The sequence below is a fragment of the Lepisma saccharinum genome, chromosome 12 (assembly GCF_977018435.1).
Source record: "Lepisma saccharinum chromosome 12, izLepSacc3.1, whole genome shotgun sequence".
In the NCBI taxonomy this organism is placed as follows: domain Eukaryota; kingdom Metazoa; phylum Arthropoda; class Insecta; order Zygentoma; family Lepismatidae; genus Lepisma; species Lepisma saccharinum.
In genome coordinates, this window is record NC_139240.1 from 66,879,502 (window position 1) to 66,940,449 (window position 60,948).

Below are 60,948 nucleotides of genomic sequence, written 5' to 3' on the forward strand. Positions count from 1 at the left end.
ATTGCTGCTAGTAACTAAATAGAAAACTAAATCAACTTACGAATGAACAAAATATATTGATGAAGAAGAAAAACAGTTTAAACAACTACACAAAAAGGAATGTATGGAAAACAGTGCAGTAAAAATTGGAAGCCTTCTTTCGGAAAATGAAGTTCAAGTTTCATGCTTTATTTCTCATAGAAATTTTTAACCGAAAAATACAGGCTCGACCAGGACTCGAACCCAGGTCTCTGGCATTCCATGCCATTGCTCTACTACTGAGCTACCAAGCCGGCCTGGCCTTGCCTGATTTATTGCTGTTGCTGTCGGAGACAATTCCACGCATGTAAAACAGCGATAGCGAAAAATTAGGCGACAGGCCAGCTCGGTAGCTCAGTGGTAGTGCAATGGCACGGTATGCCAGAGACCCGGGTTCAAGTCCTGATCGAGCCTGTATTTTTTGCTTAAAAATTTCTACGTAGTACATCTCCTGTGTGTGCCTAATCTTCAATAATTTATTTCAATAAATTAGAGCTTAATTCTTGAAGAAGGGTAACAAGAATACCACAGTGGTAAAGTTTTTAAATTTCAAAAGAAAACTTGTAATGCAGAACATGGACATGTAGTCAAAGGCATCAGGTGATGGGCTCGGCCTACAGGATGCATGCTGGTTCAAGTCTCCTGCGGGAAAGCATAACAACTTTTGTCCTGAGATTTCGGCCTGTGTATAGGACTGGTGGCCACCCACCATCGTGAGGAAATCTAGGAGCTACGAACGAGTAGCTTAACCCGGTCATGGAAAACCTAAGACGACGACTGGGGGTCCGTGGTGCTGGCCACACGTCGCCCCATAACTAGTTGGATGATCAACCACCTCTGGAGGGAGTGAGGTTGGCAGTCAGTAGGCAGGCCCTAGATACGCACCTGCAAGAAGGTTTACGCTTCATAGAGCATTCTTAAGTGCAGTGCCTATCGCCAATGTTTCAACGTTTTCCTTCCACGCAAGAATTGGAAACAATAATCAGCTAATGCTGATGCTCAGTGCTCTTCTCCAATCTACAGCTTGGACTTACTAAAGTCTCTCCAATGCTTCGTGAATTTGTAACTAATTCATCACCTAAATCTATAATTTTTTCATTTTTTTAAGATTTTTAGTGTGAAGAACACTACTTTGTGGATATTTAATATAAAAATATTTATTACCTATTTCTAATCTCTTGATTAAATCAAATTTCAGAACAAGAAAAACCTGTATAAGTATTGTTTTCTATTTTATTCTCTTACCTAGAATTTCAACCAGGGTACTAACGTGATACACTAGCCACTACACCATGGAGACTAGCTTCAGAAACGTGGTGGAATGTCAGCATAACAGATCTAGCTCGCATAATTTAACTTTGAAGACCAGTGAGTGTAACAAACAGTCAGCTTACTATAAACAGAAAAAGAGACCAAACTGCACAGGGGCATAAAGTACAGTGATCTCTAGAAAATAGAGTCCCACACAAGAAACAACATGACTTCTCATCTCCAATTCGCATAAGAATAAAATTTTGACACACAGCAATCCTGTAAATAGGGAGAATTTAACAAATAGTAGTACTTACCATGAATGGTGAGCTCCGAATCTTTGTTGACTTCATACAGCCTTATTGCTTCATCTAGTTCCACCTGAGTAGTTATTGTACAAGGATCACCTGCAATAAAAAATATTATACATTAAAGATTGCTAAGAACTGAAGAGTCACACATCAGTTGATGCAGTGATACGACAACTAGAGAAGTATCATTTTTAGCCCCTTCCCTGTGTTCGGCGTAATATTACGCCCTTGGTCACTATAGCTTATATATAATATTACGCCCACGAACATCTCTGACTGAAGTAACCTGTGTTGAACGGAATAATACGTTTTTTGTTGGTAAAACATATGTCTTGCTATTGAAGAAACAACAACCTTTTATTTAGACACGATTTTCAGTGCTGACAAAGAGGCAGTAGTTCAGAGGAAAGTAAATTGTTTTTGTGTTATGCTGACAAAGTGCAAACGTGAGTTCGTTTGTGTGCCTCGTTTAGTCAGTTGCTTTATGTACATTTTTTTTGGTGTTGCATTATTTGAACTGTTGGTGATTTATTTTTGGTTTTTGAGTTTGTGAGTTTGTAATAGTATCACATAGTATTGTCAAACAGGATTGCGAAATATTTTTTCCCTCATACCTATTGATGATATTGCAATGAAACTTGGCAGACGCATTACGTATAGACCATAGTATTTTTCAAGGTAGATTATAATCAGGTACCTATATCCAGGGCCGGTTCAGAGGGCCCAAAGTTACCAAAAGGGATTTTGTGGAGGGAAATTTCCCGAATTATCCCCGATTTTCCTTTCCTCATACTTGATGTACACATGTGTGTGGTACCATTTGAAAGCCTGCTCTATTCTGAAGAGAAAGACGTATGAACCATGATACTCGGATGAATTGTGCTGAAGCAGTAGCTACTTAAAAGTATTTACTACGCAAAAAAAAATACACAGAACAGGAAAGCATTTTGTCAGAAAATTAGACAGGGAAGGGTTTAAGCTAATTTAAATAACAGGAAAACAATCATCTTTCATTTCACCAAATCTACTGGAAAATCTTGTTATAGTCAACCTGGTTATTTGTTCTACATAAACATAAAACCCACTACAGTGAAATAAATCATTCATAAGCCTATATATGAAGCAAGCAACACCATCTTGCCATGATAACATATACATAATAAATTTTAACTGACATGAAATGTAAATTCAGTGTAATTATAAATGATTCATCAGGTTTTAAAGTGAAATATTTTCAAAACTATTAAAATAATATGTGTGTACTAATCATGAAACAAAAGAACACATCTGAAAGTATAATTTCTCAAATTTGTAACCTTGGCGCCTGTCGACAGATGGCAGCACAAACCTAGTTTCCAAAATGGTGTCCATGCAGCAGAAAGCATTCTGTGTTTTGGAATATGAGAAGTGTTTTTCCGTTGTTACCGGAGGCAGTTTGCAATTGCACCGGCAGGTCACCAAAGCATTCTGCGATGGCATCGACAGTTTAAGGAAACTGGTTGCCTGTGTAAAGGTAAAAGCACAGGACATCCAAGCGTTGGATTGGGTGATGTGCTGAAGATGACTTAGCACTTTTCCCATGGCCTCCTAGATCTCCTGACCTAACGGTTTGTGATTTTTTTCCTTAGGGGACATGTGAAAGAAAAAGTGTACGTGCCACCACTACCAACAACTTTGGTTGAGCTGCAGGATCGTATTACAGCTGCATTTACGACCATTAGTAGGGATATGCAAGAGTGCATGTGGGGTGAACTAGACTATCACATACATGTGTGTCGTGTGACAAAACGAAGCCACATTGAACATTTGTGAAAGTATCTCTGAAACTTGGACAGTTTCTGTTTATTTTCATGTATCATTCTTTATTGTACGTGTTATATATTTTTTTAATGCAGCCCTTTAAACCCGATGAATCTTTTATAATTACCCTGTATTTAAATAACATAAACGACAGAATGAATATATGATTCAATCTGTTGAAATATGGATATATTATTATTGGTGGTGGTGATACTAGTCAGTCCATACTTTCTGAAGTCCAGGTGCTCTGTGGAGCCTGCAAAAATGCCTGTTGACACTTTAGCAGCATCTAAATATCCTGAAAATTATACATGCATAATTTTCATTTTTTTGCAACAGCATTGTAGGGAGAGATGAATTCTGCGATGAAATGAGTATCTCATGTGAAATTATTAATATTTTAAATCTGGAAGATTGATATGATATAGTTCCAATGGAATTTATAAACTAAAATACTCTGCACAGCATTGAATTGTTACAACCAACACTGAAGGCAAACCATTTACGCAGTGTCGACGAAATGAGCCTTGCACTCACACTCTGCAACATCCAAACTAAACACAAATGATACTTTAGAAAGGATGGTACGGGAAGGCTCTAAAGCATGGATACACAGATCTCAACTGGTGCAGTAAAGCCAAAATCCAGGTCGGACAACCAAACAAAAATATAGAATACAAGATTCTAATGAAAAAAATTACAATAACTTCGAAATTAGTTATTATTTTCTAAATTACTAATATCACAAATAAAACTGTTTCATGTGACAGATACAAATATTTTTTTTTTTCTCTCATGAAGATATAAACTTTCTGGCAACACAATTTGGTATTTTTGCACAGAAAATATCAAATAGCAGTATAGCACCGTGCCATGAAGACACGTTTAGGGAATGTAGAGGTAATGCCCCAATCATTCTCGATCTCGGCTATTTGCTGTGATTAGCACCATGCTCCAGCTGCCTTTACCCCCAGGCAGGGCCGGCTCTACCGTACGTGTAACATGTGCAATTGCACGGGGTGGCAAGCTCAATAGGGCGGCAAAATGTATAAAAAGTGGAAGCTGCATTATTTGAGGCAGTTTGGTCTTCTTAGGGCAGAGAAAATTCAAATTAAATCCATTTGCATATGAAGTATAAAGCAAAAACGAATAAGAAAAGCAAAGAGTAACTGCGAAAGAAAGTGGTGCCGCAGTTATTATTGTTTTGTCTGTGAAAATGGTAAGCAACGTCTCCTGTGCGTGTGCGGTGCAAAGTTACAAGGCTATCTATTGTTTGATCACGTGCCAGTCCGCCAGTTCTTCGCCCCTGCCCCTGTTATCGAGGTTTGAGTTAAACTGACGTGTCGCATTCGGTACTTGGAAATAGAGCTGCATTGTTCTTTGACGTGTTGATCGCGAAAGGTGGTGATGATAGGTATTGCCGAATCGCGCAAGATGCAATAGTAAGTAAGTTTTGTCTTTGCTGGTTGCACCTCATTTACGATCTTGACGGTGTAACGATAGTGCAGTTAGTGTATGTCGTGTGTGAGAACGTGCGTGCGTTTGAGTGTGACAATGTATTGAGAGACTTGTGTATTTGTGCTGTCATTAAAACAACTGGTTTGTCAAGTCGTCGTAACAGATTTAAAAATTATTGGTTGCATTTGTACTAATTGTAAACTAAGGTATGTCTGATAAAAGGAAAAAACTCTCGGGTGCAGAATATCGTAACCGCAAACGAGAAAAAGAGTGCAATATAGAAAAACAAAGTGGAGCCTTGAACAAATTTCTGAAACTTGAGGCAAGCGATGTAGTGAAAGCCGAAGAATTCGAAACCGGTGATTCTGAACTCGTGGCAGGTTGTTATAATTGCGATCCTGATGATAATGGTGTATTTCAGCAAAAAAGAGAAACAGAATCTCCTTTTGTCGGTGCTCAGGATGTAGTGGAACTGTATGAAGAATATACAGATCAAGCAGATTGGAATCCACATTTGAGTGATGCCGAAAGAGTGGAGATCGTTAAAAAATTTAGACTATGGTTCTGTTATTCATGACTTTGCGAATAGAAAAGCTAGAAAAGTTCATTTATACGCTTTTTAACTTAAGGGGAGAAAAGGTACAAAGTGAATAGTGTAATCATGAAGAAATTGTGGTTTAAGAGGCGTACATAATTGTACATACATAGTTTATTATAAATAGTGATGAAGTGAAGATATGTTACTTCATGTACAACGTTCTGGAAAACGTACATAATTATGTACAGTATAAATAGTCATGAAGAAATAGTGAAACAAAACAGGAGAGCTTAGTTGTTCATACATTACGTTCTCTTTGTTCGTATTTTGGGGTGGGGGTGGCAAGAAGTAAAATTGCAGGGGTGGCAAAATTCCTAGGGCTGATGCTGTCCCCAGGTACCCATTGATTTGAGGCTGGGTGAACTCCAGAGCTTCTTTATGCAGGACAAGACCGGGAAAATTACGACGTTTGATCACCCACCTTGGCAATCGAACTCGGGTCTCCCGCATGGCAGTCAGACGCTCTAGGTCAACAAGGTTTGCTTAGTACATTTAGGACGAACCATTAGATTTGTGATTTGTAATATATGACAGAAAAAAAATTGAAAAATGAAAAAACTCGATTAATATATCCTTTCTACAACTCTGTTTATGAGTAGCGTGTAAAACGTTACGTGGAGTGAGAATACAAACGTAAATATTGTGAAAATGTTATACTTACAAATGAATCAAATAGACTAAAGGCCAACTATCCTGTTTTCATTGAAGGCAACTGAGCAACCAGCGTCAAATGTAAGAGTAGGCCAAATATCTCCTATCGTGTTCAATCGGCTTGTTTTACACCAAATTGTAAAAGATAGCCAAGAAAGCAGAGGATGCTGTTTGCCTCAATATCAGAACAATCCCTTCCCTTGCAGACAGAGCTAGCGACAGCCATGAAAACAGCAATGAACAATTAGCGTACTATTACATTTGCCGCAGGCTACTAGTTGTCTGTTACAAAAGAAGCTAATTAATGTTGGTAGACACTGAAATTCTGTTTAGAATGTATCAGGTATAGGCAAATCGGGACTGGACCTATAGAATGAATTAGGATCAGAACCACCGTGTCACGTGTTTCCAGTAGGCATCGAACCTGGAGCCGGGTCACTGTCACGCTTAGCTAGATTCCTGAAGGAATCGTCTGTTGTGATGGCGTACAAGCAGCTACAATCAGTGCATTTTATATATCTGGAACCCCGATAATTCCCCATAATTTCCATGATGGAAAATACATTTTGCAAATGAATATGTAAATCTTTGTTTGTTTCCTTGTTTATGCCTTATGTTTATATTTAACCTTTCTTGTTTTTACCTAAAACCATCTTGACTTGTTCTTGTTATTTGTTAGAGTTTTCAGTGTAAAATAGCCTTAAAAGTGCTGTATCTGAAACTTGGAATAAATAAATAAATAAATAAATAAATAAAAATAGTGGTATGCTTGAAAGTAGAAAATGCAACGAAATTATTGAATGGTATAAATTCAGTAATCGAATTATGCCGTTATGAGCCGGTATGGCATACCGGTAGTAAATTAAGATGCCAAAAAGAATACCGGCAGTAAATTTTTAATATTCGCATTTATTTATTGTAGCTGATTGCACAAGATAAGCAATGGTCAACAACGTACTCGCTCATATCTTTCTCTCTAGTGGTGATAACAGGGAGAATGAGAATCGATATATTACTTAAGAAATCACCCCCCCCCCCCCCCAAGAAGGAAGGATTGTATCAAAAGACAGGCCTGAGCATAGGGGCAATAATTTATTTCCAATTCGGCTACTGTATAAATGTATGTTCAGTGTGAAATTCACCTTCATTAACAGCAAAATAAATATTCAATACACAAAATCCCATCTATTTGTTGTCCTAAATCAGAGGGCATTTAAGATTAATCAAAATAATTTGTTCAGGCAATTTTTAAAAATCCTTTTGAACAAAATAACATTATTTCATTTCCCACCCTAATACCAATAAATCATCTTTTTGAAGACAGAGGCGTCCCAAAGGTTAGTATGTATTGTACAGAAACGGAAAATTGTAATGGCGAGAAAAACAAATTAAATAAAAACGTAAGTTGGTTTTTTATTTGATTTGATTGATTGATTGAGTTGGTGTTTTAAGTTCACTTTATGTACAGTAAGGCTAATTGGGACTGGGCCTACAGTTTATAGTGGGATCTGAACCACTACGTGCCTCCAGTTTTTTATTTGCAATAGTTAAACAATGGTAAATCAAATAAATATGGAACATAATGTAAATATGTATTTATGCAATTTATGTTGTATCCCAAATACATTTTTTGAGCAAATGCATGAAGAATTACATAATTATTATAGTTTTCCCCATATTTTTCCAGGCTTGTTCAAGTACGTTGCAGGATATTACAAGAAACTATTCGTAATTTGCTTTACTGCCTTAAATCAATTCCATGCTGTGTGCTTTTTCCCCCCCCTATCTGCTTTCCAGAGCTTCCCGTCTTGACCTGGGCTCGTGGAATCCCATCTTTATTTACTCTGGTGAACATTACCGTACCCTCTGAAAGGAACATGCAGTGCAGTTCTGTTCTCCTCAAATTACTAGCAGACAGACGTCTTCTTGCTCCTCCTCCCTCCCTTATGGGAGACTTTTATTATTAGTTCTCTTGGGAACATAAAACCTCCGATGGCCTTAAAATATATATCAACGGGAAAAGGACACTTTGAAGTACTGGCTGTCTATTGGAAAGGTCGAAAACTCCACTTGCTTAGCCGTAACTTGAAGTTGAAGTTTAAGTTGTTCTTTTTTTTCCTGCATAAGGAATACATAGGATTCTAAAACATTTTATTCATCATATTTTCCCTTTCCACTTGCCACATAGGGAGAGATTCATGCTCTCTCGCATAACTATCGCTTGTTTTAATAGCAGTGCCCATTCCGATGATATTGAAATAAATGCACAACTGGTCTGTAATTGTCCCTCATCACCTTAAGGACCACAACTTGAAATAAAGTTTCTGTTTCATTTAGTTCATGGTGATAATTAAAACTTTACGATACCCCTTCGTACAATACACAAAATATTACATCCCATCATACCTTCTTCGTCAACCCATTTCATGGTGAATTCCTGTTCCGGATTGAAGCGGCACATCTCTCTCATCTCTATGCATAGCTGCTCAACAGTGACGTGAGGATCAATGTATGTTATCATCACCTCCCTGAAAAATAAACCGTCAATAAATAACTGATACACAGGTGTCATAATCTTATGTAAGAAAAACTTTTATACAACTCTGTAACTTCAAATTGCTTGGTTCTTTAATTGTAACAGTGTGTACAAAAATAACAAATTCAAAATCCTTGACTTTTACTTGACTTAACCTTTTTTTTGTTTTTCTTAACCTATCGTAATACTTTAATTGTATGACACCTACTTAGGTAAAGTTGGAAATTAGTAAATTAAGAAAATAAAATATTTACTTAATGAAAAACTCTACCACACGGGCAGTTAATATGAAAACTGAAGCTGTATTTAACACGTTCAGTGCCGGTGACACACATCGTGTGTCATTGATGAAGCACGTTCAGTGCCGGTGACACACATCGTGTGCCGTTGATGAAGCACGTTCAGTGCCGGTGACACACAACGTGTGTCATCGGCTTTTACCGAGAGAGGCCGACATCACACGGTGTGTGTCACTAACATTGTTAGTTATCATTCGTCAGTTGTGAGTCGGTTATTGGCTTGGGAGGTTGTATTCGTTCCGGCCTCTGAGGGACATACTACTGCATTGATTTACAGGACTGGTTTCGTGGTTACGTTGCAGGGCCGTCGAAGGCAAAGGGACAATGTACTAAAAGGGTAAACAAGAGGCCATTGAAAAAAGCAAAGTTACATAAAATTGCCCAGGCATCATCATTCGACATCTCCATTGAAAAATGTGTTGATTTCAGGCCCCTAGCAAGGATTTTGTTTTGGGGCAGGAGGGGCTCATCCCTTATCAGTAGCTGCCATCTACAGGCGAAGAACTAGAGGTATAGAAGCATTGAACATGAGAATTTCTCAGTATATTAAAACTTATTCTTCAAGATTCTGCTAATGAAGTAAAATTAACTATCACAATATTTTAGGATTTCTAGGGGAGGGGCTTCAGCCTCCCCGAAACTTCACCAGGTTATGATTTGGAAGACTCTTGGCAAAGAACGTATGATGCACTGATATGACGAGTTACTCAGATGGTGAAGATGATGATGGTGTTGTTGGTGATACTTGAAACGATTCTAGTGATGGTGGTAATATCAGAAAGAGCCTTACCTATTACAACAATGCCGAGGCTTATGGAACATCTTCCATCTAAGCTTGACAGAACACACAAAACAAGATGCAGAGTTTGCAACCAAAACAACAATCGACACTGAAGATCAATCTGGACTGTGTTTGGAAATCTGTTTTGCACAATTGCACAACAATTGAAGAGTTGTGTTATTGTCTGTGCAGTGTTGTGAGTAGGTGCATAATGTTACTATTTTTATTGAAGTGTGCAAGAATAGAATTTGTGATCCCGAAAGCAAGTTTATTTCTTAGAAGATACATTACTTTTCAGTTTTGAATGTATGGTATTTGTTGTAACAATAATAAAGTTTCTTGTTTATCCTTAGCGATACTTTTTTTCAGACGTTTTGCAGTTAGAAGTGATATAATACCATGACACACACCGTGTGACACTGGCCTCTCACAAAAAAAAATATGCAAAAGGCTGGTGACACACCGTGACACCCTCCAAAATAAAATAAAAATAATTGTACATTGGCAAAATATAACAAATGCTTGTGATATAAACAAAATCAACGTAACTAATTTTGACGTGTGCAACACATCCAGGCAATGGCCTGTGGCGTATGCAATGCAAAATGGACTGGCAGTGAACGTGTTAACAAGAGAATTAGAGTTACAATGCATCCTGGACTGCATTTGGCAGACAAGCGAGGGTGTGGCATCTAGTATAATCTTACGTGTGGCTCGCGTTGTTGTCCCTTCACCAATCTTATCTTATCTTACCACTGTTCATCATCATCTTCGCAACCAGTTATTTTGAGAGCAAAAATTATTCGCCACAAGTATAATTGCTAGACTTTTTTGACCTACTTGTAGATTTCTTTACTTTTTCTTGACTGGTAAAAATTAATTATGTTACTAACTGGTCACTGTGTAAAATTTCATACAACCGTATCTCCTTTCATGTACACATAAAACTTATTTTCATTTTCGTTAATGCATTTCTCTCTACCACCACAGACTTCACATCAACAAGAACGAATTGGGACACAAACAATGTTATACCTTTGACTATCTAGGGCATTCGAGCGTTACATGTGTGACAGTTCACACACAAAATGTAAGGTGATTGGTTTGAAATATACTTAATAAACAGATTTCATAGAATTATGAATCCCGTAGATCAGGATTTTTCTCCACGTCTTAAAGTTCAATCAACCCACTACATTACAACATTGAGTTTTGGACATTTTGCGAAGGAAATTCTAATGAGAGATTTCCAAAATGTAATCAAAGTTTACAATTTTCATGTCAATGTGTCTTGTGAAGATAGAAGGTGGATTAAATGCTTACTATTCTATGCACATTTATAGTTTAAAATTGGAGGATTTGTATTGTAGAAAACCAATATTTTACCACCATCTAAACAGAGCCATCTATTGGGTAAATGATGGAACTACACATTTTATTGTGAAATTAAGGCAGTTAATATATTGCTATTTTCTGACAAAACTAGACATGATGGGTAGAATTGGATTTCACTTTTGGAATCGGCATGCTGAAATTATTCAGACAACAGTCATCTGAGAGTCATCCAAACCCATGCAGGCTGGTCTAATTAGAGCAATGTGCTTATTCTAGTTTCAGATTTACGAGGGATGATCGAAAAAAAAGGTTACAAAGCCTATTATGACGTATGTGTTAGACATAGCTGGAAGATCAACACGCCTGATGATGGAGGGCACTCAACACTAGTCCTCGATGTAATCACCTTTTTTGTTCAAGCACTTGTCACAACGGTAGATGAGGTTTTCCATACCGGTTGCACAGAAAGCCACGTCAAGTTCTCGTAGCCACAGTGAGGCAGCTCTTTTGACATCATCACATGTCAGATAATGGTGGCCAGCCAACCAACTGGTAGTCCCAGCTCAGCTGATATTGAGCGTAATGTTCTTCTTCTGTCCTCACGAATACACTCATCCACAAGAGCACAGTTCACGTCAGTGGTTGAGGTACTGGGCCTACCGCTGTGTCCAGGGTTGTCATTAACAATTCTGGTCCGTCCTTCTTTGAAGGCACGACACCACTTCGCTACATGTTGCCTTGAAATTGTCCCCTCCCCATACACCTCCACAATCTGGCTACGAATGTCAGCAGGTGTTGTGTTTTTGGCCCACAGGAACCGCACCACTGCCCTCACTTCTACTCTTGACCAATTTTCTACACGAGTCACCATTTTAAATGTCCACTTCTCGGGTATACATGGTCAGAATCCGAAGTCCTCAAACTCGCAACAAGACAAACATGTTATTAATTTACACATAAATTTTCGTTACGTTACAGTGAATAAAACAAAAGTTATATGCTTTGTAACCTTTTTTTCTGATCATCCCTCGTACAACTTTCGAGATAGCCTTGGAGCTTTCTATTACCCTTACTATTATCTGTGCCTTCAAAGACCATATATAGACTTAAAGCATGTATCACATAATACGCACATTACAATATACCCCCAAAAAATTCGTGTAATGGGTAGTGCTCAAAATATGCCTTTTTATTCCCTAACGGCCCTCAGAAATTTCGAATTAACCCTAGCTTACCTGAAGGATGGGGCTGTCAGGTTCACCGCTTCTAATTTTGTATTTTAAAATTGCGAAAATGTTCATAAAAAATTGAATATAAATTACATTGTTCCTAATATTTGTGTATTACTTTTGTTCACAAAAATATAAATTTAAGGTACATAGGAGGCAAAATTCACTTGTTATTCAACACACTCATGCCAGTGACAGTGGGTTGGTAATTATGATAACTTTTGTAATTATTATAATTAATATATAACTGCAGCTACATAAACAAAAAAGAAGCATTGACTGCGAGTTTTAGTGAATGATAAAATATATGTGTATAAGACTCATGCAATACTCTTCTCTCAACTTACCCATTGTAAGCAGTTTTCACTCTAATGTCGGAAGGATCATTGTCTGCTGAAAGTTGCGTAGGCATTCTGATGTATGTTCTTATGAACTTCTTACTCTTTCTAATCTTACTTCTATAAAATCTAACTACGGCTACTAAAACCCTCCACAAGCAATCCAATGCGACTTTCGATTTGGAACTTCTTATCAGTTAATCTGAAATAAAAAAAATTAAAATCACCTTCAAGAAATAATTTAGAATAATGTACATAAGGAATTTGTAGATATCAGAATCACATTTGGTGAAAGTACATTAATCTTGTAATCATTTAATGGTGATCATTAGGCTCTCAGAAAGGAAAAGAAACACAATATATGTACTGATGGAGTGAAGGTCATACGAAAGGAAATGTAATTTGTAAACGGTAACCACACTTAAATTTCTCTTGATTTAAATTTTATAGACAAAAATAGCAAACATTTTGCATAGAATATTATACAAAATACTAATCATGTTAAACTGTAAGTAGTGTAATTATCATTAAGCTGTAAATAAACATGGCAGCTCATGTTTTGCAAACTATCAAAAAAATTGCCTCAGCTGCAAAGACAATAAAAAATATTTTAAGTAACAATTATATAGTACTACATCCAGAATGTTTTGTCTTTTTTCACTGGAAGAAAAGTTACTGAAATTATTATTTTAGTTCCATTTCAAACATTTCCATAGTAGGTTCATACAGTATCAGAAATAGAAAAATGTATATTTACGCACAATTTTTATTTGCTTTATCAAACTGTTCAACTATTTTACAGGGACGTTTGCCAGAAAAAGCATTTAAAAATATATATATACAAATTATGAAGAAGACAGTAAACACCACACGAAGAGAAATAGTTTGATATTTTGCAACATATGTCACATTTTCAACAGAGAGAAAAGCTAGATTGACGTGCCTTTACTCTATGTGACGCTGATCTATCTTTCCTCTCAGTTGAAAATGCGACATATGTTGCGATATATCAAACTATTTCTCTTCGTGTGGTAAGTGTTTACTGTCTCTTTCATCATTTGTATTTATCCACCCTTCTGGCACCTTTTTTCATCCTATATATATATATATGCATTGTGCTAAAAACATACAAGCAATTTTAAACCTGTTTTTTCAATAAAAATCATGATTGAACTAGTTTTTCTTGTTTGGGTGAACTACACTGTCCCCTTTAATGGCAGTGCAACCTCCCTATGGCAACTGCAAGATGAATAGCCTATTAGAACTTCCAATAAAATAAGATATACAGGGTTCATTGCAAAGAAAGAGGTAGAAGCCCAATGAAACAATAAGCCAGATCCTGTCACCGAGTGGTTAGCACATTGCGCTGCGACACCAAGGGTCCCGGGTTCGAATCCTGCTCAGGCTTGGTTGTTTGTGAATGTCCATTCATCAATTTCATCATTTCATCTTTGCAAATTAGCCAAGAGGCACAAAACGCGAAGTAAAATAAACTAAATCAATCAATCAATGAAACAATAAAAAACAACAACTTGTTTTTTAAAACGTGTTTAATTATTTTCCACAAGTTTTATTAGAGTAGTAGGCAGTGCTTTTGAACACTGGAAACAATTAAGGAAATATGTTCAGAGCTTGAAAAACTAATTAGCGCAGTCAAAAGCTTCGCTACGTATAATTCAACAGAGAAATTATGATTTGAAAAATAGCTTACATTAGCATCAACAAATCAGATCTGTCCTTGTCCAGAGTTGTCTCAGACATGGTCTTGGATGTATTTTCTTGGGAAGCTCGAAAAAGGTTTTGTGCTTGACACCAGATCAGGTGTTGGAAGAATTAGAAGCATTATTTTAATGCTAACAGGACTAAACCTAATGTACCTACCCTAAAAATGAAAGCATTTACGGACGCACCCAGCGCACAAGAAGTAAATGGCAGCAGAAGTCTGTTTCCAAGTTGACAGTAAAGAAATAGCTACTTACAAAAAAAAACAAAGAATCATATAGAAGTACAGTGAGTGGCCATCCCTTCAGATCATTCCATAATACCCACAAATGTCTACTGAGCACTTTACTACATATGTCCACCTAAATTCATCCTTTTCTAAACCTAACGAATTAAAACTGATGCACGTAGTAGGAAACGTCACTACCAGCTACAGAAAATTATTTACTGATTCTTCCCCTTCTGCACTACATCACACATATTGCAGTATGGTGCCGAAGTGTAAACTTGTTTTTACATCAACTTCAAAAGAATATACACACATGTTGGATTTTATATTATTTTAAGGAAAAAAAATCCCTTCCCACAAATTTTGATGATGCATTTCATGTAAGGACTGTATAGTAGGTCTGAACCAATGCTGATGTATTGGAAAGTATCGGTTGGAATTTATTTACCGATACTGTTCCGGCATTTTCCGCAAATGCCTCTCGACACTTTCGCAGATTTTAATTGTCCTGGAAAGAATGTAAATTTAGAAGTTTCTCTATATTTTACACCAGTTTTGTGTGTAAAAGTTAATTTTGTGATGATGTAACATGCAATTTAATATTCTAATATAATTTTTGTATATTTTAAAGCAAAAATCTTGGTCAATTGGTGCATATAATAATTTGAGTGAAATACTTACATACTGTTTTTAATTGAATTTTTTTAAACTTTTAATTATTACTATTTTCAAATATCGGTATGGTTTTATATATTTACGATAAAATCACGAATTGAACGGTTCGCAGCATCAAAACAAGAAGCAAAGGAGAATGACATATATATGTTGTGGAACTGAGTGGTGACTCAATGTACATGTTGCATATATTAAACATTTCGTGGGGCAATAACTTCTGAGTGGAAACCGAAACAAAAATAAGCACAAAGAAGAACGAGAAGGACCTTACCACACACGAGATGAGATGAGGCTGTGAAAGTTCTTGACTCGTCTCATCGCAATATCATCCCAGGGTGAAATTAAATGAAATTAACAAAACAGGGTGCAATTTGTGATTTTATCAGAGGGGGGAAAGACTTGTTTTCTTTTACCTATGTACCGTGCGTCCATTTCGATCTGCAGCTGAGAGATCGGGAGAAGCGTGGCGGCCGGCGCTGACGGAGAAGCCGACATTTGCGGCCTGTAATGCCCGCTTATTTTTATAGACATATGCAGACATTTTGTGGCGATGGGAATCGTTTGGAGGTTTCGAATGTGCAACACTGTATCAGGATTAAACTGCAGACAAAACCGATAAAAGTGAATGGTTTTCGTGAGCTTCCTCGCAATCCGAAATATCCGAGCTTGAGTTTTTTGTTCCTTCGCGACTAGATGAAGACAGAGTTGTAAATATAGTGGCGAGCAATGTAAACCAAGAGCGTGTTAATTTCGTACTGTGCGCAAGAGTGTTATTCTTGGTTACTTGCTGTTACTTGTTTGTGTTATTGTAGTGTGTATGTGAGACGATTGGAATGCCAGCCGCAAGATTTACGTTAGAACAAAGATTTTTTATGTATGACACGTACCTACGTGAAAACAAACTCGTGTAGAGACGTGTGTAGGTAATTTGTACAGAAATTCCCAGGCATTTCAACTCCACACAGAGATCCGGTTAGATATCTTGTCCTTAAATTACGAGAAACTGGATCGTTAAATTTTAAAACACCTAAGCAAAAACGACGGATTCTAACCGAAGCAAAACTCGATGATATTGGTGCAGCGTTAGAACGTTCTCCAAACAAACCTCTACGCCGTGTTTCGCAAGAGGTGGGCGTGTCAAAATCATCGGCACATACAGTCACTAAGCTACTAAAATTAAAATCATACTCTTATAACACAGGTTAGTGCTCGTTTTGCAATATTTATATAAATGTCTGCATATGTCCATAAAAATAAGCGGGCATTTCAGGCCGCAAATGTCGGCATCTCCGTCAGTGCCGCCTGCCATGCTTCTCCCGATCTCTCGGCTGCAGATCGAAATGGACGCACGGTATTAGGTATACTTAGAATTGGACATTAATTGCTTAACATATAATTTTGATATGCAACACAGACACAATACCATTTTAAACTCTAAATTCAAACTGTAAGAAAATCAGTTGAAATCACAAGATAAATGAGATTCACTGCAGGTTCTATCATTTGCCAGTTGGCTTGTCAAGGGCAGATGTGATGCTTAGACTTGATCCAATTTCTTGCATTTTTCTTTTGGATGAAAGAAATTCAACGGGTCCTATGCAAAGGAAAAGTAGGTTTAAACATTAGGCTATCTAAATGATTTATCTAATCAGTTCATGTTACGTTTATGGCACTGAACCAACTCGCTTGCACATTCAGCTGTAGATATTGGTAGATTGATTGATTTGTTGTTTTAAGTCCACTTTATGCACAGAAAGGCTAATCGAGACTGGACCTTCAGTTTAAAGTGGGATCCGAACCACTATGTAGATATTGGTAGATTTTGGATTAGTTTCACAAGGTCTTTGAGTGAGATGGGACACTCACAAATACACCCATGACCAGGACTGGATTCGAACCCGGGACCTCTGGAGTTGTAGCATGCTATACCAACCACTCCACCACAGGGGCTGACGAGGTGGGAATGTGCTTTGGATTTTCTTTGTACATGCAAAAATCTTTAACTGTGATGCACACATGCTTTTGCTTACATTAAAGTTCATCTGCTCACATAAATGAGGAATTGACATGTCACCCTAAAACCCACAGATGTATCTGCATTTAATACCACTACATACAAAAAGAAACTTTGGCCAGCTCTTCACATTGTCCACCAAAGATTTCGGTTTTGTATATGTACTGAATGATATTACTTTCAGTGCTTGAAGAGAGTCATTAGGTACACTTAATTATTACAAATAAATTCTTCGTCAAATGATATTCCAAAGTTAGACCTCTTACGAGTTGATCGGAAACCATTTCAACTCAGTATTTTTCTTAATACAACGCCCTCTAGATGTCCGGGAAAATACCGGCTTCTAAAAGGCATTAGATGTGATGCACATCTGTCATAAATTGTATAAAAATATTTTTATATGTAGCTATTGGACTTTAAAATTAAAATAAGATGAACTGGAGTGCAATAGCATGGTTTCTACATTCAGTCTGTGGGAACTGACAGGGGCTTACGTCATCAAACGTACGCAGCATCCGGTTGTCGTAAGGCAAGCAAATGAAAGCAATGGCAATTTTGCATCGGTGAGATATTTTTCTTGAAAAATACACGATTTCCCGGTCAAATATATTCCACGATGAAAGAAAATACCTCAACGAACGTTGTAAACCTTGGAGAAACTCATTTCCATAAGTAGTTTCTTGTGTAAAATTGAAGGAATGTGTCTCTGATGTATGAAACTGTTACCCCCCCCCCCAATAAAAAACGTTCCTGCACCACTGTCCAGAATGTTACTACTTTCTCTTCAAACTATGCGCCATAGCAAATTGAAATAGAAAACAACAGGAATTGTTTGCCTCATTGTACATGTGTTAATACCTTCTTGGTAAATATGCGATATCGCCCGGACGAATTTCTTCAAATTTACAGGAGAAAGTACTTACTGAAATGAGTTTCCTTAGCATTCTGGACGTTCTTGGAGGTATTTTCTTTCACGGGAAACTAAAAACTTCGTATTTGAATGCTGCCGAACAAGAATTAATCACTTTTTACTTAAGAAACTTGCATTCCCTGCCATATTATGCCGTTGTTTCCACTGTGTGCGTGCAGATGGCGAGAGCGTCGAAAGTCACACGGTCTCGTCAGTGTTTCCAAACGTGCCTTTTTTACAAGATTTTTTTTTTAACTATGCTTACCTAACCTAAGCCAACCTAACCTGGACAGAAATGGTTTTTGGGGCTATCGTGAATGTTTTTTGGGGCTATCCGTCAGTGGTTTGTGATGACATAATTAACACGAAAGTAGGCATTTTTCGGTTAAGAAGGTTGAAACACTGCATACCCACTCCAAAACGACAAAACACAAGCACGGCGCGATGGTCCATGACGAGTGCATGTCATATTGTCTGTTACCCACGCGGAACAAGGAAGACAAATAATCACTCGTAATATGAAAAGTTGACACCATTTTATGGAAAAAGGCATAACTTCACCTTCAAGAATGTTCCGCAATGCAGAAAAGGTTCACCTTAAAGAATGTTCCGCAATGCAGAAAAGGTAAGTACCAGTGGCAAAATTAAGGAAATAAATTAGTTAAACGTGTCCGGGCTTTATCGCATATTTACCACCTTCTCTTCATGCGCACACGTTATTTTCCGATAACTAGTTTTACAGGAATATGTTCTAGACTTCGACACTCAAACAGTCATTGCAAATTCGGACATGAAGTATGTGCCAAATTGTTTGCATTTTATTGTCATGATACAACGTTCATTTTATATTTTCGTACCACATTGTCTGTTCCTTCGTGAGATAAACCTATTTCATTTCTGTAAAAGTTAATTTGATTTCAATCTCGGCAAATTACTAATGCATTCTTAGGAAGTGACAACAGTTCTTGACTCACTGGTAAACTATGTGCAAATTTTTATCTTAGATTGATACTTCTCCTCGAATAATACTTACTTAATAGTCATCGTTATACTAATGCACGTCTAAACCACCCAATCAAACTCACCTGCATCGTACTTTTAATTTAATTATCCGTAAATTTAACCCAACACTAATTATTTTTGCGTTTGTTTTGGAAAGTCAGCACAGCACACCCAAAACAACACTTTGGTGCCTTAGCAGGTGGCAGCACAGACTACAAGACGACTGTTGGCGTCTCCAAGTCTCGTCAGTGTTTTCATGTTATAATCTGTGTTCTGTAATATCATTTAGCGCCTTCCTTGATAACATGTAACTTTTATGTAAAACTCAATGCTTAAAATTAATGACCCTGAGACGAATTATTCGATATGTAACTACATTTAAAAAATCAGTCACAGGAGTAATTAGCGGGTGGAGTCGTCCAGTGACGACGCCAGGGAAAGTGATAAGTAAGGGCAGGAATATTTTCTGGAAGGGAGTAGTATTTAACATCCCATCCGTTTAAATAACGTACAATTAAGAGCAGCGCACTAATTTGTCTCGTTTTTCTTGTTTCCCCGGTTTCCTCACGCATAGGGTTACCAGTACAGCGCCTTGAATAACGTACCTGGCTGGTTCCACTCGAAAATGATCCGCTAGAGGTGCTGGTGTTGAACCCGGTGCTTGGTATTCGTCTGCTTATAATGGAAGTAAATGGAGTTTTCGCTGCAACGTCTGATTCTTTTACATGAAGCATTTCTATGAATGTGATAATTGCTATGATATTTGGTACAGTGGTCGCGAAGATATTAACGAACATTCTAGACAGTCGACCACGTCCTGTTATCGTCATACTTTCGTTAATTATACGGGAGAAAAAATACGCGTGGAATGCTCTTGGCAACTAAATTTTTGTGTATGAATTAGGTTAATTATTATTATCATCATTTCTTTTAAAGATACACACACTGAGGCATTTGTATTTTGGATATTTACTGTCTATTTTCTTCGGCTTTAAACTAATCGCGGCGATGGTGATAATGATTCCATGAAACGACAAGGGGAACCCCACAAAACTTTCTTAGTGCCATCGACATGAGTGTAAGGAAAGTTTCAAACCAACGGGACAAGCGACACGGGATTTTCACACTGTCACTCTAGTGACACACACTTCCACACTGTAAAATAGCATTCATTGCACATGAGGGTCCAAACAGCAAACGACACGTTCATATGGCGTATTCGCGTGCTACTTGTTACTAAAGGAAGGGTGCTCAGACCGAAGCGACGCACTACAGGGGGAGTTCCCAACTAAGTGACAAGCGACATGGTGCCTTCAGTCTATTGGCAAGCGTTCGCTGCTAATTGTGCGAACAACAGATAGGCGACACGATAAGTCACACGTGTCGCTTGTGCGTCGCTCAAACTGGGCCATTTCCTCAATAGCTTGCAACATGTTGCCATGGTTTGTTGTTCGCGCATGCACGATGGAATGAGTGTCTTGCTTTAGAGAGATTGTGCACCAAAGCGACAAGGGGCACGAGACACTTATCACTTGAGGATTTCACCAACCAAACGCTGGCCTGTGCTTCCCGTTATGCCGCTACGATGTGAAATGTTGCTCTTGATTGGCTCATTCCAAGCAACATGTGTCGCTTCGGTGTGAAAGTTGCCTTGGACCGAAGGTCCCGTGTCGCTTTGGTGTGAAATCCTCGTATCGTTTGTCGCATGTCGCTTTGGTGTAAAATCTCCTTGAGGAAACTGTGCAGTCCGAGCTTGTGTCCCTACGTTTCGAAAGGCTGTATTGATTACAGACTGCTCGCTTCCAAGGGACACTTGTGGTTTGTTGCCTCGGTATGAAATATCTCTCAGGATACTATTTATATTCTAATAACATAGAAAAATAAAACTCTAGTACACAATCCAACACCTGACGTCCGGAATCACTTTGCGATGTTTCTTCTTGTGTTACGCATGCTATTTATTAATTAATTTTATTTTACTTTTCTTTCCAAATTAATGTCATTTCGTGACTGCAAATCACTCCACAAATATAACTGTTTCCATCAATTCACAACCGCCTTTCAAGACAAACAAATCTACATGATATATTCCAAAAACTAACAAAGCCGCATTACTTTCATAAGAAAATTAGCACCGATATTGATCCCACTGCCATCTATGTTTCTCATCTGTCTGGGGAACCAGGTTCTTGGGTCGTTTTCCACACTACGTTATTCAAGGCGCTGTAGTTACCAGATCGCTGTAAGGGAAATGTCCTAAGTCAAAATGTAGGACGCAACACATTTCAATAAATAATACATATTTCTATAGAACACGTTAGGAAGTAGTTAAAAAATGACACTTTTCAGTTTTTTAAATATATTTCCCAACGAATGTTTAAATGCAAAATTTCAAAACTTGCAATCATACTAATCAATGCACCTCTCACTACTTGATTTAAGTGGTACTTCTCAGACGAGACAATTTTTATCAAAATTTCAGGTTTTGTCAAACTATATATTGATGTTAGAGTGGACAGTCAAACTCGTTGAAATTATAGGGACCACTACCAAACATTGTACAGACTTTATGAAAAAATAATTATCTCGTGTGTCTGTTGTGCTGATGGTAATGAAAGTACTCTCTCAACATTTGAATTATAACCTGTAATGGCAAACAAATATTCAGCAATTACTGTAATTTAAAATGGTTTCATCTTGGCTAGTTTTTAATTCAATAACAAGGTGTCTACCAAAATGATACATCCAGAAATCTTGACTTTTTCTGGACTTTTCTATATCCTACTTAGGTGAAGTTGGAAATTAGTAATTAAGAAAATAAATATTTATTTAATCAAAATCCCTACCAAAGGGCCAGTTAAGATGAAAACTGAAGCTGAATTTAAGAAGAGAATTACATCTGCTATTCCGTATTAATGCATCCTGAACTGTGTTTGGCAGACAAGCGAGGCTTTGGAGTCTGAACTCACAGCCAGTATAATCTTATATATAATCATTCATCCTCATCTTCGTGATTAGCCAATGGTACAGAAAAAAGTGAAGTAAAATAAACTAAATCAACCAATCAATAGCAAAAATTCTTGACCACAAGAATAATTTGTTGCAGTTTTATTGACTTCTTGACCTACTTGTTGATTTCTTTACTTTTTCTTGACTTCCATGACTTTCTTGACTGGCAGACACCCTGAATAACTTTGTTTTCTATACTCCTGCTTTACAATAAAATTATATTGAATAAGAATGAGCAACACCTTGTTCCATCAGTATAAACCCTAAGGCAAGAAATTCTGATCAGGCATTGAACAGTGACGTTATCAGAAAGTGGTCCCAAGACTTTGTTCATTAATTGCTTCCGTTTTCCCATTTGTTTAATAGCAGGACAAACTTTATTATTTTTGTGCAATGACTGAATCAAAATAAATTTCACTATTGAGTTAGGAAGCGCAATCCATAGACTTGTAGGGTAATTTGCATGACTTTTTTCTGTTACGTATTTTCCTAATTAATATTATATGATGCTCAAAATGTAGGACATTTATGATATTTTTCAAATTTTTCCCGGATGCCGGACATAAGGCTAAAATGTAGGACATGTCTGGGAAAATCCGGACGTTTGGTAACCCTACTCACGCATCACTATAATCTGCCTGCAGCCAATCAGCCTAACAAAAAAGCCAAACCCGAGAAAGCTAACGTGTCCTGTGCTAAATGTGATATTTTGCTGTCGCACTCTGTTCCAAATGAAGGTAGACAGGATGGGGAACGGAACATTTTGATGGAAGGGAGTGAAACAAGAAAACGGCCCCACATGCATAGTGTGCCAGATGACATGTTAGTTTTCTAGGGTTAAAATCCATTATAGTCTTCCCTTGTAGGGCCCGGGGCACCACCCTAGTTATGCCCGTGATGAATCAAAGTCTGTATTAAAAAGAGGAGTGAGGTCATAGGCGTAGCTACGGGGTGTGCCTAGGCACACCCTAATGGGCTGCTTTATCAAAGAGAATTAAAGACAGATATTTCAATAAGAGAGAAAATAAGCGGCAGTTTATATGAAGTTGAAAATGACATTACTTGGCACAAACCTGTGCATTATCGCTGATGAAACGAGTGTCTATAGATTTTCGATTTTTTTATGTCATTGGAGAAAGAAGATATTTACTGCATTCTACTCTGTACTACAGCACTTTTCTTCTATACCTGTCACAAGCTGCACGTGTGAGAGAGCTTTCTCCAAGCTTACCCAAGTTAAAACTAAATTAAGAGCAACTCAGAAGCAGGATAGATTGGAAGCCCTGCTCTTGCTATTTGTGGATCAGGAAAAAGCTTAGTCTATTGATGTAAATGAAGTTATTGATGAGTTTAAGAACATTGTACCTTTTGGCGTGAATTTTGATGTATTTGATTGTAACATTTATGAACATTTTGTGTGTGTGTAATTTCTATGCAATTTGATTTTTCTACTACATGTATTCAGAAATTTTCAACATTGTCATTTAGTAAATTTATATTCCTTTACAAACATCAGTGCAGTTAAAGAGCCAAATGATTGTGTTGCAAAATATGCTATTAAAAAGGTACAAGACCTCATTTTTTTTCTTTGTGCACACCCAAATATAAAGTTCTAGCTACGCCTATGAGTGAGGTTGGTGGTGAACTGTATGACCCCGTAGGCATAACTTGCCAGGGGCAAGGGGGCATTTGCCCCCCAAAATTTTCAGGTTTATTAAAATTTACAAGTACATGATACTTTTGTTAACATGCTAATATCTGAGGAGCTAAGTAATAAATAATAATATTTATGATTTCGCAAATATAACAGTTATTTAGCAAATAATCCTGGATACTATTTTTATGGGATGAAAAAGTTTTCTGACTGGCCCCCTCCCTCCCCCCAAAGTCCCAAGTTAATGCCCATGGTATGACCTCTGCTGTATTCAAGCCAACGATCTACATAAACATCCTTAAAAGGAAGCCAATACAGTAATTGAACAAATAGTATTGTATTTCCAAGTTAAATAATAATGCTTTTGAATTAGGTTTTTCTCCCAACACGCAGATAAATTATTTTCCCGCTATTTAAATTATGATCAGCATGCTAATTGTGGAACATTTTCTCTCAAACATATTATCCCATGTAACAGGGGTAGACAAAACTAAAAACATTCCACGCACAACTTTTTTTTTTCTAATATGGGAAATGAAAGCCATAAATGCAACTAAGATAAAGCTATACATTTTGAAGTGTGACCTAATTGATCTAAGATTGGATTAAAAATAATAAATTCTTGAGCTGCAGTGGCCTTCCTAAGGACGGCTCAACTTGTAACAGCATGAAGTAAAGTAAAGTGTTCCCCTGTGCTTAACACCACGCCATGAAGGCGTATAGGGGGTGTGGGGGTAACGCCCCACACTTTCTTGATCTGGTCATGAGTGGGGGTGATGTGATCAGAATCTGTTATTCAACAGCATGAATAACTATGCAATACATTATAACATATGGCCAACTCTTATCATATCGCTCTAGATTTTAAAACTCCACTAGCAACAGTGCAAAAATTTATAACAGCATGCTTATTATTCTGATTCAATGATACAGAAAACACAAACATTACAACGCACATACTGTACTTATTAAAAAAAAAAAGTCATGGCAATTTCCAGAAGCAAACTCAAAACCCAATACTGTATATAATTTTTTTTTAACTGAATTTGAAAGTTAAGGTGCCAGACGGAAAATTTCAGGTGGCATGGGAACCAGCAACCAGTGGTGCAACCAAGGAGGGAGCATCACCCCCACCCCAACCTTGGACTGAAATGACTTCTAGTGGGGGCACACATTGACGGCCAAGTGTACCTGCAGAGGGCAATTACTGCCTACAACTTCAAATTTTATGCAAATAACAACACTTATCGTAAATTTTTTTGCTCGCTATGTCATCCTTTTAATTAAAAACACAGCAAGCAAATGTTGGGTAACTTATTGTCAGTACAGTTTTTTTAAAAAAAAAACAAAGGTCACGGCTCTCATCTTCAACAGTGTTGTCATTCACAAAAACCTGGGCAAACCAACCCCCCCCCCCCCCCTTATCTGGCTTCCTTGACATTGCTTTTGTTTATATCTCGCAAATCTTCCATAGTATTGTCAGGAAAAGCAATGAAGGTAAGATTGTTCATTCATCCACATAAAGTGAAGAATACTGGAATCCATATAATCTTCAGCACCAATTTAAAACAATGGTGAAAGATCATATTTTCTTCTTTCAAAATACTGTCAAAAAAGGTTCCATGACTTTTGTAAAATTCATGTAAGTGTATGTGCATGCAATTTTATATTTAATTAATGTATTTCTGTATTTATGAAGGGCAGTGATACTACAATGGAAAACTAAAGCACAAGGTATAACTGATAGAGGCATGCATATTTCGTTTTTGACGAAAACACGAAATGTGAAATATCACATTGTAAGGCTAATTTTTCATGTTTCTGAAAGGTGTGAGGTGCATTTTACTACCCTGTTTTGTCACGAAATGATGCGAAATGAACTGCAAAATGCGAAATTGACTCTTAAACACGAAATTTACCGTTTATATACCGACGTGACACTTTCTGAAGTCAGAAATATCCTGCGAGTTATGCAATTCACAGAAAATTGATTAATTTTGCTGGAAACATTTGAGAAGCAAAAATGGACTCCTTTATACAGAAATAAACTTAATATTCTGGTAATGATTTAATGTGCTATTAGAAGGGATATGTTTATTTTGTGTAGTAAGTGCAGTTTTTAAATCAAATTTCGGATTATATTCACATTTTTAAAACCAAAATGTCATTTTAAGTGCCACTTTTTCACCGCTATAACAGCGAAATTTCATTTTATTTACCGCTTTTGAACCCGAAATCGACTCTGTTTTTGTACCGAAATTTTGCTTTTTTATTTACCAAAAATATGTGCCTCTACTGATAGTTTAGTTTAAAATTACTACTTTCAAAAGATGACATTTGTAAATAAAAGTTTGTTGAGGTACTTGTATGCACACAGTCAACTATCTCTACAACGAATAGCATTCCTCTTGATTAACGACAAGTTTCCCGGGAACCATGAAAAATTAGATAAACACATCTGTTACCACATACACAAAATAAATGTAAACACATGTACTGTCCTAGGCCTATGCATGTTCTTGGCGGTATGACATTTCAGGCATTTTTCTCACCCAGTAACGCGTTGGCCATGTGCTACCTGTGGCAATATGTTTTTTGACTAATCATTGGTCGAAAACTGTGGGCTATAATTATTATAATTGAGAGGACGTCCACTGATAAAATAATAATGTTTATGACAAACTTATAATTTCCCAGCACAGAACTGCTATACTCTGTCTCAAATATCTCTGAGCAAGCAAACGAAAACAAGTGTCTGCGTAAGTAGTGACACAAGACGGTTCCAACAATGAACACGTGAGAGAGAATGCAATTGCATGTCGAGGAGGGGGCGACTGCAGCTACCAGTGTTCGCAGCAGCATGTACTGCTTCACTCTGGCCACTCTATTTCAGCCCCTTCTCTGCCGTTATGCACAGCCTGCTCCAGAGATAGGCAGGACAGAGTATATATTAGGCTGATAGAGGTGTAGTTTCGTGTTTCCGCACTCCAGTTTTTTAAAAACTTTGACATCTTTTGGCATATCTGTGAAGTATCATTTGAAGCACAAGAGGTATACCTACTAAAATAAATTATTATTATACAGGGCTATTCTAAATGATCTTCCCGATTTCAAAGTTTAATCTTTCACGTTTATTTAGTCACAATGACATGCAAATTATTTTAAATGAAAGAAAAACTCAAAAAGTTTTTTTTACATACATACGTGTTATGTTCCACGTCAAAGGTGCTCAATAAGAGTGCCTTTTGTAATTCGGCACACATCAAGCAGACAGTCAAATTCTTGCCACACTCTTCCCAACATCTCAGAGTCAATGGACACAACTGTTTCTTGGATGCGTACTCGAAGTTCAGGTAAGTTGTTAGGTAGGGGAGGATCATACACTTGGTTTGTAACATAACCCCATAAAAACAAATTACACGGGGTGATATCTGGCGAACGGGGGGGCCAAGGAAGCAGAACCTGATCCTGACGACTAGCTCGTCCTATCCATTGATTTGGTAACCTTCTGTTGAGTTCCCTCCTGACATCCCGGTGCCAATGTGGGGGCAATGTTCAATTCTCTGCTTGCACGAACCGATGATTTTTTGGGACTTTTGATGAAAGTCGCACGCACCCGATCAACTGTTTCATCACTAACTCCTGGCCGGCCTGTTGATTTCCTCTTGCAGATACACCCACTTTCTTTAAATTGTCTATACCACTTCCGAATTGAGTGACTGCTGGGTGGATCTAACCCGAACTCGTCCTAAAACTTCGTTGGACACAAATAACCGACTGTTGTACATGAAATTCCAGGACACAAAATGCTCTCCTGTCTTCGTTTCCAGCCATCTTGATTTACTGTCGCCCTAGCGGCAGAATGCGTAACTAAACATCAGCTTTGACAGACGCTAAAACTTTTTGAGTTTTTCTTTCATTTCAAATAATTTGCATGTCATTGTGACTAAATAAACGTGCGATATTAAACTTTGAAATCGGGAAGATCATTTAGAATAGCCCTGTATAACATGTAATTATGCCACCGAGAGCCATTCAAGACCCTAAGTACAATTTTTACACAATTTTGATTAAAATCGGTCAACATTTCAACATTAAGCCTTTTTCCATGAACCATGAAAGATTGTACAATCTAGAGTTGACTGCAGTGGCGGCGATTAGGGGGGGGGGGGGGCAGTTGCCCCCCAGTTTTGCCACCTTGCCCCACTGGTTTTGGAACCCAATCACCACCACTGGTTGACTGTATGCGTAAACACACAAAATTAATATTATTTCATATATGGCGGTAACTTGGTCTCAGAGTCAACCAACCTGTTAGTTGCCTGCAAGAAAAAATTTCCCCACTTTCCAGAAATACTAGTGACGAAACTGCACACGAGAACCCAAATCAGTAAAATTTGTTTAGAGAAAGTTTTAATAATTCCACAAATAATAAAAAAAGCATGAAAATAAAAAAAACGACTTTGGAAAATACACATTTAGACCAAGCCAACAAATCATATTCACAAATCAACCATATAACAATCATACAAACACGAAAAAATTTGTTCAAAATAATTTTATTTGTCAACCCATTTCTATTTAGGGGATCAACCTTTCAACCATGAATTCATATAGAAGGATGCTTATAACAGATATGATTCGTTTAGCATTTAGTTACAAAAATCTCTGAAAGTGCACTGCACAACATAGGTACATATGATGCTTGCTATACATAAAAACTTAAGTAACAGGAAAAATGCTTTCATTTCATTTAACAAAATACTGTTGTTCATCACATATGCTATTATGCTTGTAGCAAGCTCTTATAGAACTTTACATATGTATATTTTATAGTAATAAAACAAATGCTCTTGCTACAGTGTTAAATCATCTTTTCTTTTGTTTTTACCTGCAGTTATATGGTAAGTATAAAATTTGCATAATTAGAAAATGTACATTGTAACCGTGATACACAGGACAGCTGTTCATCTAACAGGGACCTTCAGTTTCTTAGGGTACGATTCCCACCACTGCCACAGTTCAACAAGCAGGAAATGTTGGCCTACGGACTTTTTGAGGAAAAAAAAGAAGAAAAATGCACTGTCAGACACTTCCAATCAACGCAATTCGCAAACTGACCTGGTAGGAAAAGCATACTCTGCCATTAGTTAATACCAACCGTTAGGACTCCGCAAACATGAGCCAACAGAAGGGTAACACACCCTTATTGCCATAACTTCCCGATCGCTTGAACAAATAGGCCAACTGTTTCACCCCCACTGGAGAAAATCAATTGTTCTCCCCTTTGACCTGTCTCCGCTGCAAAGCTTTCACTAAGTCTTGCTGCAGAGCGGCCTTCTGTTGCTGATCAGTGAGGGGCTGCACTGATCTCAGGCCGTTCACAATATCTTTGGTTTTACCAAAATATATTTCGTTCAGAGTGTTCCTAATTTTATTCTCCATGTCTTCAACCATCCGGCCTATGTTCGCTATGTGGGGAGACGCATCGCTGACTGTAGAATCTTGCTCCACCTGTAAATAAAATATTTATCTAAGCAATTTACATATGGTAACAGTTCGTATGTGGATATTAGATATTTTCGTATCTAGACTGAATCTTCTTGTGTAGATGTCACTTTTGTTTCAAGCACATTTTCTGTGAGAAACAATGTAGGATTTCTTTGCCCCTAGAAACGGACATTGCTAGGGATGTCAAAAAGGGTAGATATTAGAACAATAATTATATCAAGAAGACTTAGGTGGCCAGGCCAGTGGCACGAATGGGAGGAAAGAAGAGTTTACAGGATTCTTGTTGGGAAACCTGATGGTAAGAGACATGTAGGAAGACCAAGACGAAGATGAAGCGATAAAGTTGAGATGGACCTAAAAATGAAATTGGTAAGGATGGAAAAGATCTTGCCCAGGATAGGGACAGCTTGTGTTGCTGAAGCCATACACCTTCTGGTTTAACAAGGCTAGAGAGTTAGTTAGTTTATACAGTTCACATGTGAATATTTTGTAGGGATGGGACAGATTAATCGGTACTCTATTGGTTCTATGAGGAGGGTATCCAAAAACTTGTAGCTCGTTACAATAAATTATGTAGAAAAGTGTATGTTTTATGAAAAACATTTACTTACTTCGTTTTTATTGCAAAACGGACCTTACTTAAAAAGTAACCCTCGTAGATATAGAGCGCTGATGTATTCACTTCTCTGCAAAACTGATTTTTGTTATCGTTCTATTAATTTCAGTGGCATCCTCATTGGAACTTGCTGCAGCAAGTTTTGTTAACGAGTGAGTACATCAGTTCTCTATGTATACTTACAACCGCATCTCTCATTTCCCAAAAATTAATGTATTTACAGTAGAGCGTCGATTATCCGAAGTAATTGGGGGTCATGGGTGTTCGGAAAACTGGTTTGTTCGGATAATCAAACTGTACATGTTTATTTGCCAAAAAGAAGTACTGTACAGTAAATTTATTCATAAAAACAGGCATCTCTTTAAGTATTACAAAGTAACGTACAAAGGCAACTTTAGTAGGAATATATAGTATGTGGTACAGTTCACTTCTTCACGCAGCAGCACACAAGTGGTCGTAACAGAGAACAGAAGGTTACTGTTTGCACCGTGAGAAGCTCTTCTTGGGGGCGCGCAATCCTTCAAACTGCACGGAGCGGCACGCCTCAACTCTAAGCTGGCGCAGCTGTAGCTGTGAACAGGTTTGATACTGCCGCTACTTCTACAGCCAGTGCCAAACCGACAGAAGTGTGCTGATTGTTGAAACACAGCGACTGGTGGCTTGGCCGGTCAGCAGCGCCTTATGAAGGCCCCATTAGAAGCAATGTTCCGCCAGCGGTGGCTCAGTGCGGCGACTACCGTGGGAAACTTGGTTTGGGAGTGAGGGGGATGATGGACGGTAGGGTGGGAGAGTAACAGGTGCGAGTGAGTACACAGTTCCGTTAAGCGGTCGTTCGGTTGACCGACGTTCGGATAATCGACGCTCTACTGTATTTACTTCTTATTTTGGATGCATTTTTTTATGAAGCAGATCATCTTATAATAAAGAATTATATTCAAAAGAATCTTACATACTTCTCTTCTAAAATCGTCTGTTGTGAAACTTTTTCTCACATTACACTTAACAGTTGGGCTGAAAAGTTCGTAGGCTGACTCATAGATGGCGTTACTAGAATTAAATCCATGTGATTTTTACTTAGTACTAACCTTCAAAAGATACGTGTATAAATTTCACAGCTGCCGGATAATTAGTTCGTGAGATATAGCATTGTGAGTGAAGCAGCTTTTGTCATTGTGAAAAAATGGATAAAAAAGAATTTCGTGTGTTAATAAAGCATTGCTTTTTTGCGAAAAAAAATACTGTTGAAGCCAAGGCTTGGCTTGATAAACATTATTCGGACTCTGCACCAGGAAAATCAACCGTTGAGAAGTGGTTTGCTAAATTTAAATGAGGCGAAATGAGCATCGAAGACGATGCACGCAGTGGACGCCCCAAAGAGGCTGTTACCGACGAAAACATCAAAAAAGTCCACAAAATAATTTAAATGATCGTAAAGTGAAGTTGATCGAGATAGCTGAGACTTTAAAAATATCATAGGAACGTGTTGGACATATTGTGCATGAATATTTGAACATGCGAAAGCTGTGTGCAAAATGTGCTCACAATCGACAATGCACCGTGTCACAAATCAATGAAAACGATGGCAAAATTATATGAATTAGACTACGAATTGCTTCCCCATCCACCATATTCTCCAGATCTGGCCCCCAGTGACTTTTTCCTGTTTGCAGACCTTAAAAGAATGCTCGCTGGAAAGAAATTTAACACTGATGAAGAGGTAATCGCCGAAACTGAGGCCTATTTTGAGGCTAAAGAGAAATCGTACTATAAAAATGGCATCGAAAAATTGTATGACCGCTATAATCATTGTATCGCCCTCGAAGGCAACTATATTGAATAATAAAATCGAATTTTGTCAAAAAAATATTTTTTACTATGTTAGCCTACGAACTTTTCAGCCCAACTGTTACATTCACCTGTATTTCAATTCGCCTCTTACCACTACCTGTATGTATCCTCTCAGGCCAGACAATTCCTATTACATATCCCAGATAGTAACTAAATTGATCAACTGTAATATTTTCTACAAGTTCTATAAGAATGAGTGTTATCTATTAATAATTCTTATAATTAAGGATCTCTGGAAATTCAAAGTAAGTGAAGACATTTCAGAAAGTACCCTTAACATTTTCCATTGGTCCCCCTGTCATGAGGTGTAACTAGGAACTTCTTCCTATAAGAGGCATTGCCATAAATGAGTTCCAACACCTGTTTTCAAGCACATAATGCTCTTTATTATCTTTCAGAGAAGGGTGTGTTCAGGTAGACAGTCAGAACTACAGTCTTACCGATACAATGTTGGGAGAGCCGGTGACATAGGTGCTTGTACGTGCTGGACTTAAGCATGTGACTTAAATCAAGTGCAACTTTGTATTGTCCTATGATTTCCACATGGCAATAAATCACCCCTTTCATAGTATACAGGGTGATTCATAATTCTCTCCGGGGGAATATTCAGGTGCAGAAGTGAAGTAAGAGACATGACGGAAGCAATAGTATGACCTGCAGGGTTGTCAGCAGGTCCAGAAAAGAAGGTAAAGGCAGTACAAAAAAACACCTGGTTCTTTAGCTAAGCGTCAAAACTCAAGAGTGGTGGTGTGGGTGGAATGTTCCCTCTTTTACTTATTATTTAACCCTTGTGGCCCCGACTTCCTTTTATCCACTATATATTTATTTGTGTGCATGTGTACATGATGGTTAAGTACAATTGCCGACAGTTGTTCTCAACACACCCACAAAAACATGCATGACACCATCAAAATTATATAGTCAATGCATACAATATTTAATTACCTGTCTTGTAAGACTACCACCAAGATTCATTGTGCCAGAACCAGCCTTGTTCGTTTGCAACCACAACATTGCTGTGGAAGTAAGCTTATAATGTGCACTGCGACCACTGGACTTCTCCTGAACCTCCACCACGTGAATGGAATCCCAACAACCCTTGATCTTCTTGGAACCATCACCTGCTTTTTTGATTAGTATAACACCTGAAAGGAACAATGAAAATTGCTCAGTGCAAGTTATCTCGTATACCTTAGGACAGATCATCATAAGTTGTTAGTAAAATGTTGTATAAAAATTAATTTTGCACGAAATCAATCACGATGTATAAATTACAACTTTTTGGCCATATGCACTAGGTAGAAAAGCTAAATTGACAATTACATTGTATAAATGAGAGAAATGTGAAGAAGGAGCATTTTGTGTACTTCGGTTGTGTATTTTGTTAAGTTGTTTGATGAATGCCACTTTTTTTTTTTTTCAAGAAATAATAGGATGTTTAGCATGTTGAGCTAATGGAGCATGAAAATTACTAACTTTAGAATTTTCTTGAAACTTTAATTAATTCACGTAATATTTTAACCTTTAGACCGCCGAGCGGGTTTTCGAAAGTAACCTCTCTCTGACCACCGCCTTTGCACGCCATTTTGAAATTTTACACTTATTTCAGAAAAATGTTATATCTCAGAGACTATTTGAGCAATCTACTTCAGGTAACTTTTGTTTTGCAGCTAGAACATCAGGTCATGCAACCATGCAGGAATCAAAATGCCAAAGCCAATAAGAGGGGTTAAGTGGGCCGCGGCTCCCAACTTTCAATGAAAAAATCATAAAAATGGGGAGTTTTTTTCACATATTCGATAATGTAATGCACCCAGGAACATGAAATTACTTTCATTCGGTTCAGAAAGGACCATTCTTTGAAAATAAGGCTAAAGTTTACCTGTCCTTCCCAAAATAGCGGGGAAAGAGGGGCAAACTCCCCATTTGTATGATTTTCTCATTGATTCTAACATCTCTTGCGCTGCTAGTAGGAAAACGTGAATAGGTCGTGATCATAATCTTGCTTAATAATCAAATGTGCATATCTTTTTAAAAGAATCTTTAAGACAACTAAGATTCTTGTAAAGAGCATGACACAAAACACTTTATTTGTCCAACTTTTTGTTCCGTCATTGGAACCTTGACCATGTCTTCTTCGCAGTCTCTCGACCAGCCTTGATGATGACTCCAACTTAATTGGTAATTTAAGTTCACTTTATGCACAGCAAGGCTATTTGGGGGCTGGACCTACAGTTTAAAGTGGGATCCGAACCACTATGTGGCTCCACCGGGTATTGAACCTGGGACCCCTTGATTACAAGGCGATGATGCTACCACTGTGCCATCGAGGAGGCACGATGATGAATTGGAGATAGAGTCAAAAGCTCAGACAAACTGTGTTTCGTATCATCCTGTTTATTTGTTTTGTGTGGTTTTTAATTAGAATGTTGCTGGAACGTGACATAAGAAGATATTTCATTTCACATAGTCAGACATGAAATACATCTAAAAATACAAGTCACAAATGTTACGGGGTGTACTAATCTACAAAAAATGGCTATTGCACAAGAATTTAAAACTCAAATGTACCTAATCAAATTCAAGATATCTTTCAATAATCTTCTGTCTGTCAGGGAGATTGTTCTGAAAAGTAACTAAATAGCTAAGTTAACCCTCTATTGCGCCGTGTTAATTTAAATTAACAATAATCTTTTCACGACGTAGTTTAGACTCCTTACAACAGATGGTGCTACGTGCATCCAAAATGCTTGTCTGTAGATCCTGCCATCTGGATTTGATAGTTGTACTTATATCAGTGGACAGAAATGCAGTTTTTACGCCTGTGGTTATCAGTACAAAGACAGTACTGTTCTGTGTTGTTTGTTTTTGGCTCCTGCAAAAGGCCGTTCCACGGAAGAATATTTTATCGGAAAAATATTTGGCTTAAATGTTTATATGTTGATTATATAATATCACATTCATTATTTCTTTGTTTATCACTGAAAATGTGATCGTATATTCTGATTAACATTACGGAACTATGAACCTATTGTGTAAACAAAAGAAAAACAGTCAATAATGCAAATTACTGTAATAAAGTTGCTCTCTTTGTTACATTTTATGCAAAAAAAAAAGAATTGTTATGGATCTGTTAAAATGAATTGCAGCCAGTACATTCAAGACTTATATTTTTCAGTGTTGCCAACCTAACGAAGTAAAAATAACTAACAAATATCAGAAACATGCCACTCATAATTATTGTGAAGTTGTTTTATTTTATTTTGTGACTTTCTAAATTCCATTTCTTTTATTTGAATGTGTGCGCTATAGATCGACCACAAGGCAAAAAAACCTTGGGACGAAAAGTCCCCACGCAGCTTTCCCGTCTTCCCTCTACCTCGGGCCATAAGGAAGCATAGTCCACTCTCCCCCTCTCCTACTCGTGGGAGTACGGTGCAGAGGAGTCGCGGGTCTGTGCAGGTTGTTTTGCTCGTGGTTCCACTATACAGATATACAGATGAGTAAAACTATATTTACCGAGAAACAGCGCAAGCAGCCCTATCTCCCACCGGATGAGAGTGAGGATGAAAATCTTGCAGAGAGTGATGATGATGATGAAGCAGTTTTAGATTCAGATGATGATGAAATTTGGCTTCCAGAATCAGAAGCTTCAGATGAATCAGAAGGTACTACTAATTTCAAAATTGCTAAATTATCTATTTATTTCATATCCACGTAAACAAAAGTAATTGAATGCGTTCCGGACCTTAAGGACAAAAACTGAATGTAGAACCTGTTCGGCTGTGAAGGACCAGAAATGAATGATGATCCGAACCGGCAGGATCTAAATGTAAGTGAAAGTTCACCGCGATCCTCTTGGGACTTGTAAAGAAAACACAGGCACACACACAGATAACTATAACTATATATTATAAGGTATATACACATAACACTTGATTACACTTCCCATGCACTCCTGTCTAGGGAAAATTAATTCAAATTAACACATCTGCTGACATCACTTTCGGAAAAGAACCTTTATATTTCGTTGAAGATAAGTAAAAAGGAAAGGAAGAACATTAAAAAAAAATTGTCAATTTGAATAATAATGTGCGCAAAGATTGAGAGAATTCTGTTTTATTTTCAACGCAGCTTTCTTTTCCTTCTTCGATAAAAATAAAAGCTAAACTGTGATAAAATTGCCTCAGGGCATTTATAGTAAGTACGTGTAAATTCAATGGAATTTGGATTAATAAAAGTTGCAACTTTTCACGTCTACGGAGAAAAATTCACGCAGAATTCCTGGAGCCAATAATTCATGCATAATTCCCAGAATTCAAGTAATTCCTGGTGAGTAGCCACCCTGTATTAGTATTAATAACTAATATCTTTCACCCAAATATCTATTAGGGCTCCCCGATGGCACACTGGTAGCGTCGTCGCCTTGTAATCAAGGAGTCCGATACCCGGTAGAGGCACATAGTGGTTCGGATCCCACTTTAAACTGTAGGTCCAGTCCCGATTAGCCTTACTGTGCATAAAGTGGACTTAAAACACCAACTCAATAAATCAATCAACCAAATATCTATTAGCTGTAGGATGTGGTAAAGACACATGCCAGTTTGGAACTGCCTCTTTGATCCCTGGCACTGAATACCAGTCTAATGTTAAAATTATCTGCACCAGAATGCACTATTTCAGTTTATAAAAGACCATTACTAGGATCTAAATTCTGTCGGTTACTTCCTCCTTAATAAAATATGCAAATGTGTTCTACTTTTAATGTCTAAGGCAATGACAAGAAAGGTAAACCTGCAAATCCATGGTCCAAGTCCCACAGATACACCGAGGACACTCCACCCTCAAAATACATCTCTCTATATTGATCGAAGGCATGATTGGCATCTATTTCCAGCTTCCTTAATCTCTCTGATGGCATTGACCCATCTTCCAAGCGAGGGTCGTACGAGTTACTCCATGGAGATCTGAAAAATAACACACAAATTATAGATGAGGATGTTGTCAGGTTGCGTGTGTGTGTTTGGGTGTTTAAAAGGTAAATGTAAGGTTCACTGTGCATAGAACCGTACCATGAAGACACATTTAGGGGATGTGGGGGTAGGGCCCAAAACATTCTCGATCTCAGTCATTTTGGAGGTGATGTGATCAGCACCATGCTCTGGTACCCATTGATTTGAGGCTGGGTGATCCCCGGAGCCAATTTATACGGGACAAGTTCGGAAAAATTCTGACCCAGGTCTCCCAGGGGAGGTGCCATGCCCCCACCCCCTCGAGCCATGATTTTTTTTTTAATGTGAACCTATAACAGCTACGAAAATAACATCGACGATTTTTCAAACTTGTAAAAATTTCAATTTTGTACTTGCATAAATGAATGTGTTTGTTGTGTGGACAGGCAGTCTCCAGAAGCCTGCAGTCTGCAATATTTGGTACTTTTAGTCTTATAGCCTCTTTTACTCCTGCACTATGGACTCTAAATGCTAAGCCTTGTCTACAGAGACCCAGTGGAGACACATAGTGGTTCAGATCCCACTTTAAACTGTAGGTCCAGTCCCAATTAGTCTATCTGTGCATAAAAGTGGATATAAAATAAAAACTTATCTACTAAGAGAAAGTAAATTGTCCTTGACCCCCAGTTTTGGCTACTAGGTGAAAATGTCTCACTCTCTTTCTTGGTTAACCATAGCCCGCTACAAAGGATCGTTAACTCACATTTAGAATTCTTTATTGTAATAATAATAACTAATACATATACATTTAATTCATAAATATATTATTTTCTAAACATGGAATTACCGTGGCTGTTCAATGGTTCTGATATAAGAAAATAAAGAAAATTTGAAAACATATTTAATTTGCAAAACTCAGAACTATCCGTATACAAACTAGTATCAGCGATTGGGTGCCAAAACTGGGGAAGGAGAAGGGAGCAGGCAAGGACAGTTATTTGCTCTTGGCAGACAAGCACGAAGAGTAATAGTACCAGGGCAAAGTGGCAAAAAAATTCGGGAACAACTGCAGCAAACCCCCCCCCCCCAAATAACCACCTATTTTGTGTGTGTGTGTGTGTAAAAACGGATGTGGTCCTCCCTCAAAACAATCCTGGGTACGGGTCTGCAGTCAGACACCATACCGAGTAGACCATGTTCCACAGTTTCATTAGAAAAATAATGTATTATGAAATATAAACAAAAAAATTATGTTGACAAATAGTTCTAAGCACGATAATGATCTACCAATAGGCTATGTGTAGAGGCATGCATATTTCGTTTTTGACGATAACACGAAATGTGAAATAACACATTGTAATGCTAATTTTTCATGTTTCTGAAAGGTGTGTGGTGCATTTTCCTATCCTGTTTTGTCACAAAATGATGTGAAATGTACTGCAAAATACGAAATAGACTCTTAAACACGAAATTTACCATTTATATATCAACGCGACACATTCTGAAGTCAGAATAATCCTGTGAGTTATGCAATTTACGGAAAATTGATTAATTCTGCTGCAAACATTTGAGAAGCAAAATTGGACCCCTTTATACAGGAATAAACGTAATATTCTGGTAATGATTTAATGTGCTATTACAAGGGATATGTTTATTTTGTGTAATAGTGCAGTTTTAAAATCAAATTTTGCATTATATTCACATTTTTAAAACCAAAATGTCATTTTATGTCGCTTTTTCACCGCTATAACAGCGAAATTTCATTTTATTTACCACTTTTGAACCCGAAATTGACTCTGTTTTTGTACCGAAATTTTGCTTTTTTATTTACCAAAAATATGTGCCTCTAACTATGTGGTACTTTTAGTATGATACGGACTACCTGATTTCAAACAGTCTGTCTTATGGTTACGTTAGGTTCCATATCAACATTCTGTCACTTATCATAATGAATGTCGTGCACATTTAGAGAAAGCAATAAATCACTTGAACAATGCAACCAATGTAATCCGTGACAGAACAACAACTTTAAACGCTGGAGCAATACAAACAAACAAAAAAAGGCATTGAATTGAACGCCTGACCTTGAACCAACACGGGAGGTTTGCCCAGTACAGTAAATTGGTAAATGACTCCTGCTTGCGAGGAGAATATAATTTAATGTAGACAAATGAGGTAGTCTGTATAATACTAAAGTACCGGCTATGTAATCTAGTTACTTGAATTGATGTACCACGAAAGACTTGAATTGATGTACCACGAAAGACAACTCCTTTGTGGCTTTTTTTTAACCTTGTAAATCTACCCCTGCAAGATCTCATTTTATATGCAATTTCCTTTCTTATTTACATTTTTTTTTGTACATTTCACACAAATTACAATTAGTCAGATGTGGTAGAAAAGTGACACCAAAAAACAAACAAAAAGTAATTTTTCACAATTATGTTTCTAACTGTAATTGTCAACAGATTCTGAACAATATGTTTTATGATGATCTTGAATTTTAGATGCATGGACACCCAAGAAATTCACACGAAAAGCTGACAAACTCCTTCTGCAATTAATCTGAGCTCAAGTCACTCTAGAGAATAACAATGAGTGTAATACTGTTCAAACATCAGTTACTGCTGCGATTTGAATGATAATTATGCAGTGCCTTTTTCTGCTGAGGTGCTTGCAAAGCTGCGGGAAAGTAAGCTTACATCTGCCGGCATTTACACTCACAGATTGACGAGTCCCTTTTGGCTGGTCCACGACTTTTGTAATTAATATTATGGACCGTATTGAATATTTAATGTTCTCTTTTGTAATATGTTGAGTTTTCATTTGTGATAATTAGAGTTGGTTAGCTTCACGAGTGCTTGGGAATTCTTCAGTGACGTTGATAAAGTTACGAACCTGGCTCGAGCACTCCTATATAAACGGTGCAGCAGTGTTCGTTCGATTTAGTAGGGTTCACATCATTCTCCGCAATGTGGCTACTCTGTACGGTCTGGATTAGCCTCGAGATGAGATTGGACCTGAGCCGTTGGTCATCGGAGAACCGTGTTATGTTGTATTAGCAGTAATTAAGAAAATTATTGTCTTTAAAACTATTGTTTTTTTTTTTTAATTTAGAATTTGTTTAAGGTGTTTGTTTCTCTCAGCGCAACTTGGCTGTGCTTCGTGGACTTTGAAAATCTCATATTATAGGATTGAGTCCGAACATTGTTTAGCCATCGATGTTGCAGTAGTGGAAGTTTGTCGTTCTGTTTATTTTCTAATGTATGACTGACTATTCTGTCTCTTTTGTCTTTGTAACTTTCTGCACAACGATGCTTGTTTTGCAGAACTGTGTACCGAGGATACCCAAACATAACCATTAATGTTGCAGTGGTGGAGTTATTGTCCTTGTTGGACCAGAGTTTTTATTATGTAAGTAGTTGTCATGGGTGTGGGTAGCCTAGTTATTTCACGAATAGATTTCTGTCAAGTTTTTTAAATATCAGGAATTGTTTCTCAGATAGTTCTCCCTCACATTTTTCTAAATTTCAATTAGGGGTGTCGTCGTTCACCTACGATGGGTACGTCCATCACAGGGCTCGTTTTACCCATTCCTTTCTCGGCTTTACGCATAACTTTCGTCGATCAAGCATCGAAGCGATGACCACTGGATTACCAGTCACGCACATGCTAAATCTTGTCTAATGTCATATTTGTAAAAACCTTGATAAAGCTTGGTTTATTTCGTTTCAAGACAGAAAGTGATTATTGAGATTGTGTCTTTATCAGTTTAAAATCCCATTGTTGTTAAACTTGTACTTTTCCTTAGGAAGAAAAAAAAAAGGAGATACCTAAATAAAAGCAATTTGGATTGTTAGTAAAAATGTGTTATTTCCTAGCATGCCCAGTGTTGCCAAATTTGTGTGTTCTCTTTCTGGTAAATACTCAACATTGTTACTAGTCTGGTCCCCCCCACACTTTACCTCCGTACTCGAGGTTCGGTGCACTTCGTACTCGGCTCAGATTTGTCTAGGGGTATCATTCTTTGTACGACAATGCACGTGGGTAGCTACAAGTCAACATAATTATATAATTAACTACAAGATAGAACGGATAACCTTTGCGAAACCTTTATTATCAGGGGGATAAATTACCTTGTCCAGCATGTGTGAAATTAAAAACGGAAATTTTGGATATTTTCTATAGTTTAATTAAAGTAAAATTTGAAGTATATACAAGTCGTATCCGAACGTTCATTTTTCTAATTATTTATCGGGCCAAAACTCTAATTTTGATGTTGGAATCTCTATTGTTTGTACCTGGATGCTTTACATTTCACGAATTACATCTGAAGTACGCTTGTCACAAGGTAGACTCGCGTTACTCCAAGAAACGTCTTAACAGGCGCTAGGCCGCCCGACGTGTACATTTCTCAACCTCCACAGTGACAAGGCACTAGGCTGCCCGGCGCACCGTAATTACTTCAAAATAACATCCAGTACAAACTACCTTTTTACCTGTAAATCGGACACCAAGGCACTAGCTTGCCCGGCAATCCAATCTCTTACAGCATCCGTTTCGGGAGACCTGTCCTCCGGTCCTAGCTAACCGAAGCAAAAACAGCCTCTCCCTTCCAAGTCTCAGTTCCAACAGCCGACCTCCCCTACTCTCAACTGGGAGTTTATATACGTTTGGTTGGCGTCTGTTGCCAACCGGCCTTCTTTCAAAATTTTTAATCTATAACAGCTAAACTGTCCGCCTTTTCCTCGAACGTTCGAAACACGAAGCAAGAACAGAGAGCTACATGGTATTTATACATGGAATAATATGAACCTAAAAATGCATAATAAATTGATTTACACTAATAACACATATATATATATATGTTTATACACGTAATTACCTAATTAATTAACATATTAATAAAATATTTAAATAAGAGAAAAAAAAACACTGTTGCCCTGACACGGGGGCAGGGTAACAACATGACGTTGCCACTTTCATTTTCTTGTTTCTCAGCCAAAATTCTTTACATTCAATCACCCGTTCCTGAGATAGCCGCACGGAATATTCCATTAAAAAGCATATCTCTAACTGCTCTATCACAAGCTAGCTTCGGAGCCGAAGAGAAATCATATTCGAGAATAAGGAAGGCAAATCAAGTGGAGAGAGTGATGGCGGAGAATCAACACAATTCTCATATGCACCAAGACGAAGGAGAGATGCGAAAGAAAGTTCTTCCTCCAGTTTCTGAAAGAATGACGCATCGGACGTCAAAGCACTTCCCTCATATATTCACCTTTGTTTTTTTTCTTGTTAATCACAAAATTGTCTGTGCCATGTGATGAAATTTCCACGCCTAAGTCGCCATGGATGAAAAGGATTAAATAAGGAGATCTTGCAAATTTCTGGCTAGGTGCTTTGTGATTGTGTTTATGAAACATTAAAGAGTCTTCGTGTGCATCGTATCTCCTTTTTCCTGTTATTCATCGTACGCCCCTTTTTCTCTCCCCCTTTTTCATCATCATCGTCACGACTTTATCATCTTTCATCAAGTCCATGTCAAGCTGTATGATGACTTGCCACTGACTTGTCAGTGCTTCGTTATCCAGATAGCTGGTGTCCAGATTGCACGTTTTTGTTTTAAATTGTTTTATTTTAGGTTATGTATTACTGGAGCTTTTCCGCAGTCTAATAATGTCACGCTATACGTACAATTTAAAACAACAAATTGTTATGTACGACTACGACTCTTATGTCATTCCGAATTCTTCGAGGGAAGTTAGAAGACATTTTGCAGCAGAATTTCCAGATGTTTCTGTTCCACACAGAGAGTGTTCGAAGACTTGTAAACAAAGCAAATGGTAAAATGTGGTAAAATGGCATGTTCTTAATGAGGAGAAACTAGACAATGTTAAAATACGATCAAAAAAACCTCCGGCGCCTTGCACAACAAACAGACATTTTCAAGTCGTCTGCATGGCAAGCCTCCAAGGTCTTGAACCTGAAGCCATACATTCGAAGAATTCAAAGAAAATATCAGGAGAGAAATTGAAGCAATTTCAGAAGAGATACTGATACCTGTAAACATGTGGATGCAGGAGGACATCATTTCCAACCTTTCTTGTAACAAGCTGTGTGCTCATTTTAATTGTTAACCGTCAAGGTTATTGTATGAGATTATTTCAATACATAGCTGGCACTTCCAGTTACGTGGATGTTGCATCCAGTTTGCCGGCAGATGTGATCTTACTACCTTATAATGCGATCTTACTTACTTATAGTGCGACTTCTTACCAAAATCTGAGCATGCAAAAACTGTGCTGCGTATTATGCACGGAATAATTCGGACATCCAACATGATACCATTCATGTTTTCATGATGTCACTGCGTATAACATGTACCGTGCGTCCATTTCGATCTGCAGCCGAGAGATCGGGAGAAACGTGGCGGGCGGCGCTGACGGAGGTGCCGACATTGCGGCCTGTAATGCCCGCATATTTTTATGGACATATGGAGACATTTATATAAATATTGCAAAACTAGCACTAACCTGTGTTATAAGAGTTGTTCAAAGTGATGTCCACCTACATTCACACATTCCTGGCATCGTTTGATGAAATTCTGATTCACACGCAAAAGTTCTTCTTCCGTAATTCTTCCTAGTTCTGCCCTTATATTGTCTTTTAGTTCGTCGATGCTATGATGGTTATTTCGGTAGACTCTATTTTTCAAGGTTCCCCACAAATAATAGTCGCATACGGTAAGATCTGGCGAACGTGAAGGCCATAAACCTCTAGAAATTATTCTGTCATCAAACACCTCCCTTATAGCGTCCAAAGAATCAGCGGCGGTATGGGCTGTGGCCGAATCTTGTTGAAAATACCCATATTGTCTCTCATTATCTGATAACAACTGAAAAAACGGCGCGAGTATTTGTGTGCGGTACCTCTCTGAATTTATTGTGTCTTCAAAAAATATAGGCCCTATTATTCTTTTGGCACTTACAGCACACCACACACCAATTTTTGCATCGTGTAACGGAACTTCGTGTATTATTCGGGGATTTTCAGTGCTCCAGTATCTATTGTTCTGTGAACAAACATGACCACGCAAGTGAAACCATGCCTCATCCGAAAAAAATTTTAACTGTGGATCAACAATACCATCTACAATATTCTGCAAAACCCAATTACAGAAATTTACTCTACTTACGTTGTCAGGGGGCCGTAATTCTTGCACTATAGAAACTCTGTACGGTTTTAATTTTAGTAGCTTAGTGGCTGTATGTGCTGATGATTTTGACACGCCCATCTCCTGTGAAACACGGGCGTAGAGGTTTGTTTGGAGAACGTTCTAACGCTGCACCAATTTCATCGAGTTTTGCTTCGGTTAGAATCCGTCGTTTTTGCTTAGGTGTTTTAAAATTTAACGATCCAGTTTCTCGTAATTTAAGGACAAGACGTCTAACCGTATCTCTATGTGGAGGTGAAACGCCTGGGAATTTCTGTACAAATTGCCTACACACGTCTCGACACGAGTCTGTTTTCACGTAAGTGTCATACATAAAAATTCTTAGTTCTAACGTGAACCTTGCGGCTGGCATTCCAATCGTCTGACTGACACAACACACATACACACTGCAATAACACGAACAAGTAACGGCAAGTAACCAAGAATAACACTCTTACGCACAGTACGAAATTAACACGCTCTTGGTTTACATCTGCCTGCCACTATATTCACAGCTCTGTAGTCGCGAAGGAACAAAAAACTTGAGCTAGGAGATTTCCGATTGCAAGGAAGCTCACGAACACCATTAGCTTTTAACGGTTCGTCTGCAGCGTAATCTTGATACAGTGTTGCACATTCAAAACCTCCAAACGATCCCCATCGACACAAAACTCTTTCAAGGATATAAACTTAAGCAGGACGTTACTGGTCAAAACTATGATTAAAATGTTTTACAGAGTATTATCTGTGGTTCTTAACATCATTTCTAAAGCGTATTTATTTGTGTATATAAGGGTGGAACTTGGAAGAATTACAGAAGAACTTTTGCGTGTTATAACACAGGTTAGTGCTCGTTTTGCAAGATGTCCACAAAAATAAGCGGGCATTACAGGCCTCAAATGTCGGCATCTCCGTCAGCGCCGCCCGCCACGTTTCTCCCGATCTCTCGGCTGCAGATCGAAATGGACGCACTGTATATGTATTAGATGGCAGGAACATTTTAATGAACTTTTGAATGAACAAAACCACAATGGAAGTGGAATGGAGCAAGAACAGAATCAGTATACGGAAGAAGATCAGAATGTAACAAATCCCCAGCTTAATGAACAGGAAAAGCAGGGACCTAGCCTTGAAGAAGTTAAGAGTGCCATTGAGAAGCTGAAAAACAATAGAGCGCCAGGATCTGACAAAATAACAGCAGAGATGATGAAACTTCACGGAAGGGACTTCTTGAGAAGCATTCAAAATGTACTAGATAAAATATGGAAGGATGAAGAAATCCCATTACAATGGGAAGAAGGTATAATATACCCCATATATAAGAAGGGTGATCGCCTACAAACAGAAAACTATAGAGGCATCAGCAAACTTAACACCGGATACAAAATTCTCTCTAATATACTTTTCCGAAGGCTCTCCCCGTATGTAAATAAAATAATAGGTGACTACCAATGTGGCTTTAGAGAGGGAAAATCGACCTCAGACCACATACATACAATTAGACAGATATGCGCAAAGACAAAAGAATTTGGAATAAATACATATCACCTTTATATAGATTTTAAATCTGCGTATGATACCATACGAAGGAACGAGCTGATTGAAGCCATGAGGGAATTTAACATCCCACAGAAATTAGTAAATCTAGTAGAAGAGACTCTAAAAAAAGTGTGATGTAGAGTACAAATAAGAAATCAGCTATCTCAAGAATTCGAAACAAAACAAGGATTGCGTCAAGGAGATGCCCTGTCATGTATGCTATTCAATATTGCACTAGAAAAGGCTGTCAGAGAATCAGGCATAGATACTAGAGGAACTATAATAAACAAGTCAGTGCAAATGATGGCATATGCAGATGATGTGGTTATAATAGCTAGAACAACAAGAGCATTGCGTGAAGCGGTAGCTAATCTCCTTATAGCAGCACAAAAAATGGGGCTTGCAGTAAATGCTGCTAAAACAAAATATATGGAAATAACCAAGGTGCATACTAGTACTACACATTTTGAAGTTAACGGGCTCTCCTTTGAGAGAGTACAGGAATTTAAATATCTTGGAGTGTATATAACAGAAAAAGGAGATTCCCTGACAGAGATTCAACACAGAATAAGTATGGCAAATAGAAGTTACTTTGGACTTGGAAAACATATGAAGTCCCGGTATATCAGAAGGAAAACAAAAGTTAAGCTATATAAAACGTTAATAAGACCTATTTTAATGTATGGATGTGAATCATGGATTATAACTAAGAATGCTGAGACAATGATCGGAAGTTGTGAAAGGAAGATCCTGCGCAGGATTTATGGTCCTATATGTGAAAACGGATTTTGGAGAAGAAGATACAATAATGAACTATATCAACTCTACCAAGATATAGATATTGTGAAGGAAATTAAACTAATACGGTTAAGGTGGCTAGGACATATATACCGAATGCCAGATAACTCGATGTGCAAAAAGATAACGTTTATGCATATGGAGGGCAGGAGAAAAGTAGGAAGACCACCTTTAAGGTGGGTTGATTCGGTAGAAGAGGACCTAAGTATGCTGGGAGTTAGGAGTTGGAGAAGGAAGGCGCTGGATAGAGATGGATGGCGGAAGATTCTGAAGGAGGCCAAGGCCTGTGATGGGCTGTAGTGCCAGAAAAGAAGAAGAAGTATATATCAAGAGGAACAAATACAATTTATCACGTTGGATTTCCTTAGGGGGAAAATAAAATTAAAAAAGTGAAATGGCCACTTTCCATGATTTTTCACTTTGTAATGGTAGTTTTGGGACACCAAGGAAACAGGCACCCTTCTGGCAGAATTCGAGCATACACCTCCCATCACACAGGATGTGAATCAGCGCTATTGGGCGAGATAGAATAGAAAATAACTTACAGAGTGTTGAAAATGTAGTACAGGATAAACAAGATGGTTACAGAAGTGAAAGCATTGGGATGCTAAACACAGTGGAGGGAGAAGGGGGGAGGTGGTGTGGGTTGGCGACTCATTGTATACACAAGAGTGTATGATATTCTCATCTTGGTCCATATAGCAACAGAACAGGTGACTTTGAAAAGGTATGATGTCATTCGCTCTTGATTGGCATAGCAACAGCTTTACGACCGATAACTAAGAGAGCCTTTGAATTTGAAGTTAAAATTTTCGGTGCATGAGCACTTAGGCTATTTTACACTTTAAAATACACACTTTATATGGGGTCTAGCCCCTTACCATTCCTAAAATAACATAACTGTAATGTCGCGATACTAAAATATTAAAATATTCTGACTTGTGCTAAAAGCTGAGGCTGTGCACCACATATAAGGACAAAACATACACAGTCCTATCAAGATTATACTGGCCATAGGGCCAGATGCCAGAGCCTGCAAAATGCAGTCCAGGGTGCGCTACATGGAAGCGAGGTTGGCAATTGGGTGTACTACGTGGAAAAGGACAATTGAGTGCACTACGTGTAAGTGAGGTTGACAATTGAGTTTGACTACGTGGAAGTGAAGTTGTCAATTGAGTGCACTACGTGGTACTGAGGTTGAGAATTGAGTTTCACTACATGGAAGTGAGTAACAATTGAGTGCACAATGTGGAAGTGAGGTTGACAAGTGAGTGCACTATGTGGAAGTAAGCTTGACAATTGGCTGTACTACGTGGAAAGATCACCCCTAACACCCCAGCTATTTCTTGAACCTGAATTGTACTGCGCATTATATACTAGACATAATTGTTTGTTGCTCTTCTCTATCAAAAACTAGGGTATACATTATACGTGGGTGTACCCAAAAGAAACCAAACTATTTTTTTTGTGAACTTATTTATTCACAATTTAAGTACAAACCTTCAATCCACTTCAAAGTACCCTCAACTTGCATTAAGACACTCGTCCAATCTTTGATTCATTTTTCAAAGTCATCTTTTGTGATGTGTGACAGCGCCTCCGTCTTTTTTCTTCACCTCAGCAACATCAGCAAAATGCTTTCCTTTCATGTCTCCTTTCATTCTAGGAAACAAAAAAAAGTCGCACGAGGCAAGGTCCGGTGAGTATGGGGGTGAGGAACAGGGGTCATACCATCTTTGGTCAAGAATTGTCATACAGACAGGGCTGTGTGAGCCGGGGCATTGTCATGATGGAAAAACCAGTCACCCAACTGCCACAAATCAGGCTGCGTCCACCGCACACTGTTGTGCAATCGTGTCAAAACTTCCAAGTAGAAAGCCTGGTTAACTGTCTGACCCTGCGGAACAAACTCTGAATGGACGACTCCTCTCACATCGAAAAAATAAAGCAGCATTGTTTTAATGTTTGATTTCACCTGATGAGCTTTCTTGGGGCACGGCGAACTTGAAGTCTTCCACTGGCTTGTTTGTTGCTTCGATTCGGGAGTTTCTGTTCCACTCTTTCCGAGCAAAATGCAGAATTTCACCGCCGCACACTGTTCCCGAAAATCAGCCATTGCAAAAGACGATCACACAAAACAGCTGTCACTCTAAACTCCGCCGAAACGTGTCCTGACCTGCTTCAGCGACGGCACTTGACTTACGGACTCAGGTAGGTTCGCTCTATGCGCTCCTAGCAGCAAAATGCGGTACTACATAAGCTCTGACCACCACAAAATTAGTTTGGTTTCTTATGGGAACGCCCACATACATGCATAAATACATTATGTACTTTTACCCACATTTTTAGCATAAAAAAATCCACACTGGGATGACTAAGGCAGCTTAACTCAAAAAACCAAACAGAAAAATCATACCTGTAGGAATCTCCATCACGATTATAATCACAAAGTAAATAATCTTTTCCCATTTCTTTGTCCCTTGCTATTTTGAGAGGCTGATCAACAGAAGACAACAAATCCTCACAAAGGCTTGGAACAAGATCAATTAAATCACTTAAGTTCTTCTCGATCTGTTGAGGAGGCAACCGCCTCATCAAGTCTAGTGCACAGTCCAGCTGCTGTTCCGTCTGGAAGAAAATAAGTCCATAATTAAGGCTAGGAGTTTCATTACCTAAAATTTCCATAAATATGACCTCGCAATATACATTTCTAATAGAAATATGAAAAGCTGCAAAACTTGGTTAGGAAATGGGTAAAAATGCATACATATAGCCTAACAAAGCACTATAATTAGTTCTCTATAACATGCATTTGTGTATGTAACTATTTCAGGAATATGTCATCCTTATCATACATCTGCATATGTATGTGGATGCAAAGCCCTGAAACATCAAAAACATTTTTTTTGTTGGTCAGAAAGATTTATGCCTAAACACGCCTTCTGAAGTTGTTCTACCCTGAACAATAACTGTCATCTGACCAAGTCTAAATTTGGAAAGGGAAGTGGAAATTAGCATAGACTTGAATTTCTAAGAACTTGCAAGGTTCTATGGTCGATGACCTTTTTTGACAGCAAGCTCGTGTTCGGAAAGTGCACCGGAAGATTTAAGGTTAGCTGTCCTCTGTCCCTCCACTCCGATGCGATGCATTGTTATCTACGAGCTTCAAAGCAAAACTGGAAACAGAAGCATCGAATTCCTATGGGGATACTTGATTTGCAGAGATCTGGCTGCGATGTCATGTGCTTCTTACTGTTAACGCAAACTTGAGTGCACGTTCACAAATCTAGTGGAAAAATATGTTTCCAAATATTCTTGAAAACCAAGATAAGTTTAAATAGATGTAGTCTCTTTTTTATGGAGTGACTGGTGGTGAGGAGTGTGGTGGGAAAGGGAACAAAAATACAATCTTGCCACTTTTCTGTGGTCTCTTCATATCAGGCAATAACGAAAACGTTTGTGGGTAGAGGTGGAACAACTAAGGAAAGAACTTATGTTTCTTGGCCATTTAGATTTGAAGACTAAAATTGATAAAGTAAACGCTGTAAGTGCCACAATAATTCAAACACAGTTTTCCACGTTAAACTGTGAAATGTGCCATGCTTCATAATGTGCTAAATGTGAAATGTGGCTGGTAGCCCTGTAAGTAGTTCAAAGGGCTAGTGTGCACGTTCTTACGGGCTGATGTGCGAAACGATTTCCCAACACTTTCGCTTTTGTCACTTACAACGTTTACCACTTTTAGTCCTCATTTAATAAAATTTTACTGTTTGTTTTAAACATTATGTTCAGGGACCTCAGAGAGAGGTAACACCATTTATTCTTATGTTCATTTGCGAGTTTTTTTACGTGTATATAGCACCGTTCCATGAAGCCAGATTTATGAAATGTGGGGGTAAGGACCACACACTCTAGATCTCGGGACATTTTGGAGGTGATTTGATAAGCACCATGCTCCAGCTGCCTTTACCCCCCAAGGTTGCTCCCAGGTACCCATTCATTTGAGGCTGGGTGGGCCCCGGAAAAGGCCGAATAAATTCCGACCTTAGATCATCCATCCCAGGAATTGAACCCGGCTCTCCACATAACAGCCAGACGGCGACTAGACCTCCACGTCCTCTCGCATTCGTCTCGAATATTCTTCCACCTTGAACTTTTAAGCTAGAAGGCTCAAGCTTCATCTTCATGTTTCTCGGGATTTTTTTTGAATGATTGATGAAAAATGCTGTTCTCAAGATGAATGGTTGTTCTGGTAAATAATTCAGCATAGGACTAACATCAAAGGTTAATTGAAAGAGAACATATTACGTAAGCCATACCGACATTATAATAATTATTACCTTTTTATTTCATTTATGTTTATGATGTATCATTCATGTGATTCACACTTAGATGAGTATAATAATAATAATTATGACATTATGTTGTAAATAAGCTGAACAGATATTTGAGGAGCAAAGAAGGGGGGGGGGGGACTGACCTACTTAGGATGTCCAGTTTTTGTGTCAAAATATTATGGTCACCCTATTAATAACAATTATATTTGTGAACTTTCTAACTGGTTTAAAAACTGTTGGGATCACACAGCATACATAGTAAATTGCTGCAAATCATATTTTGAATCAAATTAAATTCATATGGTTTGTCCTTTATAGTCAATTGAAATATCCACACGACTCTTGCAGTGCTTATCGGTGATGTATAGCAGGGTTCGCCAACCCACAGCAGGTGATGTAGCCCTCACCTTACAGACAACCATGGCTGCTACACAAACCATATCACCTGCCTACATGGACGTCTGCAAAACTTTTTCCAAAGAGGGGCAAACAAGGCATATTTACCCGCTAACAGTGCTACGTCTTCAAAGTTCCTACAATGCCCTTCTAATAATTAACATAAATTACTGTGAACGAAATGTGTGAAATATAGAATTTTCAAACAACATTAATTTTCCAGCCCTCCCCGGTTCCTTCAAAACGTCCATGACTGCCTATGTTGATCGTTTTTGGAGGAACAATGCTGTCACTGCTGTTACTATTTCCGATTGCCCTTGAAACACAGCTTTCCAATACAAAATTATTATTTTCTTATTCCAAACTATTTAATAATTTCTGACAACCTTTGGCGGGTGAGTTAGATCAAAGTGGAGTGGTACATTCAAGACTCGGCACATAAAAAAGTGGCACCTAGTGTACTGGCCACCCTGATATAAATTATGCATCTAAAATGTAAGATTTTAACAATATCAATCAAAAAGCTGGTAACACTTTACTATACCGGAGACAGATTTCTTCAAATTTACAGGAGAAAGTACTTACGCAAATCATTTTCTGTAGCGTTGTTGATGTTCGGGAATATAGTTTTGATCCATTTAATGCGAATGCATGTGGTTTTCTACGAAAATCTATTTCCGACGCGCTATTGCTGCTGCGGCCATTTGCTTTCTGCACGAGAGCACAATACGCTCTCGTATTGTCCGTATATGCTAAATTACACAAAAGGAGTGCTAATGGAACCTAACCTAACCTAGTAGGCATACCTCATCCCCGTGATGATTCGTGGGGCTATCGTGAATTTTTGGGCTAACATCAGTGGTTTTTGGGGCTACCCGTGGATGGTTTGTTGGAAATAAGGAACAAGAAATAGACATTATTTTCGTTAGAAATTCATTATTTCACCTAAAGAAATGTTCCGCAATGCAGAATAGTACGTTAGCAATGTAAAAAAATTGCAAAATAAATCATTGATAGGTGTCTCCGGTATAGTAAAGTAGTACCCAAAAAGCTATCAGTACACCCAGTCATAATGGCAAATAATATATTTACTAAAAGTAGCTATGACTTTGAAATTTAAAAACACAAGGAACATCTGAGAATCAAACTTAAATTACCACAGTCCGAACCAAATGTGGGTGCAGTAAATTTGATTCTCCATCTATATATGTTTCATGTTACATGACAGGGTAATGTGTTAACATACACACAAAATGAACATATCTACATAACAGTTTATTTTTGTTCAAACAAAAAGAAACCATTATGTGCCCACATGTACATTGCATGTGTGTGTTTCATTCCTTCTGAAGTCTACATTTACATGTGTGGAGTAAGATGGCACATTTATCAATTGTGGGAATCATTTTAGCCTTACATACTGTCATCATCACCTCCACCATACAACTCACCAACGCACACGACACAATGTTTCATAACTAAACAGCAAGTAAACAACAACAGTATTTAAACATCCATTTTTTGACACACTGGGCGGGATAACTAAGAGCTTGGGAGAATCAGTCTCGTCTTTTAATGAAATGTGTGATATCATCCACATATTACAGTGTGTTGGTTCTTTCAGTGTGAGATGCACTCTTCATTGCGATGGAAAATATTAGCATACAGCTCATGACACCATTTGTTACTGGTTTGAAAAACTGTGCATAAGCAACCTATCGGAATATCTGCCATGTGAACACACACCAGAAGCATTTTCAGATGAGCTTCACAAACACATCACAGAAATTCCAAGCAAAGTGCCTGTGAAATAACAGACAGGCTGCATTTAACACTCCACGGGTTTGGCAGCCGAAAACAACAAGACAAGTTCAAAAAAGGGTACCAGTTTCATAGATGGGAGACACATTAAAATCGGATATTTTGTGTTTCGCATGGTTTGTAATTACCAATTGTGTATTGCGGAACATAGTTCAAGGTGCCATTACACTTTTTACACGAAAACAAACACTTTTTCTACTAAAATAATGCAGTTTTCTAAGTGCTACCGAACGCACGTAACGGTGCGATATCGCTTACTTTGCGAATGATATCGCTTTTTTGTTTCCGAATATCAGTGTTTTCCAACCTTCTTCACCGAAAAATACCTACTATCGTGTTCGTCACGTGTGCAAATTGTACATTATGTACGGGTAGCTGACGGATAACCCCACGAACCATTCGGATAAGGTTAGTTTAGGTTTGGTTAGGCAAATTAGTTTAAAAAAAGGGGGTTGGAAACACTGACATGATTTACCAGTCAAACAGATGCCACGATGAAAGAAAATACCTCGACTAACGTTGGAAACTTTAGAGAAACTCATTTCCGTAAGTAATTTCTTCTGTAAAAATGAAGAAATGTGTCTCCGATGTATGCAACTGTTACCCAAAAAAGTTAGATACATGGGTGAGCTATGAGCTCTCATGTCGAGGAAGAATCTGGGTTTCAGTTTCTGTATTTAATGTTGAGAAAATAAATATCAAAGTCAACCTGTCGTTATCCTTTATTACCAATAAATGAAGCAATTTTCCTATTCTGACTATAAGCCAGAAGAATAGAATAATATTTGCCAAATAGAGCTCTTTTTATGTCAACATTAAATCTCTGATTCTAAGCAACATTGTACTTTTATACTTTACCATTTACATTTTTATATAACAATAATGATATCCAATAAAATGCTCAACGCGGAACAAACCATAAACCTCCTCCAAAAGATAAACTTGTAAGTCACTTGTATTTGTAATCAACATGTACTGACTGACATATTCCTTCGACACAACAGCAAATACATCATCTAAAATATCTAACGCATGATTTTAGCGCAAATTACGGCCAATCATTACAACTGTAAAAAATACATTGCTCCTTTTTTAATATCAGAATAATTTATTACTGATTACGACAACTACTGGCAATATCTACATCGTGTTACTATATTCTTAATTTGAGGCACTTGCTACTCAATATTATTACTTAGGAAGGGTAGAACCAAATATTTGTAAGTACTTGTGAACTTGTACTACACTGATACTATGTAAACAAAATCGGTGTATGTGGCATTTACAAGATTAGAACCTATGAAAGATATCCGGACAGAGCCACGACGAAACGTTTCATGATGTAGGGTGTGATCTAATAATATCAAATTAATATGACATAAAAGATGTACTGGTTCATGCACATAAACTCGTAAAATTGAAAATAACCCCTCTGAATAGCAATTGCAACATACCATTTTTGGAAAATCGTATATTCTGCACCTCCAGATTTAGTGACATAAGCCCTCTATGCTGAAGATGGGCGACCACCAACTCACTGTAGCCAATACATCAACAAAATTCAAACGCACGAAGAGACAGAAAATATAACGCATCTGCTATCACTGCATGTTGGTGTAAATTCTAGGGGCGTGCAGGACACTGAGATGAGAACAGAAATCTTTTGGCCGGGACGCGGTCGTGACGAGATATTTTTATAATCCCGATGTTAGGGACGGAAAAAATTCGTAATTTCCCGTCTAAGTAGGAAATTTTCTGGTATAATTTAACAATACAGGGAATTTCTCCAATTTGTTTGAAATTTCGGATACTTACTAATTTGGGCCTCCTAATCACGAATCTGCACTTAAAATTTGGCGCTCACGTATAGAAATTCCTGAATTATGACTAGCCCCACGAACCATTGGCGCGTGGTTAGGTTAGGCTAGGTTAGGAAACATAGTTAACTTTTAGGGTCGTAGTAATATCAGGAATATATATATTTCGTTCTTTAAGTATTCGAAACGGAAAATCTTGTGAAAAATAATGAGCAATTGTGCATTGTCGGTTGCGATGACTCACCCTCTTATTTTGCAAGTTTGACACGTGAGCGCCAAATTTTAACTTCAGATTCGTGATTAGGAGCACTAATTTAGTGAGTATGCCGAATTTCAAACAAAATGGAGAAATTCTCGGTATTGTAAAATCGCTCCAATTTTCGGTACGGGAAATGTTCTAAATTTCCACACACTTTGGAATTCTCGATTTCTACACGCAATTTCCCTGTGATTGTTTTTCTTATTTGTGCAACAATTTCCGAGAACGAGAAGTTTCAGACACTTACAATGCAGAAAACATCGAAAATTAACCACTTTTAAAGTACGGATATTTTGGTATTTCTTGACTATTCGGGATCCCGCAGCGCAGAAACATGGACGGACGGAATACATAATACGTTATGTTGTCAAACACAGACAAAGAAGTATACTTCTCTGTCTGTGTGTCAAGTCAGTGCATGTGGGTAGTGTAGAGCAGGGTTCGAACTCCTGAGGGGACGGCGAATTTGCCCCACCAAAAATTTACGACGGAGATTTTTTGTTACAACTTTAAAATATCGAGAAAAAAACAGGAAGGAACATCACTGGTTGCATGTTCTCTCTCTCAAGAGACCATTAAGGGAGATTTCAGACCGAAGCGGCAAGCAACACGAGACACATGTCGCTTAGGATCAAGCCAGTGACGGCTCGTGGTCTGGCTCTATGGGTGTGCACTTCAGTCTGTAAAGGGGTTTGACAATACGTCCGGGAGACCGAAGTTCCCACTTCGAGGTGCCAAACAAATCTACCGCTGGTCCGTTAGTTCAGGGTTCCGCGGCCGCCCGATTGGACGGTCGTCGGTCCTTGGTTCGCGTCTCCGGTTAAGGAAACACGAATCCTACCACCAGCTAACGGTTTAATTCCAGGTTCGTGTCACCGGGTCGGTTATTTACACCTCCGGCGGTAAGGCACGTCGTGCATAAAGTGGTGTTGTTATTCATTTATAGCAATAATAATAATAATAATAATTGTAATAATAGTAAACTATAACCCTTCTGATCAATGGAGACAAGCTATACAGCTTCAAACTCAGAATTAAAACCAAAAATATCGACCATACGAGGATATACATCTATACCTATTTATAAATGAATCAAGAACACCTGTAGGATAACGAATATATACGTGTATTCGGTAAAAATAAACACAACAATGATAATATAACACATTACATATCCCCTCACTCTCATTCAATCATGCTCTCTCACACTCAAACTGCAGGGGTGAACACAAGATACCATTACATGATAAAATATCAAATCGCCTCTTTGGTTTATCTCCCGTGTACCTTCGAACATTCGAGATTTCTATTAGCCCCTTAGGCTTGCCTTCAATGTAAATACACGCGGCCAGCGCTCTGTCACGTATGAGACTCGATTAGCTAGGCGTCATAGTTTCCAAAAGTAAAGAATAATTGACATCACACTTGTTGAGGCACTACTATGCCACTAAGCATACCTTAAATGAATGACAAGAGGAAATTAACTTGATTACAAATACACGATTGCTGATAAAAATAACGACAGTAATATAAACTAGGATATATTGAAAATGATTAAGTCGGCTATACTATTTTGTACCTAGTTTTCTAATACGTATATACATCAAAGAGCAAGGTAAAACTCAAAACAAACCAATAATCAATTATATAAATACTCGGCGAGAGGATAGGAAAAACAATAACAAATCGAAGGTCTTTTACATTTATAGAATTTCGAAGGGTGAGCGAAATAGGTTCTTAATTTTGAAGATTTATAGAACTTTTGATTGGATTGGCCAAAATAATTAGTAATTCCAGGCAACATTGTTCGATTTCATCTCGCTTTGTCTTATGACGAACAGTGGCGACGTAGGTGGACAAATGTTCATTCTCACACATAAAGAGACAACTGGCGAATACTATACCGACTCAATGGCGGCGTGGTCCTTGCAGATGTCAACGGTTCTCGTTGCGGCGTCCCGACGACACTCGTGGCATTGTGGTTATGCCAGTCTGCCCTCCTGGCGGGCGAAAACTGTCTCTTCGGCGTACTTCGACGTAACATTCATTTTTCTTCCCTTTCCATCGCAGCGACGAAGATGGGCGGAAAAAGCACCTCGCTTCCATCTGTCTGCTCGGGGCGTTGCATCCGATCGTGGCTTCAATGGCCGTTCGGCGATACGCAGGGCCTCGGGTCGTCTAAGGGCTGACGTCGTTTCATCTCTCTCTTTCTATTCTCCTTTTCTCGGCATAGCATCCGTCTCACTGGTGTCGACTTTGTCGTACTGTCGTCTCTCACCTGGGTTGGCAATGCGAGCTGTCGTTGCGGCGTGGCTTTCATCTCAGGCGCCGTTATGCAAGCGTCGTGGTGCCGTTCTCTTGGCTTCATGGCAGCAGTAATCGGAAACCCGAGGGTCCCCTTCCCTCTCGTAGTTTTCAGCCACCCATGTTAATTCACTGTCCCTCCTTACAAAAAGGGGAAAACACAACTGGAGCACGTGAAACACGTAATTAACACGGCCTCAATTCCTGGCACTGTCACTGTGATCACACACTCACGACAATTAACACGACGTGGTCGAAAAGTTAAAACAAAGCAAAGTTCCGTATCTCGCGCAAAGTGACGCGGAGATGGTGTTCGGTCTGGTTATGGCGCTAAACTGTGTCGGTGAGTCCAGGGGTATTTAAGGAAAACTTGAAGCTTCAAAAATTAACCGCCTCGAAGTTCGTTAACTTAGAAAAAATGCTGGACGGTGGTCCTTCTTCGCAGCCTCTTGACACATGTTGCGAAAGAACTCCCCCCTCGGTCGGCAACTATACCGCGTTTGTTAGAACCTGTCCCGTTTCCCGCGCTAGCGATCGCTGGACAGTTTCGGTGCCAATGAGAAACGAGGAAAAAATCGTCTGCTGGGCAGCGAGGAGCAAATGGAAGTCAGAAGAGAGGCGCTTACGTAGACGCTGTTGCGACGTTGCGCATTTTAATTGGCTGCCTGGCTTTGACTTTCCCCAGCACTACAGCCAGCACTGAGAAAAGCCAGCGACCAGCTAGCGCGGGAACCGGGACAGGTTGTAACAAACGCGGTATAGGACGTTCTTCCTATCGCTGGACAAGTAAAAGTCACCCTTAGTGTCAAAAATTCTACAACTCGGTATTGTTTTCCTACCCTCGCCGTCTAGAACCGAAAATCCAAGAAAAGCCAAAAAGCACAACTGGCTACAGAAAGTTGTTACAGTATTTACGAATTTCTAAAATGTACTCACATAGACTACCAAAGAAGACTGGTGACAAAAGTGTTATACCACCCCTGTCAAATACTCGCACCTGGTTCTGCGTACATAATGATGCTTAATATATTGGAAACCCAAGTTTGGATCACCTTTCACTGAAAAAGAGGCTATGACAGAGTTATATTTCCATTTTTTTAAAAAAAAAAAATCAAATATTTCTGAAATTATCCAGCCAATCACGATAAGAGCGATGTTATTGTGCAATTTGTAATTCAACATTCGATAAGCTGACAAAATCACTCAAAACATAGAAATACCGATCTACAATATCAATACTATTGTCGATTTGCAAAATATTTCATAAAAACTTCCTCCTCCGCTCTCCTGATATTAATGAACAAGGAGAATAATAACATTGGCGTACACCAAAGAAGCCGATCCAACTACCACGTGGAGGAAATCAGTTGTAATCTATCTAGCCATTGTTTATTTCTAATGACAGACTGATCGAACCAAGCAAATGAAGCGAAATCAAGATAATATGATAGTAATACAGTACTCACTCAGTCCACACTGCCCTGCTTCGAACTTCAGAATTTTACCTTCTCTTCTGCTGCAGTTGCTACAGGCTTCGTAGCTAACCTCCCTCCAAAAATTCAACAACGTTAAATATTAAGCTTCTGCTTTCGCTATGTACAGTTTCCCTATTCATCATGAAACAAAAAAAATTGTACTGGAACAGGTACGAGCTTTTGACAGCGCGAAACAATTTTACAACTCAGTAACAAAAAAAGACAATGCAAAACAGATTACTGATTGATGTACGCTCCCTCCGCGCCACAGAAAGTTTAATTTGGCCAAGATGCACTAAGCAAAGGCAATACCAGGCATGTTTAAAACACCCATCTCGCTTTCAGTTGCCTCCCTCCCTTTCACCCTTTTCTTCCCCTTCATGCTCGGGACAGAATCGGAGGGACAATATACCATCGAAATTTCCCTTTTCTAAAAAAAAACCCTCAATTTGCAATGATGTATGGGTTGCTCGACCATGTCACACGATCTCGAACGGAATGGGTTTGCAACACTACACTGCTAGCTCACCGATCGCTGTGTTCGCCACCTTCCTAAATGATGCAACCTTCCCTCACACGGTGCTCAAGCCAAAAGACCCAATCAGTGTCCTCTGCGCGACTGCTGCAACAGCGTCATAGGGAGCGAAACTAACATTACCTTCAAGCCAAGCCCATATCGCAGCTTGGTATCACTGATCGCAGGCTTCTCCACCACCTCTCTTGGTGAAGCAGCATGGGAACACTTGATGTTTCGAAGGAGGCAGGGTTCAATGAATAAATATAATAATAATGTTTTGCATTACAGATTTATTTGGGTGTGCACTTGCGAATAGGCAGAAGCCGCTACTTGATCAAGTCTATCAACAGCAACGTTTCACAGCGTAGCAGCATGGCAGGTCACACAAGCCTGCGTCCATTGGTGAAATCTTGAATTGGAACGGCATAAAATTTGTTAGGTCCAAAATAAAGTAATAAACAAATCTTGAATTGACACGTACCACTTCGTGTGAAATCTTGCTAACAGGTATATATGCACAACAATAGTGAACATAATAAAACAATTTGAGCTATTTTGTATTATGTTGATTTACTTTTATATGTAATAACCATGTAATAACAATATATGTATGAATTATCCTGTATATATCTGTTGGTGCGTAAAGTCAGACCTTTATACCCCCCACAGCAGTCTTCAGTGATTTTACAGAGAAAAATAAGGACCTCTATTGTAACCAGCGATTTATCCACACACCCCCTTAAATTTTCAGAGGCACAATTTATGGTCATTCTGGCTTAAAATTTACCCTTACATCTAATAAATTTGGACTTAGAAAATTCTGGAAAAACACCTGGTTATAATACCACTGCACCTAACACTAGTCACCTCAAAGGGACTTGTGTTACAGGGACGGCGACAGGGGTGGGCACGGGTGGGCAAGCGCCCACCCAAAAATTCCTGTGCCCACCCGATTGCCCACCCAATCAAATTCAATAAGTACATATACTTGGAGATATGTGAATGACTCAATAAATAAGTGTATTCTGGTGTTCATAACATGTTTATTTTACTTGTGAATATTATCTATGTTAGAAATGTTCACATATTATTTTTTTATTTATTTGTCTCTTATTTTTTGTGGCGGAAATTAAGGATCATGCCTTTTCTTACACTCAACCACATTATTATCAACCCATAAAAAGCCAATTTTGTCATTAGAAAGTGAAAGTAATTACTAGAGCTATTGGAAAAAAAAACAAAAAACTGTGATAACTAATACTTCTACGCGTATGATTAGAAGCAGCTAGTAGACTTAGGAGGCTCAAAATTATGCAGGGTATGATCAAGATTAGATCAGAATTTAGGGTGAACTTGAGGACTGCAGCTCCGGCCTCCATATACGTATATATATCCCAGCCTGGGTATGGTTAAAGTAATCTCCAAATAAACAAATAAAAACATCATCTTAGCGTTACTTCCTCCAGCAAATAATAAATTATTTCGACTTTTTAATTATTATTAGAATAATTTAATCAAGAAGACTTAGATGGGAAGGCCATGTGACACGAATGGCAGAAGAAAGAATAGTTTACAGGATTCTTGTTGGGAAACCTGATGGTAAGAGACCAGTAGGAATGCCAAGACGAGGATGGAGGGATAACGTTGAAATGGACCTAAAAGAAATCGGCAAGGATGGGAAAGATTTGATTGATCTTGCCCCGCATAGGGGTAGATGAAAGG

The 60,948-nt window shown here is 38.3% G+C and overlaps 2 protein-coding genes across 4 annotated transcripts in view; both read right to left on the reverse strand.

Moving 5' to 3' along the window:
- aPKC (protein kinase C iota type) overlaps positions 1-19,351 on the reverse strand; it is a 705,832-nt gene extending 686,481 nt beyond the window's left edge. For all 3 annotated transcript variants that reach the window (XM_083132551.1, XM_083132548.1, XM_083132549.1), the window contains exons 1-4: positions 19,241-19,351; positions 12,615-12,807; positions 8,494-8,615; positions 1,587-1,676 (exon numbers count right to left, since the gene is read on the reverse strand). In XM_083132551.1, the coding sequence (XP_082988677.1) occupies positions 1,587-1,676; positions 8,494-8,615; positions 12,615-12,679 (277 nt within the window). In that variant the 5' untranslated portion in view covers positions 12,680-12,807; positions 19,241-19,351. The remainder of the gene's footprint in view (positions 1-1,586; positions 1,677-8,493; positions 8,616-12,614; positions 12,808-19,240) is intronic.
- Positions 19,352-28,432: 9,081 nt separating this feature from the next.
- cpb (F-actin-capping protein subunit beta) lies at positions 28,433-54,438 on the reverse strand. Its single transcript, XM_083132555.1, has 5 exons — positions 54,309-54,438; positions 48,717-48,928; positions 36,590-36,762; positions 32,741-32,940; positions 28,433-29,334 (listed from the first exon to the last, which is right to left on the reverse strand). The coding sequence occupies exons 1-5, from the start codon at positions 54,309-54,311 to the stop codon at positions 29,092-29,094; spliced, it is 831 nt and encodes a 276-aa protein (XP_082988681.1). The 5' UTR covers positions 54,312-54,438; the 3' UTR covers positions 28,433-29,091.
- Between the last annotated feature and the right edge of the window lie 6,510 nt (positions 54,439-60,948).

Bases quoted from the DNA above. Each gene is read 5' to 3' on its own strand.
- cpb (XM_083132555.1), bottom strand. The intron at 36,763-48,716 runs GTATGATTTTTC...GTTATTTTTCAG, and splicing joins CGTGATGGAGATTCCTACAG to ATCTCCATGGAGTAACTCGT. The intron at 32,941-36,589 runs GTTTACCTTTCT...TGTTCCTTTCAG, and splicing joins CTTGGACCATGGATTTGCAG to GTGTTATACTAATCAAAAAA.